General features: G+C 40.1%; 2 protein-coding genes across 3 annotated transcripts; both read left to right on the top strand.

Moving 5' to 3' along the window:
* The first annotated feature begins 46,029 nt into the window (after positions 1–46,029).
* Positions 46,030–53,228, top strand: LOC100024727 (zinc-alpha-2-glycoprotein-like). 2 transcript variants are annotated; one of them, XM_056817867.1, is made up of 9 exons: positions 46,030–46,240; positions 46,802–47,055; positions 49,600–49,891; positions 50,740–51,018; positions 51,117–51,236; positions 51,605–51,640; positions 52,044–52,076; positions 52,255–52,276; positions 52,433–53,228. In XM_056817867.1, exons 1-7 carry the CDS (start codon positions 46,138–46,140, stop codon positions 52,073–52,075), a joined length of 1,116 nt encoding a protein of 371 aa, XP_056673845.1. In that variant the 5' UTR covers positions 46,030–46,137; the 3' UTR covers position 52,076; positions 52,255–52,276; positions 52,433–53,228. The 2 variants fall into 2 exon arrangements, with proteins under 2 accessions (XP_056673845.1, XP_056673846.1); XM_056817868.1 differs by lacking the exon at positions 51,117–51,236 and having other exon boundaries at positions 46,041–46,240.
* Positions 53,229–56,099: 2,871 nt separating this feature from the next.
* On the top strand, positions 56,100–65,620 carry POU5F1 (POU class 5 homeobox 1). The gene is made up of 5 exons (XM_056814842.1): positions 56,100–56,544; positions 62,051–62,171; positions 62,513–62,643; positions 63,491–63,652; positions 65,079–65,620. The coding sequence occupies exons 1-5, from the start codon at positions 56,185–56,187 to the stop codon at positions 65,337–65,339; spliced, it is 1,035 nt and encodes a 344-aa protein (XP_056670820.1). The 5' UTR covers positions 56,100–56,184; the 3' UTR covers positions 65,340–65,620.
* The last annotated feature ends 6,469 nt before the right edge of the window (positions 65,621–72,089 follow it).

The following is a 72,089-nucleotide window of genomic DNA, read 5'->3' as shown; positions in this document are numbered from 1 at the left end:
TTTACAGGACTTCTCTATTAGCAGCAATGCAATGATCCAGAACTATTCTGAGGGACTCATAAGAAAGAATGTTATCCACATCCAGAGGAAGAACTGTGGGAGTAGAAACACAGAAGAAAAACAACTGCTTGAACACATGGGTCAATGGGAATATGATTGGGGATGTAGACTCTAAATGACTACTCCATTGCAAATGTCAATATTATGGAAATAGGTATTGATCAATGACATATGTAAAACTCAATGGAACTGCCTGTCAGCTATGGGAGGGGGTTGGGAGGGGGAAGAGAAAGAACATCAATCTTGTAACCATGGAAAAATATTCTAAATTAACTAATAAAATAACATTTTCTCAAGAAAAAAACCAAAACATTCCATAGGAACTGGTGCAGCCTTCTAGTCATTCCTCTTTCTAGACACTTGGTCAATCCACCCGTCTTTTCCTGTTCATCTACTGATATCTTTTATTTCATTTTTCACTTGCTAGTCATTGTTGGTAACAAACATGTAGCCTATTGACACCCACCTACTAGGTGCTCAATAAAATCCTTCATAAATCCAAAAAAAAAAAGAAAAGAAAAGGAATATCCCTAAGGTCAATTTGAATTTTATTTAGGTGTTCTGTGGGACAGAAATATAGTCATGAGACATCCAGTTTGGAGGAATGGGGAGAAGACATTTGGTCAAGGTAATAGCAACTATTTAATATTTGGTTAATTGGATATTTAACAAATTTGGGTTTTTTAATTTTCAAAAGGAGTGATGCTGCAGAGCAAAGGATCACAACAGTGAATGGGGACTGGATAGCAAGGAATTTTTTTTTTAAACCCTTGCCTTCCACCTTAGAATCAATGGTTTCAAGGCAGAAGAGTGGTAAGGGCTAGGCAATGGGGGTTAAAGTGACTTGCTCAGGGTCACACAGCTGGGAAGTGTCTGAGGTCAAATTTGAACCTTGGACCTCCCGTCTCTAGGCCTGGCTCTCAATCCACTGAGCCACCCAGATTCCCCCCATAGGCAAGAATTCTGAGAATTCACCAAAAAACTGCAACTACAACTGCTGCTGCTACTTCATGTTTTGCAAGGAGTAATTGTTATGGCTACTGGGCTTTGTAGCTATAGGCTACAAGATGAGTCATTCCCAAGTGTCTGAGTGATAATTTGAGGAAATCCTTTCCTTTAACCGAGAGAGCAAAGTAGAGTAAAATGTTCTAAGATAGGAACATAGCCAAGGCCTCTTTAATGACTGTAAAAGCCACCTCACTTTCACTGGACAAGAGTAGAATAGAGGCTAGAGTGCCAAGTTTGGTTAATTCCTGCAAAGGCCCAATGATTGAAGAATAACCTAGAAGTCATTGTCAGCAATAATATTCCCAAAAGGAACCCATTTGAGAAACTGGTTGGATGTGGAAACTTGAAGAGGGTAAATTTAAAAATCAACATGGAAATATTAGAACATCACCCCTTTCTTACCTTAGAACTCAGGATGAGAGAGAATAAGAAAAAGATGAACTAGATAGCAGAAAGGGAAAGGTGATCACTCTGCCTAGGCTATTTATTAAGGTTGACTCTAAAACCCTCTTCTACCAGAAAAAAGAAAGTTTCTGGGAGTTTGAAGTTGTCAACAGTATCAAATGCTGTAGAGAAGTCAAGAAGGATGAGGACTGAGAAAAGGCCATCTCTTTTGCTATTAAGAGATCATTGAGGGAGGTAGAGTCAAGATGGCAGCTTAGAAGTAGCAAAAGTTCAGACCTCTGAAAAACCTTCCTTACCGATCACAAACTGAATGCTCCTGGGAACTGAAATTCAAACTTAACAAAAGGACAGAGGCGGGGAACCCTCCTTCTGGACTCAAATCAAAAGGTGCACCCCCAAAAGCCGGAATCCGAGAACACTCGGGTCTAAGGGGAAGGCAGAGGGAAGGTCCCAGGACCCCTCCCCTCCAACCCAGAGGGCTGGGGAAGGCACTGGGGAACCTTATGGACAGCAGAGAAGCAGCTGCACAGAACTGGAGAGAGCCTAGGCAGCCCAGCCTTCCAGGAGTCTTCGGCCTCAGAGCACATACAGCCCAACCCAGTTGAACTTAATCCAATCCAATCAAAAGCCTCCAGAGGACAGGGAAGCTAACATTCCTCCCCTAGAGACTGTACCAAGAGATCTGACAAAGCTCCAAGAGGGGAGACTGACAGCCCCAAAACAAAAAAAAAAATGAGAGGAGCAAGAGCACAGATAAATATGGGAAGCAAAGAAGGGGTAAACTCGAGCAAACAACAGAAAAAGAAGAAAGAAATTACAATAGACAGCTTCTGCACAGGTAATGAGCAAAGAGCCAACAAAACAGAGGGGGAGGGATCAGCAAAGGAAAAATCAGAAATCCCAGCAAATTGGATACAGGCTTTGGAAGAACTCAAAATGCAATTCAAAACATAATTAAGAGAGGCTGAAGACAATTGGGAAAAGAACTTAAAAACTAAGATAAGTCATCTGGAAACAGAGGCACTTGAACTAAAACAAGAAAATAGTGTCTTGAAAGCCAAAATCAACCAGCTGGAAAATGAGGCAAAGCAGATGAAAGATGAGGTGAAGAAGATGAAAGATGAGAAAAAGGAGATGAAAGATCAGGTAAAGAGGATGAAAGATGACCTCCAAAGAAAATCAGACCAAAAAGAAAAGGACGACCAAAAAGCTAAGGATGAAATCCAGTCTTTAAGAACCAGAATACAACAACTAGAATCAAGTGACCTCACAAGGCAGCAGGACACTATAAAACAAAACCAAAAGAATGAAAAAATTGAGGAAAATATGAAGCATCTCATTCACAAAGCAGAGGATTTAGAAAATCGTTCAAGGAGAGACAATTTAAGAATCATTGGTCTACCAGAAGACCATGACAAAAGAAAAAGCCTGGACATTATATTACAGGAAATTATTAAAGAAAACTGCCCTGATATCCTAGAACAAGAGGGAAAAGTGGAGACTGAAAGAATCCACAGATCACCTCCTGTACTTAATCCCCAACTGACAACACCCAGGAATGTTATAGCCAAATTCAAGAACTATCAGACCAAAGAAAAGATATTACAAGCTGCCAGGAAGAAGTCATTCAGATACCACGGAACCACAGTGAGGATAACTCAGGATCTGGCTGCATCCACATTGAAAAAAAGAAAGGCATGGAATACGATATTCCAGAAAACAAGGGAACTAGATCTACAACCAAGAATCAACTACCCAGCAAAACTGACTATATTCTTACAGGGGAAAGTATGGTCATTCAACAAAATAGAAGAATTTCAAGAATTCGTAAAGAAAAGACCAAACCTGAACAGCAAATTCAATGTCCAAGCACAGAACTCAAGAGAATCATCAAAAGGTAATTAAAAAAGAGGGGGAAAAAAAAAACAAAACGAAACAAAAAAAATTTTTTTTAAGAGACTCAAAAAGTTAAAATATGTATCCCTATAAGAAAAGAGGTCATTGGTAACTCTTAAAAACTGTTGTTATTACCTGGGCAGCAAAAAGAAGTACACTTAGAGGGAACAGTGACAAACTGTATAGGATGCAAGGGCATAAATAGGTATATAGATATATGCATGCAAAAATACATACACATGAGTATGCATATATATATACATATATATATATATAACTAGAGCTTAAAATATGTTAATATTAAAAGAAATGGAAAAAGAAACAAATGGGGGTAAATGTATACATCATAAAGAAGCTCATTGTGGGAGGGGGGAGAACATCAATATACTGGAAGGGTAAAGAGGTCGGAGACAGGAAATACTCAACTTTTATGTGCTTTGAAATTGATTCAGAGGGGAAAACAATCCAATCTATTGGGGGCAGAGAATAGATTTGTGCCCTATATGGGAGTAGAAGGGTAACACATGGTCTGGTGGGGAGGGAAGCAGTACAAGGGAGGGAGGGGGCAGGGGGTTAATTTTAGAAAGACTACAGTGAAAATAAGGGGGGGGGGAATAAGAAGGAAGGGGGGTAGAAAGGGAAGTAAAATAAGAGTGGGAACAAGGGGGACTGTTTAAAAGCAAACATTGGTGTAGAAGGAAATAGTGAAAGAAGAAAAGTCAGGAACAGGAGCAGAAATCAAAATGCTGGGAAATACACAGCTAGTAATCATAACTCTGAATGTGAATAGAATGAACTCACCCATAAAACCCAAGCGAATAGCAAAGTGGATTAGAATCCAAAACCCTACCATATGCTGTCTACAAGAAACACACATGAGGAAGGTAGATACACATAAGGTGAAAGTAAGAGGGTGGAGCCAAATCTATTGGGCATCAACTGACAAAAAGAAGGTAGGAGTTGCAATCATGATATCTGACAAAGACAAAGTAAAAATAAATCTAGTTAAAAGAGATAGGGAAGGTAATTACATTCTGATAAAAGGCAGTATAGACAGTGAGGAAATATCTGTACTCAACATGTATGCACCAAATGGCATAGCATCCAAATTTCTAAAGGAGAAACTGGAGGAGCTCAAGGACAAAATAGATAGAAAAACTATACTAGTGGGAGACCTGAACCTTCCTCTATCAGAACTAGATAAATCAAACCAAAAAATAAATAAGAAAGAGGTAAGAGAAGTGAATGAAATCTTAGAAAAATTAGAGTTAGTAGACATGTGGAGAAAAATAAATAGGGACAAAAAGGAATATACCTTCTTTTCTGCAGCACATAGTACATTCACAAAAATTGACCATGTATTAGGGCATAAAAACATTGCCAACAAGTGCAAAAGAGCAGAAATAATAAATGCAACTTTCTCAGATCACAATGCAATGAAAATAATAATTAGTAAGGGAACATGGAGAAGTAAATCAAAAATTAATTGGAAATTAAACAATACGATTCTCCAAAACCACTTAGTTAAAGAACCAGTCGTAGAAACAATAACTTCATTGAAGAAAATGACAATGATGAGACATCCTTCCAAAACCTGTGGGATGCAGCCAAACCAGTACTCAGGGGGAAATTTATATCCTTGAGTTCATATATTAACAGATTAAAAAGGGCAGAGGTCAATGAATTGGGCATGCAAATTAAAAAATTAGAAAGCGAACAAATTAAAAATCCTCAGATGAAGACTAAATTAGAGATCCTAAAACTCAAAGGAGAAATTAATAAAATTGAAAGTCAAAGAACTATTGATTTAATAAATACAACTAGAAGCTGGTACTTTGAAAAAACAAATAAAATAGACAAAGTACTAGTCAGTCTAATTAAAAAAAGGAAAGAAATAAACCAAATTGACAGTATCCAAGATGAAAAAGGAGACCTCACCTCTAATGAAGAGGAAATTAAGGCAATCATTAAAAACTACTATGCCCAATTATATGGCAACAAATATGGCAATCTAAGTGATATGGATGAATACTTACAAAAATATAAATTGCCTAGACTAAAAGAAGAAGAAATAAATTACCTTAACAACCCCATATCAGAAAAAGAAATTGAACAAGCCATCAAAGAACTCCCTAAGAAAAAATCCCCAGGTCCAGATGGATTCACAAATGAATTCTATCAAACATTCAAAGAACAACTAATTCCAATATTAAACAAACTATTTGACAGAATAAGCCAAGAAGGAATTCTACCAAATTCATTTTACGACACAAACATGGTACTGATCCCAAAACCAGGTAGGTCAAAAACAGAGAAAGAAAACTATAGACCAATCTCCCTAATGAATATAGATGCAAAAATCTTAAATTGGATACTAGCAAAAAGACTCCAGCAAGTCATCACAAGGGTCATCCAATATGACCAGGCAGGATTCATACCAGGAATGCAAGGATGGTTCAATATTAGGAAAACCATCCACATAATTGACCATATTAACAAGCAAACTGACAAAAATCACATGATTATCTCAATAGATGAAGAAAAAGCCTTTGATAAAATACAAGACCCATTCCTATTGAAAACACTAGAAAGTATAGGAACAGAAGGGCCTTTCCTAAAAATAATAAACAGTATATATCTAAAACTATCAGCAAACATCATTTGCAATGGGGATAAACTAGAAGCCTTCCCAATAAGATCAGGAGTAAAACAAGGATGCCCATTATCACCTCTATTATTTAACATTGTACTAGAAACACTAGCAGTAGCAATTAGAGAAGAAAAAGAAATTGAAGGTATTAAAATTGGCAATGAGGAGACCAAGCTATCACTCTTTGCAGATGATATGATGGTTTACTTAAGGAATCCTAGAGAATCAACCAAAAAGTTACTTGAAATAATCAACAACTTTAGCAAAGTTGCAGGATACAAAATAAACCTGCATAAGTCATCAGCATTTCTATATATCTCTAACCCATTTCAGCAGTAAGAATTAGAAAGAGAAATACCATTTAAAATCACCCTAAACAATATAAAATACTTAGGAATCTATCTGCCCAGATAAACACAGGAACTATATGAACACAACTACAAAACACTTTCCACACAGATGTAAAACTAGATCTAAACAATTGGAAAAACATTGACTGCTCATGGGTGAGATGAGCTAACATAATAACCAAATTAATTTACTTATTTAGTGCCATACCCATTAAACTACCAAAAAACTTCTTTACTGAATTAGAAAAAAACATAACTAAGTTCATTTGGAAGAACAAAAGATCAAGGATATCCAGGGAAATCATGAAAAAAAAATGCAAAGGAAGGAGGACTTGCAGTCCCAGATCTCAAACTATACTATAAAGCAGTGGTTATCAAAACAGTTTGGTACTGGCTAAGAGACAGAAAGGAGGATCAGTGGAATAGACTTGGTGTAAATGATCTCAGCAAGACAGTTTATGACAAACCCAAAGACCCCAGCTTTTGGGACAAAAATCCAGTATTTGATAAAAACTGCTGGGAAAATTGGAAGACAGTATGGGAGAGACTAGGTTTGGACCAACACCTCACACCCTACACCAAGATAAATTCAGAATGGATGAATGACTTGAACATAAAGAAGGAAACTATAAGTAAATTAGATGAACACAGAATAGTATACATGTCAGACCTTTGGGAAGGGAAAGATTTTAAAACCAAGCAAGACTTAGAAAGATTCACAAAATGTAAAATAAATAATTTTGACTACATCAAATTAAAAAGGTTTTGTACAAACAAAACCAATGTAACTAAAATCAGAAGGGAAGCAACAAATTGGGAAAAGATCTTCATAAAAACCTCTGACAAAGGTTTAATTACTCAAATTTACAAAGAGCTAAATCAATTGTACAAAAAATCAAGCTATTCTCCAATTGATAAATGGGCAAGGGACATGAACAGGCAGTTCTCAGCCAAAGAAATCAAAACTATTAATAAGCCCATGAAAAAGTGTTCTACATCTCTTATAATCAGAGAGATGCAAATCAAAACAACTCTGAGGTATCACCTCACACCTAGCAGATTGGCTAACATGACAGCTATGGAAAGTAATGAATGCTGGAGGGGATGTGGCAAAGTAGGGACACTAATTCATTGCTGGTGGAGTTGTGAATTGATCCAACCATTCTGGAGGGCAATTTGGAACTATGCCCAAAGGGCGATAAAAGACTGTCTGCCCTTTGATCCAGCCATAGCACTGCTGGGTTTGTACCCCAAAGAGATAATAAGGAAAAAGACTTGTACAAGAATATTCATAGCTGCACTCTTTGCGATGGACAAAAATTGGAAAATGAGGGGATGCCCTTCAATTGGGGAATGGCTGAACAAATTGTGGTATATGTTGGTGATGGAATACTATTGTGCTAAAAGGAATAATAAAGTGGAGGAATTCCATGGAGACTGGAACAACCTCCAGGAAGTGATGCAGAGCGAAAGGAGCAGAACCAGGAAAACATTGTACACAGAGACTGATACACTGTGGTACAATCGAGCTTAATGGACTTCTCCATTAGTGTCAATGCAATGTCCCTGAACAATCTGCAGGGATCTAAAAAACACTATCCACAAGCAGAGGATAAACTGTGGGAGTAAAAACACAGATGAAAAGCAACTGCTTGACTACAGGGGTGGAGGGGATGTGACTGAGGAGAGACTCTAAATGAACACTCTAATGCAAATACCAACAACATGGAAATGGGTTCAAATCAAGGACACATGTGATACCCAGTGGAATCGCACTGTGGGAGAGGTGGGGGGCGGGGGGTGAGAGGAGGAAAAGAAATTGATCTTTGTTTCCAATGAATAATGTATGTAAATGACCAAATAAAATAATGGTTAAAAAAATAAATAAAATAAAAGGAACTATTAAAAAAAGAGATCATTGACAGAGTGATATAAGCAGAACCAGGAGAACATTATACACAGTTACTACAATGTTGTGGAATGATCAAATGTGTTAGGCTTTGCTGTTAACAGCAATACAATGATACAAGACAATTCTTTTTTTAAATTATTTTAATTTATTTAAAAAATTTTTCCATATTTACCTGATTCATTTTTTTCCCCTCTCCTCTTTCCTTCTCCCTCCTGGAGCCTGTGGGTTCGCTCCTAATGAACTTGGGATGCTACAGAGCCAACAAGCTCTTCCACTGGGTTATACAAATGTTATGACATAACTATTTCCATCTTATTCATTTTTGCAATAGAGCAATCTTTTAAAACCCAAACCCCCAAATCATAAACCCATATAAATGAATGATTAGTCATATATTTTTCTTCTGGTTCTATTCCTATGGTTTTTTTCTTTTGATGTGGATAGCATTCGTTCTCACATTCATTCCTTTCCTTTGCTGTCATATTAGCCAATCTGCTAGGTGTGAGGTGATACCTCAGAGTTGTTTTGATTTGCATCTCTCTGATTATCAAAGATTTAGAGCACTTTTTCATGTGGAATGGGGGTAAATAGATGAATGGAAATAAGCACCTATTCTATGCTAGGCACTCTGCTAAGCACTTTTTATTTTTTAAACTTTCCTATATACTTTCTTCTTTTAAAAAATTATTCATTTATTGATTTAGAATATTTTTCCATGGTAACATGATTCATGTTCTCTCTCTCCTTCCTCCCGGCAGTGACAAGCACTTCTACTGTGTTACACATGTATTATTGCTCAAAATCTATTTCCATAGTATTCATATTTGTAATAGAGTGATCTTTTAAAACCAAAACCCTCAATCATATACCCATATAACCATGTGATAAGTCAGGTTTTTCTTCTGTGTTTCTGTCCCACAGTTCTTTCTCATAAGTCCTTTGGGAGTGTCCCTGGATCATTGCATTGCTACTAGTAGCAAAATCTATTACATTTGATTGCCCCACAATGTTTCAGTTTCTGTGTACAATGTTCTCCTGGTTCTGCTCATTTCACTCTGCATCAGTTCTTGGAGGTCTTTCCAGTTCATATAGAACTCCTCTAGTTCATCATTCCTTATAGCACGATAGTATTCCATCATATACCACAATTTGTTCATTCCCCAATCGAGGGACATCCCCTCATTTTCTGATTTTTTGCCACCACAAAAAGTGTAGCTATAAATAATTTTTTTACATTTTTTTTATCATGTTGTGATACCACCCAGTAGTGGTATGACTGGATCAAAGGGCATGCAGTCTTTTAAAGCCCTTTGGTATATAATTCCAAATTGCCTTCCAGAATGGTTGGATCAAATTCGAAGAGCTTTTAAAATATCATCTCATTTGATCTTCACAACAACCGAGAGATAGGTGCTGCCATTATCTCTTAAGCTGAGACAGACAGAAGTCATTTGACTTGCCATGGGATGCACAGCTAATAAATATCTAAAACTTGATTTGAACTCAAGTCTTCCTAACTCAAGACCCCTTCTTTCTTTATCTGCTGTCTCACCAAAGGGTAGGGAAACAGCTTGACAAAAGTGATTAGCCCATATATTCCTAGAATTAGCCTGGAGATAGCTAGAGCTCCTATAATTGGGGAGGGGGTGGATTTTAGGAGAAAAGAGGGTGAATGATGATTGTGTTCAACTCCAGAAACTGAATGCCAAGCAAATTTGAGGTACATAATGCTTTATAGTGGGAAGAACACTAGCTGGTAAATCAGAAGCTCTAGGTAAAAAATCTCTGTTCTACCATTCATAAGCAAAGGATAAACTATGGGAGTGGAAACACCGAGAAAAAGCAACTGCCTGAATACAGAGGTTGAGGGGACATGACAGAGGATAGACTCTAAATGAACACTCTAATGTAAATACTATCAACAAAGCAATGGGTTCAAATCAAGAAAACATCTAATGCCCAGTGGACTTACGCGTCGGCTTTGGGGGTGGGGGGGAGGAAAAGAAAATGATCTATGTCTTTAACGAATAATGCTTGGAAATGATCAAATAAAATATATTTTAAAAAAAAGAAAAAAATCTCTGTTCTGTCACCTTTTTACTCACTTCCTGGGCAAGTCATTTTAGGAAAAAAGGAAAACTCCATTGTAAAATGTTCAGTGACTCATGAGGGCCTTGTTTCATCCCAGGTGTAATTTTGGGGGACTCTCACATCTTAGATGGAGAAATAAGGGTTGAAGGCAGTGAGGAAAAGGTCAATGAAATGGCTTCCCTCACTACCCCTCCTGGAGCCCCTGAATTACTTGAGGGAGACACAATGGAGATCTCCCCTTGGTGAAGGATTGCCCCTTGATGGCTGTGCAGGCCCTCAAAGGCAGTGAGGAAGTCTTCTCCACAGGAAAAGGTATGTGGGACCCCTACTCGACTATGAGCTACTTTGGGGTGCTCATAAGCCTCCCCCTTTTGTCTTATTGAAAACTGGCAGCAAGATGGAGTCTGCCAATGAGCTTATTCTCTTGATGTGAATAAATAAGTTTGAAATCACTATCTGACTGCTTATTTGATTTAATTGTGATTGGGGTAAAGGGTAGAGGTTAGAGGGGTTTTAGGTCACCCTAAATCTTTTTCTAAATAATCTAATTACTGAAATAAATGTGTTTCTTGTAGGCAGGGGAAAGGTAGGAAATGGGAGAGTGCACTGCTCACTGATTTGAGTCTAGTATCTCAATAGTTCATGGAATGAAAGTATTTAGATAAATTAGGTTTGTTGACAGAAACCCCAAAGGTGTCTTGAAGTGGCCCAGAGAAACAACTCCTTCCACTCCCTTCTGTGTCTCAGCCCTCAAGACCCCCTCCTCAGGAGAATTTCCCCAAAGTCCTTGTCCAGTTTCCAAGTGTCATTCCTGCCTCATACAACTGTAGAGCTCTCAACATTCCATTTCCCCCATCGGTTCTTTTGTCCTACTCCCCATCATTACATAGGGAACCTGAATTCCTTGACAAACCAGACTCTCTTTGGCCTCTAGGTTTCCCCGGTGTCTAGCACATAATATGTACATTTAAATATATACTGATTGAAGAGGTTGCTGACCTTAGAACCACAACATTTTAAAAAGATATAATTGGCCTGGTGTCCATGATTTCATTTACAATCACTTAATATTTTCTTTATTTGAATAGTTTTTTGATGGTGCTTTTAAGTTTGGAAGTTTCTTCAAAAGAAAGTCCAGGCAACTTTACAGGTTCAGATTTGCACTATATTTTTACATTGGTAGAGAATGACCCTACTTTTACTAATTGTTGGAAACTGAGAGCTACCAAAAAACTCAACACCAAAGGGCAGGATAGAATGAGTTTATTATAAAAGAAGACTTAAGCTCCAAAAAGATGTTAAGGGCATATGGAAGTTTCTCCAAATCACTGATGTAATAGGGTTTGCTTAGCCCATGCTCAGATCTTCCAAGGCACCTTACTCCTGGGAAGGGTTCTCCTCTCATCCTTCATTTTTGCTACCATGTGGGTGGAGACTGCTTGGCCAGAACAAGATAAAATATGTTAGAGGGAGTTTCTTTATTTTTTCCTCTGTCTCTTTAAGAGGCAGAAACAGACAGATTTTCTAAGTCATATTTAGCTAGAGCTGAAGATTCCGTTACCTAGGAAACAAGAAAGATCTATAATGAGGATGGTGAGAGTTCAGGGCTTTTGTCTCTGGATTCCTAGAGAACAGGAAGTATATGTTTCAGTCTTTCTCAGTGAAGTGAAACTGGCAGTTTCACTACTGACAGTTGGGAGAGTGGAACAGATTTAAGTAGGTTGTAGGTGATTCGTGTGTAGGTGATTAGGTAGATAGATAGTTGAATATATTACTAGGCAGGTGTAGTGCAGATAAGGTAGGCTTGTTCAGGTAGAAGAACCTGGCCTTGAAGACAGTTAGATTAAGGTACTTAGAAATTTTAGGTAGGATTAGGATTTTGGGTAGAGTCATAAGGTATGAGAGAAATAATCTCACATTCCTCCTTTCTGTTTCTATCTGAACTTCTCCTAAATTAAACTTAGTGTTTTTATCAAACTGCTTTCCTCATTTTTGTCAAACTCCTACCAAAATTAACCCTTCACAGATAGTTTTCAGAGGAAAACATCCAAGCTATCAAAAACCATATGAAAAAATACTCTCAATTCACTAGTGGTTAGAGAAATGCAAATTAAAGCAGTTCTCAGGTTCCACCAAACACCAGATTTGCAAAGTAGACCAAAGAAGGAAAATGATATAGAAGACACATTGGCAAGGAAAACAAGACACAATGATATATTGTTTCCTGAGCTGTGAATTGGCGCAGTCTTTCTGGAAAGAAATTTGGAACTATGTCCAAAAAATTGCTAAACTAAGCTTTGACTCTATATGATTACTGAGCCTATACCCCAAAGAGGTCAAAAAGGAAAGCGACCCCTCTGAACAAAAATAATTATAGCAGCAAAGAACTGGATGAGGATAAGGAGGTGTCTATTAATTGAGGGAATGGTTGAACAAATTATAGTATAGGAATGTAATGATAAACTACTATGCTTTAAGAATAAAAGAAGGGAGGGGCAGCTGGGTGGCTCAGTGGATTGAGAGCCAGGCCCAGAGATGGGAGATCCTGGGTTCAAATCTGACCTTAGATGCTTCCTAGCTGAGTGACCCTGGGCAAGTCACTTAATCCCAGTTGCCTAACTTTACTACTCTTCTGCCTTGGAACCAATACTTAGTATGAATTCTAAGACAGAAGGTAAGGATTAAAAAAAAAAAGACTGGTGAATAGAACTGATTGCCTAATTTTAGGAAAGATCTAAATATTTACCGATCAGAGGAGATGTATATCTAGTTCTGCCAATGAATGGTGGACCAGGAAGCTAGTCTATGATGAAAAGTAAGAGGTAGGTTATGGGGAACCAAATGCCATGTTGGGAAAGAAGAGTTTTGAAGTTAAAAAAGAAATAGTTTCTGGTGTTCCAGGAAGTTTTGAGTTTTCAGACAGTCTGCATATGAGAACCTCAACGCTGCTGACCAGGGTTCAGCTATAAAGGCTTTCATCCTGCCTACCAGGGAGATTTCCTTATACACACACACAGTCATGTAAACCCATCTCTTATTTTTTTCCCCATTTTTGTCTTTTTAGCTATCTCACTCCCTTTGTCTTCCTCTTTGCTAGACTATGACAACTTCTCTCAACCTTTTCTGAGCCACCAGTCCCCTAATTTCAAGGGCCTTGCCCTTATAGGTTAGATTTCAAAGAATTCATAAAGGTATCTAGCTTGGGAGTGTGCAATTGCCCCATAAGTGCGATAGGGGTGATGCTAATTGGGTCTTGTCCAAAGAACTGATTGATGGTTCAGACTAACTCCATTTTGAGGAAACAAGTCTTATTATAAGAGAATATAGTAACAGAGTAGCTAATACAGTAAGTAAGTAATTAAGGTAAGGTAAGGAGTTATGTTAAATAAAGGTAGAGAGTAAGAGAGAGAGAGAAGGTAGGGGTTTTCAGGAATGCCTTTTGTCTAGATTAGTTACTAAGGGAGGGGTCATTTGGGCAATTGTTACCTTCTGTCTTCTGAGAACTGATGACACTTCACCCATGGTCCATTTTGGTCTTTGGGGTTTTACCCATTATTCACTCTGTTTGCCCACTGGGGGGGGGGGGGCAACAAACTGCAACAAAAATAGGATCCTAATGATATATTAAATGCCCTGGGCCAACTTTAGGGAACTTTTGCCTGATTCTGCGCTGACTCCTATAGTAATTTTAATTATTAAACTCCAAAGGAGGGCAGAGATTGTGGAAATTAAATATTGTTTGAACCTACTCCTATGACTGGGGTACTGAATCATTTGTACTTGCTATTCAGAGACCCTTAACCAAGGACCTAGGTCAGTGATGGTGAACCTTTTAGAGATGGAGTGCCATGCCCACTCCTTACCCCCAGAGGCCATGTGCCATGCTCCCCCTCACATGCTGGGTACACTCTGCCTCCCCCTAACCCCACACAAGGAAGGGAGAAAGCCTTCCTACTGGGCTGCTAGACAGAAGGGTGGATAAAATGAGGAATGTCCTCAGAGATGGGAAGGGGAGTGGTCCAAGCCCCCTGCTTCCCTCCAGCTCTGCCACCTGTGAGCCACCCACCTTACCCCCTGTGCGCTCCCATTGGGCTGCTGGGTAGAGGAGCTGGGGATGTGAAACAATGTCATCCATGGTGAAATGAGAGGGGAGCAGCTCTAAGTCCCTCTGCCTTTCTAGTAATGAACTCTGTGGGTAGGGGTGGTGCTCCTGTCCATAGAGAGTGCTCTGTGTGCCATCTTTGGCACCACCTGTGTCATAGGTTTGCCATCACTGACCTAGGTTATAGCTAAAGATTGATGTGAGGTGTCTTCTCAATTTTGAATCTAAGCAACTCATATGTCTTATATGAAAGGTGGCCCCATTCTAATCCACTAGTTATGGATTCTATGCTCTTTTTATTGAGTCAGCCACTTAGCAGGATTTGTGGGACATTTTGGCTCACCTCAGGTAGACCTTTCCCCTTTTTGATCTGAAGATTTCTCCATTTGTTGACAATTCAGCACCATAGAAGAGATAAGCCAACAGCCAGTCATCATTGGATACCACATCAATTGTGGGTATGATGAAGTTCCAGAGCATGATGCAGCATTTTCTTTTAGCTATTGTTAACTCTAAAAATTAAGAACCAGAGAGCCACAGTGTTCTCAACAAAAACTGTTGGCTGGAACAAAAAGCCAAAGTTGGGGGGGGGGGATGAATATCTCAAGAATTGTGCAACAAAGGGAAGAAACTTCTACCCAGCAATAGGAGTTGTTTGGCAGTAGTTTAGAATGATGGCCAGGCTGTGGTTTGTGTAGGAATTTTGTGGCTTTTGCTGTAGGAACTTCTCTGGGCTGGTCTGAACCATTCTCATAGTTTATTTGCAGGGTAACTTCCAGGGCATGTCTTATTTCTAAAATCGGATAAATCTTAACATTCCTCACTGAGATCTGGAAATTAAGCATTTAAGGCAAATCTTACAACACAGAACCTTTAGAAATAGTATCACTCCAACTCTATCTATCTATCTTATCTAACTGTATGTATGTGTATGTATGTATTTATTTATTTGTCTTTATATTGGTAGTGACCAGTATTGGGTATGATTCATAATATTGGGCCATTGGGCATGATCCCTTTGGTGTGTTTATGATTCAAAAATTCTTCTGGCCCCGCCTGGGTTGAGAGTGAGGTGGTAATGGAGAAGGGGAAGGTTTGGGAGAGGGGGAGATCAAGAAGACTTACAAAGGCTACATCTTCAACTAAGCTTTGTAGTGGGAGCCAAAATTTCCACCTTAGACCTCCAACGAAGTTCTGTCTTCTGATTCTTCACTCACTGGCAAAGCTTGGGTAACAGCCATACCTTGGAGCCAATAAAGATTTCTATCTTTCCTAGGGTAAGAAGGTCTCCTCGCCTGCCAACATTCCCTGACCTTTTTCTTCCTAGACCTCAAGAGCCACTTTTGAGTTTCTTTAGTCTCCTCCCTCAGGGACTTCCCTCATAAACTTTTATTTTTAGAGAGATTTATAATTCACCAAGCACTTTATAGCCTGTTAGGGAAGTTAGGACTGTTGTCATCCCCACTTTGGAGATAAACAAACCCAGATTCAATGAGCTTGGCAGGCTTAAAGTTAAACTGCTAGAAAATGTCAGAAGTCAGAGATGGGACAAGAACATAATTTTTTTTTGTTTTGTTTTGTTTTGTTTTTTGTTTGTTTGTTTGTTTTCCAAATCTAGTCCTTCTTTGATTATTACTCAACACACTGCGTTGATTCTAAGAAGGGGGGCATGGGAGGAGAAATCCAAGACTTTCTCCAATCTGAACGACCCTGTTCTCTGTGTTCATAACTTGGGTTGGGTTACATCTTTTTGTCACAGGGAAGGTTAACAGGCTGTTAACCTTCCCTGTGACATCTGTCCAAAAACAGCTAGAGGAAATCCCTTTTACCTCCTCCAGTGCTTGGGGATGGTGACTTAGGGGGAATTACAAGGTCGGGGTGGGGGGGGGATAGCACGGGGGCCACAATAAGGGAATGGGAGGAAAGTAGGGGCAGGATCGGCATCACTTTTGGCATGGTCAGACTCCTTAGTCCAGCCCCTGACATCGGGAGGTCAGCGCAGCGGTTTAAATCCCCATAGCGGTATCTGCGGCGGACTGAAACGCTGATGTCTTGTATGAGGAAGCAGTCGTAGAGGAAACCGCGCGGCAGGATGCCAGAATTCCGACGGAAAGAAGGGTTTTCAAACAAACTGCTCTTCCAAGCCACGGGCAGCCTTAAGAAATCTCCTGGCCATCCCCCGGGCTCTCCTTCCTCCCAAAACGCTGGCAGACGTTCCCCTTCCTTATTGTCCGAGGGCCAGTCAATATTCTGTAACGGGCGCAGTTGGGAAATAGTTCCTAAGAAAGCTCAGGAAAAGTCTGTCCTGGCGCTAGGAGCTAGAGAAATAACAGATAAGTAAGGGTGAGACCGAAAGTAAAGGAGCAAATTAGTTTATCTTTTACGGGCTGGCGCGTTGTCTAAACAACAGCATAGAAGCCTAGGGCGCCTTTCCTTCTCGGAGCTCTCTGAAAGGATAGCGAGCGGCGCAATCAATAATCATCTCAGCCTCTTCCTATTAATTTTAGAGCCACGACCTGTAAACCGAGAAGGATGGGTTAACTTTGGGGACGGAAGGAAAGAAAAATTGGATTGTTGTGGGGGGCTTGAGGGGAAATCCCCTCCTCCATTCCCCCCCTTCTGGAAGGATGCCAGAATCTGGAACAGCTTAAAAAGAAAAAGAGAAATGTATTAGTTTAGAAAGTAATGTTGAATCTGGCCAGGAGGATAGTATAGGTGGAACAGCAAAATGAAAAGCTGTTCCCAGAATTAATCAATTCTAGGGATTTATACTCTTTTACAACAGTGGGGATGTGATTCTAGAGTGGTAAACACTCAGGCATGGGGGGAGGGGTTGGCCATCTGAGGGGGTCTGCCTGGAGATAAAGGGGTGATCTTCATAGTTTAGGGGACACATGGATGTCTGAGATAGGGCCGCAAAGACCAACCTTTAGTCAGTTTCCACTAGCTCACGGTGCCTACTTTCTCCCTTTGTTTTTTCTCAACCAGAAAAAATGGACATGGAATTCTGCACTGAGCTCATAGGCTTTTTAAGGACGATCTTTTTCTTTCTTTGAAAAAATTTTTCCATCATATTACACATTGATAAAAAAAAATTTTTTTTTAAACCCTTACCTTCCATCTTGGAGTCAATACTGTATATTGGTTCCAAGGCAGAAGAATGGTTAGGGCTGGGCAATGGGGGCTAAGTGACTTGCCTAGGGTCACACAGCTGCGAAGTGTCTGAGGCCAAATTTGAACCCAGGACCTCCTGTCTCCAGGGATAAAATTTTTAATAATCCTTTTCTGACATGTTGCTATCTCTGTTTTTCCAACCTTACATCCTTTCCCCCCTCCTAAAACATGAGGTGATATATAGGTTGTACATGTGTTATATAATACATGTTTGTCATATTGTGAAAGAAGACACATATCACTTACACTAGGAAAAAAAATTCGAGAAGAAAATATAGTAAAGAATATTATGCTTTAAACTGAGTTTAGAGTCCACCAGTTCCTTTATGGTGGTAGATAGTCTTTTTCATCATCTTTTTTTTTAACTCTTACTTTCTGTCTTAGAATCAGTACTGTATATTGGTTCCAAGACAGAAGAGCAATAAGGACTAGGAAATGGGGGTTAAATGACTTGTCCAGAATCATACAGCTAGGAAGTGTCTGGCTCCACATTTGAACCCAGGACCCTCCTATCCCCAGGCCTGACTTTCTATCCACTGAGCCACTGAGCTGCCCCCATGAGTCCTTTTGAGTTGTACTGGATCCTTGAATTGATGATAATCATTAAACCATTCACAAGTTGATAATTGCATTTTATTGCTGTTACTGTGTTCAATATTCTCATATTTCTTCTCACTTCACTTTGCATCACTTCATATGTTTTTCCAGGTTAAAATTTTTTAAATTTATTTATATTTATTATAAAACATTTATATTTATTTTAAATTTATTTATTTATTTCATTTCTTATGGTACAATAGTATTACAATCATATACCACAATTTGTTTAGTCATACCCCAATTGCTGGACATCTCTTTAGTTTCCAGTTTTTTTGCCACCACAAAAAAGCTGCTATAAATTTTTTTTACACCAGTATGATTCTTCCAGTTTCTGTGAGGGCAGAGCAGACTGCAGGAATTTGATCCTGGAGCATAATGTGGTACACAGAAGCTAGGGAGAGTTTTTAACCACAGAAGCCCTTTGGAAGGAAGTCAATTAATCAATCAACATTTCTTTGGTAGACTGTGAGCAGGCTGTGCTCCACTAGTAGAAAGCTTGCACTGTGCCCCTGCTGTGTTCCAGGCACTGTGCTAAGTCCTTGGGATACAAAAGGAGGCAAAAGACAGTGTCCCCCAGTATCCTTTAGATTCTTTGAGCTAACAGGAGTATAATGGTAATGACTGGCCTCACATGAAATAGCTGAAAAGGCCATTGATACTTGAAAATTTAACAGGATTGCTATAGCCAGTTTCTTTGGGATCTTGGTTGTCTTTTGTATTTGAAGAGGATTGAAATGACATCAGTTTGTTGGGGGCAATGTACAATGTAGCTGACTGGCTGATCACACCAATATGAGCTCAAATGTTTTAGCACAGATTGGACACAAATAGCCATTAAGGATGGAAAGGTTTCTAAATGAGTGTACCTCATTTTTTTTAAGCTACTGCAATTGTACTTTGCTCATAGAACATAATACCTTCTTTGATACAGGAAAATCATACCTGACTTATGATGAATAAAAATTAATCTTAGAGATTTTATACTAAATTTATAAGTACTTATTAGTAAAGAGAAATAAGGTTTCCAGTCTGTCTAACTCAAAGTCCCCAGCCAAAATAATTCTGCTTCATCAGGTCCTACATTTCCCATGGGCCCCACTTACCAGATGGTTGGGCCAGATAAATTAAAGCCAGCCAAGGAGCAGGAACTGGAACCCAAGAGATCCCCAGCCTAGAAAACTCCTTTCACAAGCCTAAAAGAAGGCAGAGAACCCACCTGCTTCACATGCTGGCTTTTGAAGCTCAGTCTAAACCCTTCTCTAAGATTTTCTAATTAGCCAAGGTTTCATTTCAGTACCTACAGGTCATATCCCTTGACTTCTACCAGTCAGGAATCTCACCTGCCATGCTGGCAAATTAAGCCACATGACTCTGTGACCCCTATTTCCTAAGACTTCTGACATCTGATGGTCTCCTAGATATTTAATTCATACCCTGTGCTGTGCCAACATCTCCCATGTCTCATAATAAATACCAAAGTTTTCAGAGCTGTGTCTTTGTATATTTTCTTTTGACCTTCATATAAGCATTTGTCTTGAGTGAGTTCTCTATAAAATAGTCTTTTTAAGCAAACATGAATTTGGAATTTGAATAACTAGACTCACCTGTTATGGTTGTACTCTCTCTACAGCAGAATTTGAATGATTGGCAGTTAAGCTTAAGAAGTAATCTAAGTGGGGGGCAGCTAGATGACACAGTGGATTGAGAGCCAGGTCTAGAGATAGGTCCTGGCTGTCCTCTCATTTGGGGAATGGCTGAACAAGATGTGATAGATGATGGTGACGGAATACTATTGTGCCATAAGGAATGATGAGGAGGATGATTTCAGAAAGAGCTGGAAAGACCTCCATGAACTGATGCAGAGTGAAATAAGCAGAGCCTGGAAAACATTGTACACGGTAATAGCAATATTGTGGAATGATCATCTGTGATAGACTTGGCTACTAACAACAATTTAATGATCCAGGACAATTATGAGGGACTTATAAAAGAATGCTATCCACCTCCAGAGAAAGAACCGTGGGAATAGGAATATAGTTAAAAACCATATGATTTATCACTTGTTTGTTTGGGTACATGATTTGGGGTTTTGGTTTTATAAGATTATTTGCTTACAAAAATGAATAATTTGGAAATATGTTTTATGTGCTAATACATGTATAATACAGATTGAATTGCTTGTCAACTCTGGAAAGAGAGAGGGAAGACATAAAAAGACTGTCCAGGTTTCACAGGTATACAACAATGAGGTTAGCACAGTGGCTCTGTAGAACTTCAGTTTGGTGGACAGCCTACTACCTCTTCTTTCCTACACTGTCCTTTGGAGCCTCCCAAACACCAAGTTACCTCTGGAAATGCATGTGTCAATCTCATCATCTATGTGGACATCCCTGGAAAGAATATTGCCATGGAAAGCAAACTTATATACAGCATTCAAAATTTCTGTTTTTTATAAACTGAAGGTTCCACATATAAATGGTGTGGTGCTGACCTCTTGGTGTTAATTGCCAGGTCAAAAGTAGCACATGTCAGAGAATTGATCCACAGTCTGTTGCATTTCAGCCTCAGAGACTACATTGAGTACATAATCATCTGTGAACAAAAGTCATGCACCAACTGTCCCTTCACTTTAGTCTTGGCTTGTAGCCTTTTCAAGTTAAATAATTTACCACCACTGTGGCAGCTGACCTTGATGCCATTTGCCATTTTCATCCTCACTAAAGGCATATGACAATATTGTTGAAAACATCATGCTAAAAAATATGGGAGCAAACACACCACCCTGCTTCACTCCCCTGGTAACTGGGGGAATCTTGAGAGCATCATTCCTTATCCAGAATGAATGTAAGCATGTTGTCATAGAACTGGCACATAATACTAATGAACTTCTCTGTCTTTTGTTCCCCCTCCCCCCACCTCTTTATGTGATATATTTTACCCCATTTTACTTCTCTCTCCCCATTTCTCTTAGTGCAATTCTTTTTTTAACCCCTGGTTTCTTTCTTACTTTTTTTTACATATCATTCTAAATGGCCTACTATCACAGCCTCTGTCTATGTATATTCTGATAATGATAAAACAATTTTTAAGAGTTACAAATATCATCTTTCCATATAGGAATATAAACAATTTGACCTCATTGAGGCCCTTAAATTTTTTATTTTTTTATTTTTATGCTTTTCTTGAATTTTGTATCTGGACATCAAATTTTCTGTTTAAATCTGCTCTTTTCTTCAGAAATCTTTTATTTTATTAAATAACCATACTTTTCCCTGAAAGAATATAGTCAGTTTTGATGGATAGATATTTCTTGGTTATATATCCAGTTCCCTTGCTTTCTAGAATATCATATCCCAAGCTTTTGAATCCTTCAATGTGGAAGCTGCCAGATCATGTGTAATCCTGACTGGGGCTCCATGATATTTGAATTGTTTCTTTCTGGCTGCTTGTAGTATTTTCTTCTTGGTCTGGGAGCTCTAGAACTTGGCTATAACATACCTGAGAGTTGTCATCTGGGTCTATCCTATAGTATAGGAGGTGACCTGTGGGTTCTTTCCAGTTCTATTTTATCCTCTTGTTTAAGAATATCAGGTCAGTTTTCCTTGATAATTTCTTATAATGTGATATCTAGGCTTTGTTTTTTTATCATGACTTTCAGGTAGTCCAATAATTCTTAAATTATCTCTCTTGGATCTATTTTCTAGCTCAGTTGTTTGTTCAATGAGATATTTCATATTTTCTCCTATTTTTTCATTCTTTTGATTTTGTTTTATTGTTTCTTGATGTCTTGTGAAGTCATTAGCTTCTATTTGCCCAATTCTAATTTTTTCCTGGATTATACATATAATATCACTCAAAACCTGTTTCCATGTTATTCATTTTTGTAAGAGAATAATGTTATAAGACCAAAACCCCAAATCATATACTCAAATAAAAAGTGATAGATCATATGTTTTTCTTCTGTGTTTCTACTCCAACATTTTGTTCTTTAGATGTGGATAGCATTCCTTTTCATAAGTCCTTCAGAATTGTCCTGGTTCATTGTATTGCTATAGGTAGCAAAGTCTACTATACTTGATCATTCCACAATGTTTCAGTTACTATATATAATGATTTCCTGCTTCTGCTTATTTCTTTTTTTTTCTTTTCATTTTTAAATATTTTTTCATGGTTATGTGATTCATGTTGTCTCCTACCCTTGGTTCTGCTTATTTAACTCCAAATCAGTTCATGTAGGCCTTTCCAGTTCTTAAAGAAATCAATTGCTTCATAGTTCCTTATAGCACAATAGTATTCCATCATCATCACATACCACAATTTGTTCAGCCTTTCCCCAATCAAGGGACATCTCCTCAGTTTCCAACTTTTAGCCACCACAAAAAGTGCAGCTATAAATATTTTTGTACAAACAGGTCCATCCCCATTTTTTAAAATTTCTTTAGAATACAGACCTAGTGGTGATATTGCTAGATAAAAAGGTATGCATTCGTTTAAAGCCCTTTGGGCATAATTCCATATTGCCTTCCAATCAATTCTACTTTTTAAAGAATTAATTTCTTCCATGACCTTCTGATTCTTCTTTTCTATTTGGTCCATTCTATTTTTTATGGAACTCTTTTCTCCATTGGATTTTTGTGTCACTTTTTCCATTTGACCAGTTTTGCTTTTTAAACTGTTATTTTCTTTTTGGATTACTTTCATTTCTTTTTCCCATTTTTCTTTCACCATATTTGATTTTTTAATTCCTTTTTGAGTTCTTCAAGTACCTGAGACCAATTCCCACTTTTCTCTTTAAATTTTGCATGTGGTTGCTTGGATCTCATTGTCTCCTCTCTGTGCTTTGTTCTTTGTTACCATAGAAATTTTCTATGATTGAGTGTTTCTTTTTCTGTTTGCCCTTTTTTTTTGTCTGTGGACTGGGAGTTCTGAAAACTGTTTTTTCTGTGTCCTCTGTTGATGGCTTGTAGGACTCAACACTCTCACCTATTTTTCCCTGGATTTAAGGGCTTCACCACAGTGCAGGCTTAAAAGGGACCAGTGCTATGAATTTCTGGGCCTCACTGTGGGCTGGCACCAGGGCCTGGGACTTCAAAGAGTGGGTTGGGGTGCTCAGTTGTTTGTGTAGGTGGAGTCCCAGGATCCCAAAGCTGACCTATGCCCAAGTTTGGAACCTGGTGCAGTAGGTGGGGGGGAGGATGACCAGCACTCCTCTGTGTGCAGTTTTGCTTCCGATTCCCCCTTATCCTGTGAAAATCAACTCTCTCTGCCTATCTTGCAAGCTGTGTTCAGCAGGATAGCCCTCTCACTCTACCTACTTTGCAAGCTGTGTTCAGCAGGATAGCCCTCTCACTGTTGCTTCTTAACTCCTGTTATTTACTTTTTAAAGATTGGTTTGGAAGGATTCTCAAAGTGGTTTCAGCTTTTGCTGCTACTAAGCTGCCATCTTGGCTCTGTCTCCCTACCCCCAAACTTTTCTGAACAAAGATGACCATGATCTTGTATAAGCCCTCACAACTGACAGAATCAAAGGCTTCGGTTAAATCAAAGGTTGGTTATAGAAAGTAGTGATGACCTGGGTGGGTTAGAGCATCCTCTGAGATATGAAGTCATCTTCATCATGTTTAGTCTTGTGTTATGGAAATCACATTAAAAGACTGATATATATTAATTTAAGGTCGCCAAGGAAATCAGCTATGTAATTCCTAATCAGAAGGGTACGGGTGGGGTGGGGTAGGGTGGATCAGTCATCAGTGCAAGTCCAGAGGGGCACTGGGCATGCCTTACTTTTTAATAGTGAAACTAATCTAATGCTGGAGCATTGTTTGTGGCTTTTCAGTCACATCTATGGCTTCCCTTTGTCACAATCCCAGATAGATTCCCATAGTAGGTAATTTTATTAAGTCTAGGTGGGTGTCCCTATCTTAATTAATTAAAGAAACAGTCAGATCATGAACCTAGGTTTTAATTTTGGGAGGATCAGTCTCTGGATTTCCCTAAGATAATAGTCAACAAATCTTAAAAAGGCCATTATGAGAAGTATGTGAACATAATTATCAAATACTTTTTATACAAATAAAATCAGATTTAAATAATTGGAGAAATATTCATTATTTGTGGTGGACAGAACCAATGTGATTAAGATGAGAGTCCTGCCTAAACTAATTTCCATATTTAATGTTATCCAAATTAAATTATAAAAAAATTATTTTATTGAGCTAGAAAAAAATAACAAAATTCATTTGGAAGAACAAAAGGTTAAGAATACCCAAGAAATTAATGAAAAAAAAGTAAAGGAAGGAGGTCAAGCAGTAATGGATTTAAAACTGTATTATAAAGTTGTAATTACCCAAACTATCTGGTATTGGCTAAGAAACAGAAAGATAAGTAGAAGAAAACATATATACAACAAACAGTAGTAAAAGATTATAGCAACCTTGTATTTGACAAAAGTATATGTAAGAATTTAAATTTAGGTTTTTATGGTAATATGAAAATTCTAAAGTAATATTGTGGTTGCCAACTTTAAAATATTACATGGGATAGCTGGGTAGCTCAGAGGATTGAGTCAGGCCCAGACACAGGAGGTCTGAGGTTCAAATCTGCCCTCAGACATCTCCTAGTGTGTGACCCTAGGCAAGTCACTTAACCCCCATTGCCTAGTCCTTACCACTCTTCTGCCTTAGAACCAATACCCAGTATTGATTTTAATTTTTGATTAAAATTTTAAAACAAGGGTTTAAAAAAAACATAAAATAAGTAAAATAAATACAAATATTACAGTTTAAGTCAAAATTTCTTTTAGCAGCTTTATTTACAAAGAGGTGGAAAGAGTGAAAGTGGAAAAATGTAGATAAAGAGACAGATTTTCATAAGCCTTCTCCTGAGAAGCCAGGCTCAGTCCTAGCAGGGCTTCCCCAAGACTCTGTCTCCACATGGATTTTTCACTAATCCTCTGCCAGAAGTCCTGGTGGTGTATTCAGCCAGGTTCCACCAATTTGGCCTTCTCCAAAGCCAAGGCAGGAAATCTCTGGAACCAGTTTCTCCAAAAGTCAGGAAAGGAAGACCTCTCTGGAACCAATCTCTCCAGAAGCCAAGAAAGGAAGGCCAGCTACTTACCTAGCAAGCTGACATAGGATCCAGGGAAAAGGTCTCCTTCTCCAGTCTGGCTTACCAACACAGAGTGACTGACTGAATCCTCAAGCATCTTGATGTCACTTCCTGTTGCTCCCCCAATTTATAAGAACCAATTGCAGTCTTTCAATTTGCCTAGCACTGCCCAAGGTGGGGTGGGGCAGTGACCTTTAGAGGTGTGAGCTTACTCTAGTAAGTGACTTGCGAATGCTCTTACTTAGTGTCAAGTAGGGGTACTTTAAGTTCTTGATTTGATTAGCTAAAAATAGGCAAGGGGAGGGTTAATCCTATCTTCACAAATAGATGCAAATTTTATACATAAGAATTCACTAGTTGATAAAAAAATTGTTGGGAAAATTAGAAAGCAGTTTGGCAAATACTAGGTATAGACCAATATCTTACATCATTTACTAAAATAAAATAAAAATTTATACATGATTTAGACATAAATGGAGGTCTCATAAGCAAATTAGAATAGATAACATATTGCTTGTCAAATTTATGGATAAGAGAGGAATTCATAAATAAACAAGAGATAGAGAGCACTGTGAGATATAAAATGGATAATTTTGATTACATTAAATTGAAAAGTTTTTGTACAAATAAAACCAATAATTAATTCAAAGCATGGTGGTGTGGATTTTATATTTTCTTGGAGACCTCATATCTAAAATATATACAAGACTTTGTCAAATGTTGTGAATTTCAAAACTACTCAACCCTATTCAGACCATTCTTTAGAAGATGGGATTTGGCTATTTCCTGATCAATAACAATAGAGATACTTGGAATAACAGAATCAGGTCTTAGAAACTACAATCTCCACCCTACTCAGGGTAACAAGATTAGGAAGGGCTGCAGCAAAACTCAAGATTTAATTATTTGAGAATATGGCCTTCAACAGTCATGTGCAAAAAGGACAGACCTCTGGGCGGTCCCAGGTCAAGCTAAAGTCACCATTGGCACATGTGTGACACAGGAAGTGAGGTAGAGGACAGCTCAGGAGTTCTGGGGACTTCCTGTGTGGAGGGGAGAGTTGGTTGGAGCCTGGTGCTTGGAGTTGGAGGAGTCCACAGACTGTTTTCTCCATTTTGGTCACGTAAGTGATAGGGACTGATCTCTTTCTTTGCCTTGGCTATCCAGGGCCTTGGGCCTGCTTTGGCTCAGCCTAAGCAGAGTGGGTATTTAAGCCCTATTTCCTTCTCTCCCCTTTCCCTCTCTCTTTCTCTGCCTCTAATACTTTCTTCCTCCTGTTTGTAATTAAAACACCATAAAAATTGGCAGCTGACTTGAGTGTTTCATTTAGGAATTACCTAGCTGAATTCCTTGGCGACCTTAAATAAATCTATATCAGTCTTTTAAGGTGATTTCCTTATCACAATGTATAAGAATAAGAGCCTTCCTTAACTGATAAAATATCAAAAGACACGAACAGATAGTTTTTGGATGAAGAACTCATCCAATTTGGGGATGAAAAAATGATCTGAATCATTACTGATTAGAGAAATGCAAATCAAAACAACTCTTAAGATATCATTTCCCACTTATCAGATTGGCTAAAATGACAAAAGGGCAAAATAACAAATATTGGAGGGGATATGAAAAAATGGGCACATTAATACACTGCTCATGTGCCCAGGCAGTGATCCAACCTTTTTAAAGGTCAATCTGTAATTCTTCCCAGATAAATTATAAAACTATCTACACTGTTAGACTCAACAAAGCCATTGTTGAGTCCATTTTCCTAGGAGAACCAGGGAAAAGAAAAAGAACCTTTGTGTTCTAAAATATTTATAGCAGCTCTCTTTGAGGTAGAAAAAAACTAGAACCAGAAGAGATGCCTATCAGTTGGGGAATGATTGAACAAGTTATGGCATATGATTGTGACAGAATACTACTGAGTTATAAGAAATGATGAACGGGTTAATTTTTTTTAACATAGAAAGATTTACATGAAAAGTGAAATAAATAAAACCAAGAGAGCATTATACACATACAGCTACAGAACTAAAGTTTGAAGAGTAACTCGTGAATGTCTACCTCCAGAAAAAGAACAAATAGAAACATGAAAAAGTTTATATGTACTTTTTGGGTCAAATGATGCCTTTTCTGGTATGAGGAGAGGAGAGAGGGAAATAGCTGGGAATTTTGATGTAGCCAATCAACAAATTAATTAATTGTAATAAATCATTTTTAAGGCTATTATGGAGGGATAGCTAGGTGACTCAGTGGATAGATCCAGGTCTAGAGACAGAGGTTCCTGGACTCAAAACTGGCCTCAGATACTTCCTAGCTATGTGAACCTGGGCAAGTCACTTAACCCCAATTGCCTATTCTTCTGCCTTGGAAACAATACTCAGTATTGATTCTAAGACAGAAGATAAGGATTAAAAAAAAAAAAAGGCTATTAGGTTACCCAATTGATAAATGGGCAAGGGACACGAATAGGCAATTTTCAGATAAAGAAATAAAAACTTAATAAGCACATGAAAAAGTGTTCTAAATCTCTTATAATCAGAGAAATGCAAATCAAAACAGCTCTGAGGTATCACCTCATACCTGGCTAACATGACAAGGAAAGTAATAAATGTTGGAGGGAATGTGGCAAAATTGGGACATTAATGCATTGCTGTACAAGGATATTCTTGTACAATAATATTCATAGCTGCGCTCTTTGTGGTGGCAAAAAAATTGGAAAATGAGGGGATGCCCTCCAATTGGGGAATGGCTGAACAAATTGTGGTATATGTTGGTGATGGAATACTATTGTGCTGAAAGGAATAATAAAATGGAGGAATTCCATGGAGACTGGAACAACATCCAGGAATTGATGCAGAGTGAAAGGAGCAGAATCAGGAGAACATTGTATACAGAGACTGATACACTGGTACAATTGAATGTAATGGACTTCTCTACTAGCAGCAGTACAATGATCCAGGACAATTCTGAGGGATTTATGAGAAAGAACACTATCCACATTCAGAGGAAGAACTGTGGGAGAGTAGAAATACAGAAGGAAAACAACTGCTTGATCACATGGGTTGATGGGGATATGATCTGGGATGTAGACTCTAAATGATCATCCTAGTGCAAACATCAACAACATGGAAATAGGTTTTGATCAAGGACACATGTAAAACCCAGTGGAACTGTGTGTCGGCTATGGGAGGGCTTGGGGGAAGGGAGGGAAGGAACATGATTCTTGTAATTAGGGGGAAATGTTCTAAATTGACTAGATAAAATAAAATAAAACAAAAGTCTATTATGTATCTCTATATTCAACTATGAGTGTGTGTGTGTATGTTCAGGAGATAGGAATAAGTATTTATATATAGGACCTACAGTGCTAAATGCTTTACAAATATTATCTCTAAGTACCTACTATGTGCCAAGCACTATGCTAAGTGATTTACGAACATTATCTCATTTGATCTTTACAACAATCCTGGGAGGCATGGGTCACTTTTATACCCATTTTACTGGTGAAAAAACGGAGGCAGAGGTGAAGTAATTTAACATGCTAATAGATGAGGCAGGATTTGGGACTCAGGTCTTTCTGACTATAGGTCCTGAATTTTCTTGGCTGAATTTTCTTGGCTTTCTACTATAACTCAGGACACAAATCTAAGGATCTTGGGATCCTCGAATATTCTGGGTTGAATCCTCCCATATTAGTCACTACTGTGTCCTCATGGCCTTGTGGCATCCAATGTTGATACCTTGGGTTTCTGATTCTCAAGTGAGTCCTCCACTTACTTACAGATACAGAGCCTTTCCAACTACACATGTCCTTGGTCCAGCTGGGAAGCCCTATTTGACTAGACCAGGGCTGGCTTTGTTGGCAGACCCAATTTCCTATTGTCCATGGGCTTCTGAATGATTTTCTGGCACATTTATAGCATGGACATCACACACTGTAGTTCCTCACTGAGTTTCTTGATCATTACTCAGCCTGGTACAATTTTCAGGTTTTTGCTGAAGTAGGTGTTCGTCAGTGTTGGCAAAACTTTTAGAGGCAGAGTGCCATGCCATGCCCCCTCCATACTGAATGCCCCCATCCCCCCAGACAATGTGCAATGCCCTCACACACAGGGAGGGAGGAAGCCCTCCTACTGGGCTGCTGGGCAGAAGAGCGGGAGATGTGAGGAATGTCCTCAGTGAGTGTAGAGAGGGGGAGTAGAGTGGCTCCAGGACTCTACTCCCATCTAGCTCTGCTGCCTGTGAGCCACCCATCTTATCCCCTGTGAGCTCCCCTTGGGCTGCTGGGCAGAGGAGCAGGGGATGTGAAACAATGTCATCAGGCCTGGTGGAGAGGGGGAGGGGAGCAGCTCTACCCGAGGCCTTCTGCCTTTCTGGTGACCAAGTCTGAGGGAGGGAAAGTGTTCATGTGCCCACAGAGAGCACTCTGTGTGCCATCTTTAGCACCCGTGCTATAGGTTCACCATCACTAGTGTAGGGCATCTGCTTCCTGTCAGGTAGCTACCTTGGTTGGAAATCTACAAAGTCAGAAAGGTATTCAGCATTAATTGCCTCAAGTGTCTCAATACTTTGCATTCTTTGTTCCAGTTTGCATTATGCTTAATACTAACCTTCTAATTGTAGTGCCCTTTGCTAGATCTGTCTCTCAGCTTTGTAAACTTCAAAATCCCATTTTCTTCCTTCCATCTTTATTTTTGAGGCTCCAGACTCATTGACTATACTTGGTCTGGGGTTCTATATCTTATTTGTGTACGTTTTATTCACCATGGGTAGACTATAATCTACTGGAGGGGACAATCTGTGTTTCCTTTTTTTTTTTTTAACCATTACTTTTTGTCTTAGAATCAATACTAGGTATTGATTCCAAGGCAGAAGAGCACTAAGGAGCAGGCAATTGGGGTTAAGTGTCTTGCCCAGGGTCACATAGGTAGGAAATGTCTGAGGCCAGTTTTGAACCCAAGATGTCTCATCTCTAAGCCTAGCTCTTCCAGTTGCCCTGGATCATCATATTGTTGAGAGTAGCTAAGTCTTTTACAGTTGTTCATCTTACAATATTGCTGTTACTGTGCATAATGTTCTTCTAGTTCTGCTTATTTTGCTCTGCAGCAGTTCATGTAGATCTTTCTAGCTTTTCCTTAAATTATCCTGCTCATCATTTCTTATAATACAATAATATATACCATCACCAACATATGCCACAATTTGTTCAGTCATTCTCCAACTGGTAAACATCCCCTCGACTTCCAATTCTTTGCCACCACAAAAAGAGCTGCTATAATATTTTGGTATAAGTAGGTCCTTTCCATCCCACTTTTTAAAAAAATCTCTGGTATATAGACCTAGTAATGGTATTGCTGGATCAAAGAATATGCAGTTTTATATTTCTTTGGCCACAGTTCCAAATTACCCTCCAGAATGCTTGGATCAGTTCACAACTCCATCACATGCATTAGTGCCCCAATTTTGTCACATCCCCTTCAACATTTATCTCTTTCCTTTACTGTTGTAAAATTTTTTAAATATATCTCTAATAATAAAAATATTATATTTTATGAGATTTATTAAAGATCATTAGAAATCAAGGAATAAAGAGGATATAAAATAAAAACCATGTGTCCATGGCTGATTAGCCATTTTTAGCCATCCCCACTCACCACCATTACTGCTGATTATTGCCCAAAGAAGAGGACGTGGGAGAAGTTACCACCAGTTAAATACCAACAATATGATCCTGCCAATATGGAGATGCAGGAGAGACTATAAGGAATTTTGGGAAATACTAAGAACTTCTAGGGAATGAAGTCAAAGGTTCAAAATTTCCATTTATACACTGTTATATTGGCCAATATGACAGGTGTGAGGAAATACCTCAGAGTTGTTTTATTTTGCATTTCTCTAGTCAAGAGAATCTTATGATGATGATGATTATTTTTTAAATAACCCTTACCTTTCACCTTAGAATCAATACTATGTATTGGTTTTAAGAGAGAAGAGTGGTAAGGGCTAAGCAATGGGGGTCAAGTGACTTGCCCAGGGTCACACAGTTAGGAAGTGTCTGAGGCCAGATTTCAACCTAAGACCTCCCATCTCTAGGCCTGGCTCTCAACCCACTGAGCCACCCAGCTGCCCCCATATGATTATTGATAACTTTTATTTCTTCATCTGAAAATTTCCGGTTCATATCTGTCAACATGGAAATCTAGAGATCCCCAGTTTATTTAGTTGGGAGGTAGAAACCCCAAGTTTTGACCTTATCACAGAAGAGTTTTCCCCCTGAGGGAAGGTCCCACTTCACCAGACAACAGACATCAACTTCAGGTGGGAAGTAGACCCCATCCGAAGTCAAGTAGCTCTTTTGTCTCCAGAAGCCTTTCCCAGTATATCACACTCTCCTTCCGATGATTGAACTCAGGACCTTCAGTTTTCGAGACTGATGTGCTACCTACTGGGCCAAAGCTGAAGTGGATGTCTATTGTCTGGTGAAGTGGGACCTTTCCTCAGGGGGAAAACTCTCCCGTGACAAGGTCAAAACCTGGGGTTTCTACCTCCCAACTAAATAAACTGGGGATCTCTAGGTTTCCGTGTTGACATATCCTTTCACCATTTGTCAGTTGGAGAATGACTTGTATTCTTATAAGTTTGACTTAGTTCACTACAAATTTGAGAAATTAGATCTTTATCAAAGACATTTGATATAAAAATTTCCCTCTAGTTTGTTCTTTTCCTTCTAATCTTGGTTATATTGGCTTTGTTTGTATAAAAGTTTTTAAATTTAAAATATCAAAATTATTCATTTTACATCTTATAATGCTTTCTATCTCTTGTTTGGTCACAAATTCTTCCCTTCTCCATAGATCTGCCAGGTAAACAATTCTATGTTGTCCTAATTTACTCCAGCAATACCACTTAACACCTAATGTACTTAATACTACTTATGTTATCACTCTTTATATCTAAATCATATACCAAATTTGACCTTATCATGGATTAGGATATGAGATATTGGTCTATATCTGTTTCTGCCATAGTTTTCCAGTTTTCCCAGCAATTTTTGTGAAATTGGGAATTCTCATCCCCAAAGATGGGGTATTTGGGTTTATCATACACTAGATTCTAAGATCATTTAGTAGTAGTCTCTTGGTAACCAAAGATGACGATTGTCTTTGTGCGTTTTCATCTATGATAGATGAGTGTGCACAAAGACACTTGTGCGTGAAGGAGATTTAAGTGGAAAAGTCGATGCACAGAGACAGTCCCACTCTCTCGGCGTTGGAAGTCTGGGTGCAGTGGCATGAAAAATTGTTACACCTGGAGACTTCCTCAGCTGCATTGGGTGGCCATGTTGTCTTTTGTGCTCCAGAACGCCCTAAGCACTCCACAGTGCTTTGCTGCGTTGCCCTCTCAACTGTTGAACCTTCTTATTGGTTTCTTCCGTCTGTTCTGCCGAAGCAGTCTTCACATGCTGGGTGAACAAAGCCCTGGTTCACCAGGGGTCGATGACCCGATGGCTACCCTCACAAGGTTTAGCCGTTGGCCGGGGTGTGGCCGCTGCTGCATGCTAGCAGCTACTGGGAGCCACAAGTGAGAGCTGGGTGTCAGGTGAGGGTCAGTGGCTGGAGAGCTGCCCTGGGAGGGCACGACAAGCCCTCCATACCAGAGATACTACTCCTCCCTGAGCACCCCATACACCCCTGTGTGTGTGTACACTATATGTATATCTATATATCTATATCTATATATCAAAACATACAAAAACAAGTGATAATCCAGATATGTGCTGTTCTTTGCTGACCCTTGGTCTTTACCATCCTGGTGACCCTTTTCTAGATTTTTTTTCTAGTTTATCAATATCCTTACTAAAGACTATGGCACCCAGAACCAAACACAAAACATATATTAAACATCATATGTATATATACACACACACATATATATATATAACCTATACATATATACACATATAACATATATATAAAACCTATACATATATTTTATACAGTCATCCCTCACTATATCATGGTTCACTTATTGCAGCTTCATCATATTGTGGGTTTAAAAAAAGAAATCTAATTCTGTATCTCCAAGTTATATTTATCTCAGCACACTATTGGCTGATGGAATCAAAGGCAACCAACCACAATGCTGTGCTCTGTATTCTGGGTGCTGATTGGCTCAGTGACTGTAGGTTAATAAGAGTGTGGAAAAGGTTTTTTAGGGGAGTGGAAAGGGTTTATAAAGCCTTAAAATATATATAAATAATATAACTCTACTACTTCGCAGATTTTCACCTATCATGGGGGTCTCTGGAACATAACTCCCTTGATAGGTGAGGGATCACTGTATATATACTGCCCCCTGGATATATATATATATATATATATATACCCAGCTGCCCCCTGGATAACATTTTTCATTTGAGTTCTTTGGAATTGTGATGGGTCACTGTGTTGATTAAAATAACTAAGTCTTTCACAGTTGATTGTCTTTAAAATATTGCTGTTACTGAGTAAACTGTCCTCCTAGTTCTATTCACTTCACTGGTACATGAAATATTTTATCAAATGAAAAGGTAAAAGCAAGAATAATTCTAATATTTTCTAATAGAAGATTAAAACTGTAATAATAAAAAATAAATGATTATTTTACACTTATTCATATTTTATAATATATTTATAATATATAAAATATATGTTAATTATGATATATAATGAATAATATGTATTATATTACTGTAACCTATAATTTCTCAATTATTATTAGGATATGTGATATACTAATATGTTATATAAATAAATAATATTAAATATATTGAAAATCTAATATATTACATAATTATATAACCTATTAAAATAAAAATATCTACTTCATAAACCTAGATCACACTCTCCTACCAATGTACAATGTCTATCAGGAGGGAGAGAGAACACTAAAAATGAGATGGGGGGGGGCAGCTAGATGGCTCTGTGAATTTCAAAGCTACTCAACCCTATTCAGACCATTCTTTAGAAGATGGGATTTGGCTATTTCCTGATCAATAACAATAGAGATACTTGGAATAACAGAATCAGGTCTTGGAAACTACAATCTCCACCCTACTCAGGGTAACAGGATTTAGGAAGGGCTGCAGCAAAGCTCAAGATTTAATTATTTGAGAATATGGCCTTCAACAGACATGTGCAAAAAGGACAGACCTCTGGGCGGTCCCAGGTCAAGCTAGAGCCACCATTGGCACATGTGAGACACAGGAAGTGAGGCAGAGGACAGCTCAGGAGTTCTGGGGACTTCCTGTGTGGAGGGGAGAGGTGGTTGAAGCCTGGTGCTTGGTGTGGAGGAGCCCTGAGACTGTTTCTCCATTTTGGTCACATGAGTGATAGGGACTGATCTCTTTCTTTGCCTTGGCTATCCAGGGCCTTGGGCCTGCTTTGGCTCAGCCTAAGCAGAGTGGGTATTTAAGCCCTATTTCCTTCTCTCCCCTTTCCCTCTCTCTCTCTCTCCCTCTAATACTTTTCTTCCTCCTGTTTGTAATTAAAACACCATTAAAAAGGTTGACAGCTGACTTGAGTTTTTCATTTAGGAATTTCATAGCTGAATTCCATGGAGACCTTAAATTAATACATATCAGTCTTTTAAAGTGATTTCCATATCACAGCTCAGGGGATTGAGAGCCAGGCCCAGAGACAGGAGATTCTGGGTTCAATTCTGACTTCAGATACTTTCTAACTGTGTGACCTTAGGCAAGGCACTTAACCCCCATTGCCTAGCCCTTACCACTTTTCTGCCTTGGAACCAATATAATGTATGAATTTTAAGACAGAAGGTAAAGGTTTTTAAAAAATGAGGCACATAAATAGGAAAACACACATCCCTAGGGCAACCAAGGACTCTATTCCACAAGTCTGCATGTTTTTGGTTTCTCATGGCCAACAGTTTGCACTATGCAAAACTCTTCTTCCTAGCCTTTTCCCTCTCCTGGACAAAGCCACTTCTCCATTACTCTTGAGACTCTGAAGCATTATGTTCTTTCAGTAAAACATTGGCCTTAGCCTGGTATGTAAAAATATAGTCTACTTCTCTGACCGAATACTAAGATAATGTGAAATTACTTCAATATCAAATCAGATTAGTGTAAGGGGAAAAGGGGTTTAACTTTAAAGGGTTGGACTTGATTATTTAAGAGTTTGGTCACCAGGAATTTAATTAATTCCAAAGAGATTTTATTTACAATTTATTACAAAATATAGAAAGAGTGAAGCAAGAAATCAGAGAGAGAATAAGGTAAGATATCTAGTCTAAACACTTAAGTAATTTACTCTCGGTCACTCTGGGCAGGGAGAATTAGTTTCAACTGGCCTCAGAAAAGCTGAGGATCTGGGAAGTCTCTTCAGAAAATCTAGCAGTTAATAGTCAGCAGATTCTTCTGCCCCTCTTCACCAGCCCCAACTCGAAAGCATGAAGAATTGACATCCAGCAGAAGTGGAAGTCCAAGTTGAACTATGCTCCAAGAATCCCAGTTCCAAGTCAAACTCCACTTTCAAAGACATTTTCTTTTGACTCACTTCCCCTAATTCTATGTCTACCAATCACAACTGATGCTTTGCTCTAGGACTGCCCAGAAGGCAGTTAGTCAATTCTGATTCTTTACCCACTATCACACAGATGAGTCACAGACCTCCCACTTAATGTTTAAGTGGGATATTTGCACTTTTGGTGATTAGATCTAATAGAGCAGCTCTTCATACTTAACTTTTAAGTACCTTGTTTGCACTTTTTGTGATTGAATCTAAAAATAGATAGGTCTCCATACTTAACTTTTAAGTAGGGTGTTTACACTTATGGGGATTAAAATCTAAAAATAGACATGAATTACAATTTAAATCTTCACAATCAGAGAAGAGCTAAGTACCTTCATTGTTACAATCTGGGGAGAGCCAACTCCAATCTTCACATTAGGAAGTAGAAAACAAGGGCTCCGGGCTGGGTTTTCCTTTTCTTTGGTTACAGGGCAATAATCTCATCCAGCTCCTGATTTTTGACAATGAACTCTTACAGTTCCTCAGTCAGCTTTTATATCCCAGATGGTGCTAAAAAAACAAGTCTAGTCAGGTTCTTAGGTAATAGGCTGGTTCCCCTCCTTCTAAGGAGCTTTAAGTCAAGGGCCCAAGTGGGCCTAACTTCAGGCTGCTTGCCTAGCAGATTCAACCTGAAACAACTGCTCTGGTCTTCGGATACTTCCAGCTCTCCCCCTTTAGCTTCTCTTTTCTGATCTCTGACTTTTTAACTTATCATCTCTGTTTTATATGTTCTAATACTTAACATCAGGTAGTCGATCTCTTTTCTAACTCACTTTGAAAAAATAAGCATCTAAGTGACTTAGAAAGAATGCCAGTCCTGGGCCTGGGTTCAAATTTGGTCTCAGATACTTTCTAGCTGTGTGACCCTAGGCAAATTACTTATCCTTATTTGCCTAGGCCTTGCCCTTTTGTCTTAGAGTTGTTACTAAGATAGAAAATAAGAATTTAAGAAAAAACTCAATTTTTAGATTGTAGATATAAAGATAAAAATGATTTAGATATAAAGAGTGATATCATAATTGACTTAGGGGAACACAGATTTACCTGGCAGGTCTTTGGAGAAAGGAAGAATTTATAACCAAACAAGAGATAGAGAGTATTATAAAATATAAAATAAATAATTTTGATTATATTAAATTAAAAGCTTTTATATAAACAAAATGAATCTAACCAAGATTAGAAGGGAAATAAGAAACTGGGGAAACAATTTGTAACAAATATCTTTGATAAAGGTCTAATTTCTCAAATATATAAAGAACTAAGCCAAATTTATAAGAATATAAGTCATTTCCCAATTGACAAATAGTCAAAGGATATGAACAACCAATTTTCACATGAAAAAATCATAGTCATCAATAATCATATGAAAAAATGTTTTTATTTTTATTTTATTTTTTTAATTTTATTTGGTCATTTCCAAACATTATTCATTGGAAACAAAGAAAATTTTCTTTTCTTCCCTCCCCACCCTCCCACCACCTCTCCCATAGCGCGATTCCACTGGGTATCACATGTGTTCTTGATTCAAACCCATTTCCATGTTGTTGGTATTTGCATTAGAGTGTTCATTCAGAGTCTTTCCTCAGTCATATCCCCTCCACCCCTGTAGTCAAGCAGTTGCTTTTCATCTGTGTTTTTACTCCCACAGTTTATCCTCTGCTTGTGGATAGTATTTTTTAGATCCCTACAGATTGTTCAGGGACATTGCATTGCCACTAATGGAGAAGTCCATCACCTTCGATTGTACCACAATGTATCAGTCTCTGTGTACAATGTTCTCCTGGTTCTGTTCCTTTCACTCTGCATCACTTCCTGGAGGTTGTTCCAGTCTCCATGGAATTCCTCCACTTTATTATTCCTTTTACCACAATAATATTCCATCACCAAAATATACCACAATTTGTTCAGCCATTCCCCAATTGAAGGGCATCCCCTCATTTTCCAATTTTTGTCCATCACAAAGAGTGCAGCTATGAATATTCTTGTACAAGTCTTTTTGTCCATTATCTCTTTGGGGTACAAACCCAGCAGTGCTATGGCTGGATCAAAGGGCAGACAGTCTTTTATCACCCTTTGGGCATAGTTCCAAATTGCCCTCCAGAATGGTTGGATCAATTCACAACTCTACCAGCAATGAATTAGTGTCCCTACTTTGCCACATCCCCTCCAGCATTCATTACTTTCCATAGCTGTCATGTTAGCCAATCTGCTAGGTGTGAGGTGATACCTCAGAGTTGTTTTGATTTGCATCTCTCTGATTATAAGAGATGTAGAACACTTTTTCATGTGCTTATTAATAGTTTTGATTTCTTTGGCTGAGAACTGCCTGTTCATGTCCCGTGCCCATTTATCAATTGGAGAATGGCTTGAAAAAATGTTTTTAATTACTCTTGATTAGAGAAATATGAATTAAAATGTCCATATATAAAAAGGGCAGTATTTTACATATACATTTAGAAAAAATGTTTGACACTTTTTAATTTCTTCTTTTCTTTTTTGGGGGGTGGGTGGGGGTAGTATTACTATTGTCAGTCCCAACTTCCTTCCCCTCAAAAAAAGAAAAAAAAAACACATGATGACCATATCTGAAAATGTATGTCTCATTCTGAATCTTGAGACAATTAGCTCTAAGTCAAGAGGTGGGAAAGATGCTTTATCACTGTTTTATTTTCCCTTTTTTAAAAACTCTTACCTTCTATCTTAGAATCAACTGTGTATTGATTCTAAGACAGAAGAGCAATAAGGGCTAGGCAGTGAGAGTTAAGGGACTTACCTATATTCAGTCACATAGCTAGGAAGTATCTGAGGCCACATTTGAACCCAAGACCTCCTGTCCCTAGGCCTGGCTCTCAAACCACTGATCTGCCCAGCTGCCCCCTATCATTGCTTTTCTAGAAAGATGGTTGCTTTTTGCATTGATTAGAGTTCTTATGTCTTTTTTAAAGACAGTTCTGGGACAGTATTTTCATTGGTATCTGGTTTTGCATCTAACATTGCTGTTTTCTTCCTCCCTGGGATTTTCTTTCAGTCTATCCACTTTCTGTGATCCCATGTGCTGATGTTTGTGCTGAGATACTCCGTAGCATCTCTACAATTGCCACTTGCCAGTTTCCCACTAAATTATAACTGCCGTGTGATCTTTCCTCCATTAGATTGCCTCAATGGTTATCTCATGGTGCAGAATGAATGGAGGAGGGTGGGTTAGAAAAATGAAGGGTGATGGTAGTCTAATTTGGCAAGAATGTAAATAGCTAAAGATTTTTGGAAACTTCTACATAGATGAGCTAATTAAGCCATTGATGGAATTATAAGATCAAAATGGGTGGCAGCACTAAGAAAAGCACTTTGGATGGTACCCAACAGAGGAAATGAGACAAAGGGAATAAATCAGCATAGGAAATTTAGAAAAGTAGTCACAGAGGTAAGTGAATCAGGAAAAATGAGTGTAGCCCTAGTTTGTGGGGACCCAGGAAGATTCAGGTGGTCCTCTCAGACATAGAGCCTTTGGAGTTATGGACCCTTAATGGGCTAGCATGTGGGGACTTGGGGGAATATATTTCTCAGAGTCCCCAGGTTTCCAGTTCCTTTGCCCTAAAGGGTGCTTCTTACTAGATTCTTTGACCATAGCAAGATGGAGAAGGAGGACTTGATTATCTCAGGCCCATATTCTGTTAGGTGTGGCAAAGAGTTGGGGATGGATATGCTGATCCCTACAAGAGAAAGCACAAAAATGTGAGCTATGAACTAAAATCTCTTTGTGGAGTTTGAGTGGAGGTATTGGGTTGGGAGCTAAGAGTGACACAGGAGCAGATAAACAATGAGAGTGGACTGGATAATAGCCAGTGGAGGCATTTCAGAAGACAAAAACAAACAAAAAAACTAGATCAGATTGGGCCAACTAGTTGATAGCTCATGAAAGTAAAAAAAACCTTCCAATTCAATTTTGCTTCTCCAGAAAGCTGTGCCAGGGAAATTTACACCCAAGCTTTAAATCTCTGATAACAGAAAAATAAAAAATAAATCAGTCTTTGCCACAAAAGCCATCTAATCCTTTCATTGAAAACAGAGCTTCATTTAATACCTATTTACATTTTTATATGATCTGATTGTTCTAATGAATTACACAGCCATTAACAATGAATTGTTGAATACAATCATTTAGGTAGTCAAGAATGACTTTATGAAAAAAATTAGACCCTAATTAGTTTTTTGGGGGGGAAGGGCATACAACTTTCTTCCTTCCTTTCCCTTACCTTCCACCCTGGAATAAATACTGTGTATTGGTTCCAAGGCAGAAGAGCAATAAGGGCTAGGCAATGGGGTTGAAGTGACTTGCTCAGGGTCACACAGCTATGAAGTATCTGAGGTCATATTTGTACCCAGGACCTCCCCTCTCTAGGCTTGGCTCTAAATCCACTGAGCTACCCAGCTACCTCCTATAATTTCTGATAATATTCTTTTCCTTTTAGTTCAATTTTATTTTTTCCCAATTACATGTAAAAATAATTTTTAACGCTATCCACATCCAGAGGAAGAACTGTGGGAAAAGAAACCCAGAAGAAAAACAACCGCTTGATCACATGGGTTGGTGGGCCTATGACTGGGAAAGTGGACTCTAAAGATCACCCTAGTACAAATATTAATAATAAGGAAATGGGTCTTGATTGATGGCATATGTTAAACCCAGTGCAATTATGCGTTAGATAAGGGAGGGGGTAGGGGGAGGGGAGGGAAGGTCTTGTAACCATGGAAAATTATTCTAAATCATCTAATTAAATACAATTTAAAAAATAAAAATAAACAATTTTTAATGTTTTCTAACATTGTGAATTCCAAAGTCTCTCCCTTTCCTACTCTCTCCTTGAGATGATAAGCAATTTGATATAGATTCTACATGTGAGATCATGTAAACATATGCCCATATTCATCATGTTATAGAAGAAAACATTAAAAAAGAAAAACCTAAGGAAGAAAATAAAGTGTAAAATGGTATGCTTTGATCCTCATCCAGATTCTATCAATTTTTTCTCTGGAAGTGGATAGAATTTTTCATCATGAGCCCTTCGGAGTTGTCTTGGATTACTGTATTGCTGAGAATAGCTGTCATTCACAGCTTTATCATCATCAAGCAATATTGTTGTTATTGGGTACAATATTCTCCTGGTTCCTCTCACTTCATTTTACATTGGTTCATATGTCTTGCCAGGTTTTTCTGGGATAATCCTGCTCATCATTTCTTTATTCCATCACAATCATATACCACAACTTGTTCAGCCCTTCTCCAACTGATGGATATTCCCTCAATTTCCAATTCTTTGTTACCACTGTCAACATGGAATCTAGAAATCTCATACTTGTAGCCCAGTAAGATCTGGTCTAGCTTATAAATTGGAGACCCCAAAGCTTGTACTTGTTCCCTGTTCCCGTGAGAATCCACACAGAAGGGAATCTCAAGCTAACAGTTTCAGGCTGAATAAAGGACCCTAGGGTAAAAGACTAAGCTAAAAAGCTAAGCCCAAGGCGAGTGATTCTTCTTGTCTCCAGAGGCCTCTCCCAGTATATCACACCCAAGTATATCCCAAGATGGAACCTTCAGCTTTCAAGACTGACACTCTACTGTGCTTGGGTTTAGCCTCCACCTCAAGTGGATTGTCTTTTACCCTAGGGTCCATTTATTCAGCCTGAAACTGCTAGCTTGAGATTCCCTTCTGTGTGGATTCTCATGGGAACAGGGAACAAGTACAAGCTTTGGGGTCTCCAACTTACTTGGGGTTCATCAGATCTTACTAGGCTACAAGTTTGTGGTTTCTAGATTCCATGTTGACACCACAAAAAGAGCTGTTATAAATATTTTTGTGCAAATAGGTTCTTTTCCCTTTATTATTTTATTTTAGGGGGATACAGACCTAGTAGTGGTATTGTTGGATCCAAGGATATGCACACTGATAATATTCTAATGCAAAGATGACAGAAAAGGAAAATGATAAAGTTCTGGAGGGGTTGTGAGAAAATAGGTACTCTAATTAATGCACTGCTGGTGGAGCTCTGAACTAATCTAACCATTCTGGAAAGCAATTTGCTACTCTGCAAAAAGCTATAAAATTGTGTGTGTGTACAAGACTTAGTAATAATGCTTCTAAATATATTATTAAAACATTGTATCATAATATATTAATATTATGCACTATAATAAATCATATTAATATAATAGTATATTAAAATATATTAAATTAAAAAGTAGTCTTTTTTTGCGGTGGCAGTTGGAAGCTAGAGATGCTCACCAATTGGGGAACAGCTAACATAGCACATGATAGAGTATTTTGTGCTGTAAAGAACAAAAGGGATAGTTTCAGGGAAACCTGAAAAGACTTTATGAACTCATGCAAAGTAAAAATGAGCCAACTAGGAAAAAAATTTACACAGCAACAGCAATATTATAAAAATAATTGTGATCCATCACAATTTCAGTTCATGATGAAAATATTCACCTCCAGATAAGAGAACTGATAGACTCAAAAGTATAGAATAAAGCATATTTTTCCTCTTTCTTTTTTGTGTGTGTTTAACATGGCTAATGTGGAAATTTGTTTTGCATGATTTCATATTTGTAATAGGTTTTATATTTCTTGCTTTTTCGATAGGTAGAGATGGGCAAGATAGAGGGGAAGAGAGAATCTGGAATTGAAAATAACTTTGAATGAAAATAAATATTTGAATACATATGGTGGCAGTGTATGGCAGTGGACAGAAAACTAACCTGTCTTCCCCAAAGGGGAGGAGAGAGAATATGGAATTGAAAAGAAAATTGAATGGAAAAAATTCAAATATATAAGGAAGCAGTGTATCATGGTAGGCAGAAAACTGGTCTCAGAGTGAAAAAGACCTGAGCTAGCAGTGAAGATCTGAATTTGAATAGCCCTTCAGTTACTAGCAGTAAGACCCTAGGCAAGTCACTTAAAGTTTCCTGCCTCAGTTCCTTAACTGTAAAAATGGACTGGAGAAGGAAATGGCAAACCACTTCAGTATCTTTGCCAAGAAAACCCCAAAATAGCATCACAAAGCAGCAGAAGTGACTGAATAATAAAAACACCAGAACCCAGACTGAATAAGCTGGAGAGCAGTCAGGGAGGATGGTGTAATTCTTTCCCTCAGGGTAGCAGATTCCCCAACTCTCATCCTCCTATTCCAGTAAAACCTCAGAAATCAGAGGAGAAGGCATTAAAAAAAAATAAACCAACTGGGTCATTTGCTTCAAAAAGGTTAAGAAATGGCAATAACTTAGGGGTGAGCACTGGTGACAGATACCATAGATTCAAGAACCCCTTTTCACTGTTGAAGCAGTGCCTAATCCAAATGCCTTTTTAGGGCTGGGGGTGGTCCACACCCTGACATCGTGTTGTGAGGTACTGTCAACATGGCCTAGTGGGATTCTGATGAACCCCAAGTTTCAGGAGTAGCTTATAGGTTGGAATGGTTCTTTGGCGCTATAGGCAGGACGTCAGTCATGCTAGCTGAAAGTCCTGAGTTCGATGAAGGAGGGTGTGACATACTGGGAGAGGCTTGAAGAGTCACTCTACTTCAGATTGGGTTTAGCTCCCACCTGAAGTGGATTGTCTTTCCCCTGAGGGTCCCACACTTAGTCTGAAACTGCTAGCCTGGGATTCCCTTCAGGGTAGATTCCCATGGGAGCAGGGAACAAGGACAAGCTTTGGGGTCTCCAACCTATAAGCTAGTCCTGAAACTTGGGGTTCATAAGATCCCACTAGGCCACAAGTATGGGATTCTTAGATTCCATGTTGACAGTACTAAAGTTGAACCCCCAGGGATCGGGAAGGAAGCCTTTTGCAAGAATGCAAGACTCCAAATCTTAGCTAAAAAAAATAAAAGGAGAAATTTATTAATTTAGAAAGTAATGTTGAATCTGGCCAGGAGAACAATATAGGTAGAACAGCAAGATGGGAGGCTGCTCTCAGAATCCATCAATTCTGGGGATTATATACTATTATATACACAGTGGGGATGTGATGCTGTGTCATGGTGTCGATGTGATTCAAGAGTGGTAAACACTCAGGCAATCGGTGTGTGTGTGTGGGGGGGAGGGGTTTGGTCATCTGACCATAGTCTGCCTGAAGACCCTCATAGTTTAGGGGACAGATGGATGTCCATGACAGTCCAATGGTATCGAGGTGTAGCCTGGAGGTGCATCTCTATGTCCATCTCAAATCTAAAGGATAATAATTCTCTCAGGTTCTTATAGGAGTTATCAGATGTTTTAGGTTAGGGCAGAAGGTAGCAAAGGAATTTCACTGCTTACAGTTTGCCTGAGTTTTGGGGTACCATGCCCATGCCAATTGTTTGACCAAAAGAGAGTGGGGACTGGAAATACTTTGGGAAGTGGCCCCTGGAGAAAGAGGCTAATGGGGAAAAACACCCTCACCTCTTTTTTCCTCCCTCCCTCCCCACAAAGATTAGGTTGGGATGTGGAAGAACCTGAGATAGAGTTGGCTCAGCATCTGCATGCCTTTTGTTTCAGGTTGGGTTTAGAAGACCACAAATTTAAATCTAGAAGAAAAAGTATAGACCACAGTAAAATTAGGTTGGAAGAGATCACAGAGATGATCTGGTGCAATTTACTGATTTTATTTATGAGAAAAGAGCCAGGATTCTAACTCCATCCTTCTGATTTCCTTTTTGCTTGTATTTGTATTTCCCAGTGGTCAGTTCAGATTCTTGCAAGTTAGAGGTCCTTGACTGACATCAGGTCTCTACCTCTTCAGAAAAGTTAAAAAATAATATAGTAAAGATATCTTGTTCTGTACTCAAGATTCAAATATGTGGAGTTGGGGAAGTTTGACTAGATAACCTTTAAGGTTCCACAGTTAGAAACTAGCTGGGTGGCTCAGTAGATTCAGAGCCTGGCTTAAAGGCAGAGTGACCTGGGTAAGTCACTTGACCCCTTCTGCCTATCTACTAGGGCTTCTGCCTTGGAACCAATATACAGGATTGATTCTAAGATGGAAGGCAAGCGGTTTTAACTAAAAGAAAAGAAAAAGGATAGCCCAACAACTTCCAACTAAAATATCATTCACTTAAGCCACCTCCTGTAGAAGCAGGTTTTTTTTTTTTTAAATAAAGGAGGAATCTTTTTATTGCAAAGAAACCTGTGTTAAAGTTTTTTGTGAAACAAATATTTAATGACCTTTCATCTTAGACCTCATGTAGCACTAGCAATTATTATATAATGTTTATTATACTTATCTGTCCCCATCCTCCATCTAAATGTTGAGTTCCATGACAATAGGAAACATGTCATATCTGACCATTGACACTTAATGTTTGTTGAAAGAATCATCAGTTGCTTATTGATTTTTCTTAAAGTTGTAAACATTTGTACTCTTCTGACTAAAAAAATGGTTAAGAGCAGTGGCTTTACCTCATGACTTTTATTGTTGTAACATAGCTATCTATATCAGGTGGCAAGTACTCTCTATTGTCACCAATATGTGAGCTAAGAATGTATAGACTCCAGCCTTCAAGTTCCTTTTCCTGGGGCAGTCACGTAATCTCTTAATCATTAAATAATAGCTAACTTTATTAAATATTAATACTTATATGGATTAATTACTAATATAAATGGCTAGTTTATTAATAATTAATTAGATTAATTAAGCAATCCTGGAAACTCTGGCCCAGTAAGTCGCTAAATAGTGGCTAAAGTCAATCTCCATTGATAAAGTGTCCTCGCTGGGACGCTTCCTACACCAAATTAATTACAGACCTGGAGCAAATCTCAAACCCAGTTTTAGGCAGCAGGAAGCATTAGCTAGGCCTCGGTTGCATTTCTAGGGGTGGGTAATAAGGGGTTATGCATCCAGCAACATTAATCCACCCAGACTCCACAACATGATTTTAAAAACTGTCTGGGTGCAGCTTTTCCTAGAGGAAGTTTAAATCCCCGGGTGTGTCAGTGCACTGCACGCTACACTTCGGTACCTTCGAGCGTGGGTGTTAGTCTTGACCCCCAGAGGTAAGGATGGAGGACTAAGAAGGTTGGGAAGGGGTGCCGCCCCTGGGCTGGGTAGCTGAAGTCCAATGAGAAGTTCCGGAAGGCGGGATCAGAGCCGGGGGAAGCTCGAAGCCCTCCCGGGGCCTCCCGCTCCCCTGACCCCAGGGCACTGACTTTTGCGTGGTCCCGAGGTCTAGTAGAGATGGGAGTCATAAGGGTCCCTCGGCCTCTGGCCGCCGCCCAGCTGGGGTTGTTGTTACTGTTGCAGCTACTGCAGCCGGCGCAGACCGCGGCCGCTGGGACATGTGAGTGCAGGCGCGCTGGAGATGTACCCGCCGGGGCCTTCGGAGTGGGGTAGAGGCGTTCTCAGCCCGGGGAGCTGAGACCGGGTCAGTCCGGACTGCACCGCCCCATCCCCCAATTCCGAATTGAGATTCTCTGACTCCTGATTTTTCTCCGAGACTCCACCCTCAGAGAGCCTGGGGCCCTCCTTCGCCCGGAAGGGCGATCCTCTTCCTCACCCCACCCCCAAGCCTCGTTCCCTTAATTGTCTGGCTCCGCCCCTGGGGCTGGATTGAGTTCCGAGAACCGGAAGAGCTCTAGTTTCCTTTGAAACAGTCCGGCGTATTTTGCCCGCAAATCTGGCCCCCTGTAAAATAGGACAAGTTTAAGGTCAAGATTTTATCCCACATTTTCAACGTTTCAACGTTAGCCTCATATATATACACCTGCTCACCGTGGATGGTTTGGAGAGGAACTCTGAGCCCAGATTTCCCTTCCAGATACTCCGTCCCCTGGTTCTGGGCCCTAGGGCACGAATCCCCTCTAGCCCAAGGCCACATCTGACCTGAATGTTTCTCCCTCAGCATCCCACTATCTGCGGTATGACTTCGCTATCGTATCTCAGCCCAGCCAGGGCCAAAGCTCTTACACGGTCTTGGGCTACTTGGATGGCCAGCCCTTTGTGTGGTGCTGCCGGCAGGGCCAAAGAGCAGAACCCCGAGCCCCCTGGTCCCAGGTGCAAGGGCCCCGGTCTTGGGAGAGACTGATTAGAAGCTTGAAGACCGTGGCCCAACGCCTCGTTATCGACCTGAAAAGTATGATGGGAACCAAAGAGACGGTGAGCTGTGGAGGGTTGGTAACCGGTAGAGGTTTTCCCAAAAATGAAAAGGGTTCCACATCCAGAGAAAGAACTGTGGAACCAGAAATGCATTAGAAAAATATATGATCGATCTCATTAGTGTGTGATAGGGATGTGATTAGGGTTTTGATATTATAGGATCACTATTGCAAATGTGAATAACATAGAAATAGGTTTTGATGTAGTCCAGTGGAACTGCTTGTCGATTTTGGGAGAGGGGGAGTAGAAGGGAGGGCCCGCAGATAATAAATCATGTAACCATGGAAAAATATTATAAATAAAATTGATAAAGTTCATTTGCAAATTTTAAAAAAGGGTGAGGTTGGGGGGGATGGCAATGCCTGGGTTCCTTCCAGCATTTCTCCCTTTCATTACTTTAACCTCATTGGCACAGTAGAGAGTGAAAAAGAAGCAGAGAGCTAAATTCAAATTCCCACTTGGCTATTTACTGCTTGTATTGACCTTGAATAAAAAGGCTCTAGAATCAGAGCAAAATTCAAATCTCTACTCTGCTATCTTGGTGTCACTTCAGAGTCTGTGCCCAGATTTCTTCATCTGTAAAATCAGAGGCTGAACTAGGTGACCTCTGGAACTTAGAATGTTGATCTAGGACTAATTAGCACCTGTAGTGCCTTCTGGCATTAAAAATCTAATATCTTAAAAACTCCCTTTCTGGCTCTAAATATAAAACTAAACCTAAAACTTATCAACTCTGAACTCCATTAATATATTATATAGTTTATCTGCAAAGGGGGCTTAATGTCATCCCCCCCCCTTACATATACACATATAAAACACCCACACACATTCCCTTTAGGCTTTGGCCAAACTTGAGGGCCTAACAAGCTGACCTGTCAGAACCATAAATATACCAAATTCTAGCAGGAAGGCCTAATGAGCTGGTCAGCCTTGAGAAACTTGCCAGAACCATAAATATGCCAAACTGCCAGCTGCAGTAGGTACCAGATAAAGGCCAGGAGGACCCCAATAAATGTCAAACAACAGGCCAGGAAGACCCCAATAATATAGAATTGTCAAAGTTCCAAGAATAGTAGGAAGCAGATAAGAGCCATACATGCAGGCAAAATTCCAAGGATGGTATATAGTAGATAAGGTGCCTACAGAAAAGTATAAAAAGCCCAGCCTGTCAGAAGCAACTCTGATGATAGAACTCTGATGATAGAGGTTCCTACTGATGCGAGTATCAGTTCAATAAATGGCCTTTCTCTGCCAGTTTGCATTGTTCGTGGACTTCCATGGTGGTGGGTGAAATCCCGGACCTTAACAGCTTCTTCTGATAAAATAAATACAGAATCTCACAATTGAACTTCATAACACATATGAAAAATTATCCCTTCTATTTTATTTCTGACTAGTAGACATGTTGATCTTGAATGAGGATTTCCAGTTTAAGAAGCTCCATATCTGGGAAGGCAGTTTTTTTATGATTATTGAGTTTCCCCTTGGTAACCAGATAGCACAATGGATAGAATTCCAGGCCATGTGAAGAAAGGGGGGGGGGGGGTTTGACATCAGGCACTTCTAAATGGTGTGACCCTGGGCAAGTCACTTAATCCAGATTACCTAGCCCCAAGCTTCAGTTCTATTTTAGAATTGATACTAAAACAAAAAGGTAAGTGTTAAAAAACATTTTCCTTGCAGCTGAAATTGCCCTCTTTGCAATTTTCACCCTTTCCTCTGTACTGGGAGGTGGGTGGGGAATGTTGGTGGTTAAGCAATCCCTCTCGTGATAGCACTTTAAACACCACATTCCTCTCTGCCTTGTCTTCTTTTGGCTAAATACCCACCAGTCTTCATTCAGCTGACTGTCTTTCCGAATGGTTTCTAATATCTACACCCTTGGCCTATCACAGGACATTAGGGCTTGTCTAATCCAAATTTTACAGATACAGATAAGGAAGTTGAGGCCCAGAGTGGTTAAGTCATTTTAGTATCTCAAATTGACAATAATGCCTCAGATGTGGTCTGAAAAGGAAGAGATTACAGCAGGGCTTTCACCTTTCCTGGACTGAGCACTGGGAAAGTTCTTAATTTAACTCATCCTATTATAGCTGTCAAGCTGCATTGTTGATTTATTAAAAAAATTGTTTTTAATGAAAGGCTTAGAAAAAAACCTTTCATTTTAGAATTAGCATTATGTCTTGGTTCCAAGGCAGAAAAGTGTTAAGGGGTAAGCAGTGGGGGTTAAATGACTTGCCCAGGGTCACACTGGAAGTGTCTGAGGTTAAATTTGAACCTAGGACCTCATCCTCAATCCACTGAGTTACCTAGCTGTTCCCATTGAAAGCCCTTTTTTTTTCACAGAAACTCATGTTAATAATTCTTTCATTTTTTTCTAATCCTATGAAATATACCAACATTTAAAAATATACCTACCTTTACCCCCAGTGCACAAAAGTTCTATCCTGAAGTGTAGCCAAAATAATCCTGGGGAAATGATAGTGGAGATGGCATGGGGGGCGGGGCTAGTTTATTCCCTAAACTTGTTTTCTGTTTTAACAGGAAAAGGTTTGGAATGGGGAAGCTCCAGGGTCCCACACTTTGCAGGCCCTGGCTATGTGTGAGTTCCAGGGAAACCAGAGCAATCCTGGTTTCTGGAGGTATGGCTATGATGGTCAGGAACTCATCTTGGACTTAGAGATGCTCAACCTAACTGAAACTGAGTCAAAGAGACAAGAAGAGATCAGGAAGTACCAGCGAAGAGCAAACCTAGAACAAGACTTCCTTGTGCGGACTTGTCTCCACCCTCTTAGGAAATACCTTGAAGCTGGGGTGTTGACATTACAGAAAACAGGTACTCAGAATTGGGGTCTAGAGGCTAAGAATCTACAGCAATTCTTTGCTATCTACCTTTTCAGAGCTCTAATCATCTCACAAAACAAACAAAAAAACCCACCCAGCTTGAAGGTCAAAACTCAGCTTGTAAGGAAATGTTTCTGCCATCTTCTTTACCAGACTTCTCAGCCCCATTCTTACATATTATTTTTATAGGAAGTTTTATTCATATTGGTTTTCTTTTTCTCTTGTATTTTGGTCTTATCTACCATTAAAAAAAATAAACCAACTCTTAGCCTTCTGTCTTAGAACCAATACTATATGTGTTTTGGTTCTAAGGCAGAAGAGTAGTAAGGGCTAGGCAATGGGGGTTAATTGACTTGCTCATGGTCACAGCTAAGAAGTGTCTGAGATCTGATTTGAACCCAGAATCTCCCATCTCCAGGGTTCTCCATCTACTGAGCCACCTGTGTGCCCCCTTATCTACCTTTTTTGATGACTCTCTTAAGAGTGAAGACTGTCTCTTTCATTAAACTAGGAGCTCTCATTTAAGAGAGTAGAGGTCATGTCTCTTTTTTATTTATTCCCCCATCCTTGTTCTTTTGGATTTAGAAGCTTTTGACTCTGGGAGAGTTCAGTTCAAGGTGGTAACTGATGGATCCATTACTTCCAAAAGAGCTATCTGTTTAGGAGTCCAGACCCCACTTTGGACTTTAGGGTTTAGAAGATCAGAGGGCAAGGGATTGAGAATCTGATGTCTAAGCTAAAATTCCCCCTTTCTAGTATAGTTAATTTATTAAGTACTTGTTGGCAAAGATTCCCCCATGCTAAGAGACACAAATCCTGGCCTTCTTTCCCCCACCCCAGTTCCTCCATCAGTGCGTGTCACTCACCATGGGACCTTCAGTAAGAAGTCAACCCTAAAATGCAAAGCATTCAGTTTCTACCCTCCAGACATCAGTCTGACATGGCTTCAGGATGGAAAACCAATGATCAAAGGAACCCAGGAGTCTCAATCTGTCCGACCACAAGGGGATGGGACCTATCAGAGTTATGTGAATGTTGAAGTACCCTCTGAAGAAGAATCCAGATATGCTTGTCTTGTGGAACACCAGGCACTAAATGGAACTTTCACTGGAATCTGGGGTGAGAAACAGATGGAAGGGTAGAAAAAAGAAAAATCATGGAAGCTCGGCTGTAGTGGGAGAAGGATTAATGCCCATCAAACCCCTGTTCCCTTTCAGAGCCACCTCCACCAAAACTCCCTCCAATCTGGATCCTTTCGGGATGCCTAGCCTCTGCACTGGTCTTTGTGGGAACTACAAGTGTCTTTATCTGGAGGAGATGGAAAAGGAAAAGAACAGGTTTTAGAACTAAGGAGAATGTTTGAGGAGTGGGTGGTGGGTGAGGGACTCTGCTTGCCATTTATCAATCTTTGACCTGGGTTTCTGTCACCCTTCATCAGATTTTTTTCTCACTAATGATTCTGTCTAGACTGCCCCTGCCCATTTTTCCTCCTCCCCTGCTAAGAAGCAACAGCTACCTTTGGTCAGGAGGAGGAGTCTTTAATAACTAATATCAGGAGTGGTCCTGCCAGGTCCCCAGAGAAGGAGATATCTGGGTTTGGGAATGGGTAACAGAGACGATGGTTCTAAAGCTCCACGTTATTTTATGTCTTTGGTCCCAACTTATTCCTTATCTTTCCCTTTCTTCCTATTGCCTTCCATCGAAGGGGAAGAAGAAGACGACCAATATTTGTCTATGTCAGGTGAGTGAGAAGTAGGGAAAAGGAGAAAATCACCGAGGGAAGCAGAGCTAGAGGAGATCTCCAATCAAGAACGAGAAGAACCCAAAGCCAAGATGTAAAGTGAATTGTTGCTCAAGAATTGTTAAGAATTGGGATAGGATCCTGAGTCCTGACCTCTTGTCTCTTCTATTATAATCTTTGGTTAAATGAGATAATTTATGTAAAATGCTTTCCAAAGCACTGTCTACATTGGAGCTACTTTTTTTTTTTTAAATGGGGGAAGCCTGAGAGCTCATTAAGAGAGAAGAAAAAGGGGGTGGAGGAGAGAGATGATTCTGTTTGCATTTCCTTGACTTCTTTTAGTTTTTTTTTTTTACCCAGCAATATCTTATGTCTCATCTCATCTTTTCTCTCTGACCCCTAGACAATAATCGGAGAGGCCATTCTTCCTTTTGAGGTAAAATGATAGGGGGGGGGGGGAAGGGAACCTTTGTGGGTTAAAGTATATATGCTGCTGGGGAGGGAGATTAAGTCCTGGGGAATAAATCTGATATGGGGAGGTGTGGGGAGGTTCTAAGGAGTTCTTTCTAATAGATAGTGGCTGACCTTAGTTTCTTCCTTTCTCTTGCCTTCAGACATACTGATAGAAGCTCAAAGGTCAGTAGAACCAAGATTTCCCACCCTGGTCCTTTGTCCAGTTGGTCTTGTCCTTCCCATCTCCTTTGAGGAATTGATGAGATTGGAGGACAAAGGGTATACCCACCTAGGCATTTTCCCCAAAATTAGTGTTTACCCCTTTCCATTCCTTGCCAGATTTGTGAACGTGAATCAGCTTCTTCCAGAAAGATTTACTCCAAAGACTGATGGAGGAGTATCCTCTCCCTAGAATCGGCAAGCTGAATCTCTCTGCTGCTCCCTCCCAAGCCTTCACTTTGTTGACTTTTTTCTTCATTTGTGTTGAGATGTTCTGACTTTGCACTTTAATAGAATCTGGCAGTAAGGATTTCTGAGATTGTTTGACTTGCCTTTTCAACTTCCTTTGGAACAGAGGAACAAGAGAACAAGGATTCTGACTGTTATGGACTAAAATCTTCCCATGTCCCAACACCTCAAAGATCCAGAACTCCCATCAAGAAGAATCTCCTAGAACTAGGGGGTTGCCTTTAAACCTCAGGTTAACTATATGTGAAGGGATTTCTGGTACTACAGATTACTCAGGCAAATGTTTCTTGGGAGTACTACTATATTCCCTTCATACCCCTTCAACAGACCAGGGACTTGGATGACTCTTCCTTTTCTCTCAATATGAGGACTTCAAAAATTTGGATCACAACTCATCCTTTTGGACCACTGTCCATGCCCTTTGTTAAATTCTCCTAACATGACGTGACATCTTCCCTATAGGGTGGATGAGGGGTCCACTCAACTTTTTTTGGAGAGGGAGTCTTTCCTTTAAGATTTTGACATGTATAAACTGTAATGGAGCACATAAAATTATTTCTAGCCCTCCTTTAATATTGGTACCCATGTTCCCTTCTCCAAATACAGTATTGTGATTTTTAATCACCATTTTGTAAATTAACCATAACCATAAAAATAATCATTTAGTTAAGATAAATTTTAATTAAGGCACAAATTGAAATGGGTTTGTGGGGTGAATGGGGAGAGGTGGCTTTTGGGGACATCAGAAAATGGGGGTGGGCTGGATATAGATGCAGATAGGCAAATATGTCCATCATGGGCAGAGAATGTGATATCTGGAGTCCTACCTACCTAGTGGCTTATTAACTGGATCAGCCAATTAACCTCCCTGTGCTTCAGGATCCTTGTCTCTATTCTGAGGCTAATACTGCTTGCTCTTTCTGCCAGAGAAACTTTTTGTGAGGCTCAAATGCAGCTAGGTGTAAAGTGATTTTAGCATACATAATATTCCTGTGAGTTCATGTGGTATAGGGCAAAGAACCCCAGCCTGCTAGCCTTGAAGTCATGGCACACAGGTTCCCCCTATTCCCACCCCAATCTAATTTTTTACTGGTAAAAAGTGGCTTAGATGAATTCTAAGATTCCATCCAAGTCCTATCAAAGTTCTGTAATCAATTATTGTGAACTTTTGGGGATAGGCAGTTAAATACTCTGTCATGAAGGTTTGGGCCTTGATTGAGACCTGATCTCCTCACCCCAGGGGAGCTCCCCCCTCCCCTTTCCTTCCAGTGGAAGACTGATCTGCAGACTGCAGGATTGATGCATGACAAAGGGGTTTAGATGGCTGTGGGGGAAAGGGGGTGAGGATGGCTAGGGAGGGGCCCCAACTCCTTCCCCTGCTAGGATTCTTTCAGTATCTCTTTTCTGCCAAATTTAGGAGAGGGGAAAAGCGAGGTAACTATGGCTTCAACTTCATAATTCCTCCAGTAACCTCCAAAGGCATATTATATCCTAAGACTCATCCAGAGAGTAGATAAGATTTAGGGATAAATCTTACGCAGGTATGGATGAGTGTGATGGAGGTGACAGCCAGGTATCTGTATACAAATACTAGAGAAAAGTGGGGCTGCCAGCCAGGGAAATAAAAGTCAGAGACTCAGTTGGCCCACATCCAGAGATATTCATGATCCTATACACCATGAAGGGAGACGTTTGCAAGTACCCAGGAACAACTAGGGAGACACAGAAGACACCGACAGGAGACTGATACCCTCTAGGCAAGAAAAGTTTCCCTAGGCAGACCTGTAACCCCAGACAGACACTGGGGAGACACAAATAAACAAGCAGCCTGGAGATTCATGGATTCCCAACACCTAGGGAGAAGCTGATATAAGAGCCAAGATACAGTCTGGAGTCTGACAATACAATGCTTTGGTGGAAAAGAGGCAGGTCCTTCTCCAGGAAAATAATGAATTTATTGTCTGTGACAGGTGATTTTGTTTTTTATTTTATTTCAAGTATTTTACTTGAAAATTTGAAGTTTATTGCCCTCAACTTGACAATTTGTGGTTCCCCCAACCATTTTTTCCCCTTCAAGGCCCAGAACTCATTCGCACAAAAGTGTAAATGACCCATAATGGCTTAATAATATGTGAGCTCTCTTTGGGGAGTTAACCTAGGCTTGTGCCAAAGAAATTGCATTTTAAGTGTGGATTCTATATGTGGAATTTTGGGGGCTGAGGGAATACTTTTCAGTGACCAAAAATCTCAGCTTTTCCTTTTGAGCTGACCCTTCAGCAAAGACTGGTCACCTCCAAAGCACAAGTACCTTGGATGAAATTTCATGAAAGGGGAATCTGGTATGCATAGATGAAAGCATCCTGTATCCCTGGTCCTTGAATTTCTTTCCTACCTGACCAGTCCTGAGAAGTGAAAAACCCCAAATCTGCTTGTCGCCTAAGTAGATGAATCCTAAACTAACCTAGCCTGCAACTAAGGTGGAGAAAGTATACTAAAGCCCGGGGAGAAGGACTCTTGACTGAAATGGAAGAGATGGCGAAAAAGGGGAAAAGGAACCATAAAAGGCAGACAACTTGGGGTAGGGACAAGGTGTTGGAACAAGGCCTCCGAAGAGGGGGAGAGCTGGACAATTGTGTCTGTATCCTGGAGGGAGATTCTGGGTGTGTGGGGGTGGTGGAAGCTGGGGGGCAGGAAGCTGGCCCCAGGGGAGCCATCAGGGCTCATTGAAGGGCTGAGCACTTGTTTAGGGTTAGAGCTGCCGCCTCAGGGGATCAGGATTGTCCAGCCAAAACCATTGTCCTCCCTTCCCCCTCTTCCCCAGCCACCTCTTTGAACCTGACTCCGGAGATTCGCCCCCTCCTCCCCCGCAGCCTGGGGCTGGATATTTGGACTGGGAAGGTAAAGAAGGCGGAACTGGGGTGGGGTGTCAGACATTTGGGTCTCTGCGGGGGTAAAGTAGACTGGACGGAGCTTGGGTACCTAGAGGGGAACTGGGTGAGGTTGTCTGAGCCCCAGAGCAAGCTGACGCCCATCTTCGGTCCCTGAGTAGAGGATTAGGGGTGAGAGGAATCGAGGGGTATCTAGGGTACTTGAGGAAAGGTGACATTTGGGGGAGACAGTCACATGACTGGGGAGTAGGCAGACATTTAATTCTTTTAAGTAACTAGAAGATACCTGCTCCTGCGTGCCTGAGAGGGAGAGAGTAAGGCCAGGGACAGATACCTGGGTTCCTGAATGAAGGATGGGGTTACAGAGGAAACGAAGTCTGGGTGTTTGAATACATCTCTTAAAAAAGAGAAACAAGTGTGTGAGGCTGGGAAGGGAGGGGCGGGGTGGTGGCAGGATATTCAGAGGAAACACTGGGTCGAGATGAAGAGAAAAGCGAAGAAAATATTGGGGAGACCCAAATGAATGAATGATGAATGAGTAGGAATTAATCTGAAGTCCCGCTTAACTTCAGACTCCACTCCTGCCTCAGTTTCTCCCCCTCCCCCCACTGGGGGCGGGGCAGGGGCGGGGCTAGAGGTCAAGGCCGGGCTGGGTGGGATTGTGGAGGGAGGGGTCGAATTGTCCCCTTTGCTCTCAGTCCTTAAAACCCCTGGTTGGGGGTTATCTACCTCCGCATGGCCGGACACCTGGCTCCTGAATATTTCTCGCCACCCCCCGGCGGTGGCGGGGCCGGGGGTTCAGAACCGACGTGGAACTGGCCGGGCTTTCAAGGCCCACCTGGTGGGGCTGGAACAGGGCCGGGGCCCGACGGGTGGGGGATGGCCCCGTACCACCCCATGTATGATATTTGGGGAGGGGGTGTCTACTGTGAGCCTCAGCCCAATGTGGGAGTGATGGCTCAACCTGCTCAAGAGATCGCAGTCCCCGACGGCGATACAGGACCCGGGGTAGAGAGCCCTTCCGAGGGCAGCTCCCCAGAACCCCGAGCCACTCCGCGAGTCACCAAGATTGAGCCGGCGGAGAGCGGAGACGAGGTGAGACTGGTAGTAAGGAAAGGTAGAACGCAGAGATCCCTGAAGGGGGACGGGAGGGCTCAGGAGGTTAGCTTTTCAGGTGAGAGATGGACAGGAGGAGCGCGGGGACACCTGACCTCAAAGGGCCAGAAAGGACCCCATCACCTCCAGGAACATAGGAAAAGAGCTCAGGGCATGGACGTAAGGGTCAAGAAAAGTACTACGTTGGGAAATGGCTAGACAGAAAAGGATTTCTAGGTCTTAAGAGTCACTGGGGCTAGACGCCTGAAGCTAGAGGCGGGGAGAAAGGAAGAATAAGTGTTGGATTGCTGGAGGTAGCCTGGATTAAGTATTCTCCCACCTTCCGGGTGCATCTGGATGTTTTGTAGCCCTTTTTAGTTTGTACCCAAAGAATTGTGGCGTGTTCTTATGCTATCAAACCCTGTGCCCTTCCCCTCTAGCCCCACAACCCCCTTCCCTCTTGCAGACCCGGAGACTGGGTTGGGTGGTGGTGTAACCCAGTTTGTGGCCCCAGGGTTAACCATTTTATCTGGTCAAGTAGATAGAGAACTCATTCTCCTGAGATATTGTTCCCTGGAAATGGTGGGTGGGATTGTGCGGTATCTTTATTTTGGGTGGAGAACCCAGATCTCTGCGGATGGTGTGGATACTATCTGTTGGGAGGGAGAGCTTGCCACCGAACATTAAAAAGCAGTTGAGTGGTTGCAGAGGACTTTTGTTTCTAGATGGAAAACTGGCCTGGGATTTTTGGAGTCCCTGCCTCTACCACCATCACCATCACCTGTGATTTTGCAAATTGCCTAACTTTGGGTTATCAGTTTCCTTCTCTGTAGAATTGAGGTTTTGAAAGAAATAAGGTGACTTTCTATTCAGGATTGAATGAAATATACCATTCAAGCATTTATAGCATCACCAACTATGAGTTCCTCTCATCTTTAAGCTGTAAATGTTGGAAAAACATTTATGAGGTCCTACTAAGGTAGGCATTGGGAATACAAGGATGAAATAAAGCACAATATTTGCCTTCAAGAAGCTTCACCTTCATTAGTAGGTGAAGCCAGGATGGATAAGAAATAAAAAAATAAATTAAGGGGAAATTCAAAGTGTTGCAAAGAATATCTTCCATCTTAGAATCAATACTGCATATTGGTTCCAAGGCAGAAGAGTGCCTTTTACAGTGCCAGGCCATAGGGGTTAAATGACTTCACCATGATCACATAGCTAGGAAGTTATCTGAGGCCATATTTGAACTCAGGACCTCCCATCTGCCACCTACTTGCCCCTTGTTTGAGGAATTTTTAAAAGGAATGGGACCTGCCTACTTGAGAAGGTAGAACTTTGTTAAGGACTAGTTAGACCTTGAAAGAAGGGAAGTTTGAAGGCAGAGAAGTTTGGGTGAATTGATTGCAGAGAATGGGGGATAGTGTGATTAAGGACATGGAAGAAACAACCCAAAGTATTTCAATTTGGCTGGAATGTGAAGGGGGGAGGGAGAAAAGAGGCTGCAGGCCAGAGCTAGGTTGTGGGGATCCTTGATTGCCAGGATAAGGAATGACTGTTTTAGTGAATAGCCTGTAGGGGAGTCTCTTGAGGATTTTGGGTAACTTAATGAAAGTCGATCATTAGGCGAATTATTTTGACAGGAACTGTAAAGGATGAACTGACTTTCAGATGAAGTAGCTATATTAGTCTGGGGAAGAATTGAAGGTGCTCAGTTGGGTGGTAGAATCAGGCTGGGAGGGAGACTGGTCAGAATGCAAAAGACACGGTCCCTGTTCTCAAGAAACTTGCCATTTAGTTGGAGAGACCAAGTCTAGTCATTTAAAACAATAGAACAATTATATTAACCGTATATATATATTAACCGACTTTTGTGGGGGAGGAGAGAGAAGGAAGCTCTAGAGGATTTTTAGGTTAGAGTTGTTTGCCAAAGTTGGGGAAGGGGGAGGGATAGTGGTAGAGAGGGGAAAAGTTTGAGGCATCCTTGTTGGAGCAGGCTGTCAAAAGGAAAAGTTAATGTGATGTGTATGAAGAGAGATGGTATATTGGAGTGGTGGGAAATGTTATTGGATAGACAGTAGGGTTGTGGGGGATCTTAAATGCCCACAAATGTTACATTGGGTGTAATATACAGAAAGGCAGTCTATATAAATATATATGTAGAGGAGTAAGGATGAGGATACTATTTTAGGAAAATTAGTTTGGTCTCAGCATTGCAGGATGGATTATTAATGGGATGAAGACTTGGAAGAACAAGGGAATCCAGTAAGAATATTGCAACTTGGCTGAAAAGTTTGCATCATAGTCCTTTTTTCTCAGGTCAAAATTTGTCAATACTCATCTCTCCTTCCTGTCGTAGAGGACAAGGAAGGGGAGATACTCTTTCTCAGGACTGATACCCCACACAAACCTTATCAAACTTGATCACTATCTTATGATTCCAGGATCATTGCCTCTGGCATTTTCAATCTTTACCTTTCCACTAGTTTTTTCCTTTCTACCTACAAAGTTGTCAGACCTCTTGTAGCCTATAAACAAGGCTTAAAAATGGCCATTCATTGTCAGATTCCTCAAAATGGTTACAAAGTAGAGGAAGTAAGTCTTCCCCATCACATTGTATGCTGGCCCTTCCACCCCAATTCTAAATGTCTTCTGGTCATTCTACTGAAATAAGAATCGTCAAGGTCATCAGTAACTTCTTGGATACCCAACAAAATGAACTTTTCTCCTCATTCTTTAAAAAAAAAAAACTCTAACCTTCTGTCTTAGAATCAATACTAAGTATTAGTTCCAAAGTAGAAGAGTGGCAAGGACTAGGCTATTGGAGTTTAAGTGATTTACCCAGGGTAAAACAGCTAGGAAGTGTCTGGGGCCAAATAAGAACCTAGAATCTCCTATCTCTAGTCCTGGTTCTATCTACTGAGCCCCACCTAGCTGCTTCCCCTTCTCCTCATTCTTAATGAGCATTTTTGCCTTTGGATCCCCATAGTGTCTTAATAAATACTTGTTGAATTGAACACACCTGTCAGCTAGGTGGCAGCAGTGGAGTGCCTGGCTTGAATTCAGGAAGAGCAGACATTCACTGTGTGACTGGGCAAATTATTTAACCTCTGTCTGCCTCAAATATTCTCCCCCTCCCCCCCAAAGAAAAACAGGAAATTTTCTTTTCCTTTTTTTATATTTAGAATATTTTTCCAAGTTGACAAGTAGTTCCACTGGGTTATACATGTATCATTGTTCAAAACCTATTTCCATGTTATTCATATCTGCAGTAGAGCGATTCTTTGACATCAAAACACTAATCATGTCCTTATCGAACTATATGATTGATCACAGATATTCTTTCTGTTCCTTTATATTCTGAAATAGAATGGCATATTGTCTGTGCACCATCTACTCCCAGGTTTTCAGCTCTCATTTGGGGACTCCAAAAACCTACATCTCCAACCCTGTCCTCATTTCAACTTTGCTTTCAAGTCTAATTGCCATATGGGACATTTTTTCTCCCATGGTCCCTATGGCACTTTGAATTGCTACATGTCAAAACTGAGCCTATCTTTTCTTTGATGTTCCTGTCAATGCCTGCTGCTTTGTGTGACCCCATTTGTGGTTTTCTTGGCAAAGGTAATGGAGTGGTTTGTCATTTTCTTTTCCAGATTAAATGACTTTTCCCAGGGTCAAACAGATAGTGTCCAAGATGAATCTGAGTCCAGGCCTGGCACTGTATCCACCGTGCCACTTAGCTGCCCTCCCTTCTTTCTACCTCCAACTTCCCAAGTTGTGTTAATAGTACTACCATTCTCTCAGTTTCTGCTACCAGGGCCCCAAGTAGAGGCCCTTAGCTTTCTTGTGGTCTGATGACATAGACTTGCCTAGTCTTCTCACCTCCAGACTCCTTCAAGGAATTTCCCCTGCTCCCCTCCAGTGCATCTGGCTCTAACCTGCCATTCCCGTCTTACCTCACACTTACTCCCTTCCATCCAAATGGAACTATTTACCATTCTTAAACATTTCCTATTCTTTCCCACTTCCATGGTTGGTTTGAACCTTTTTTTCCTTCTGTCTGGAATTTTCTCTTCCCCGTTTTTTTTCATGTTGAATGCAGCCTGGGACAGTAGAGAGCATGCTGGGATCTGACATCAGAGGGCCTGGGTGAGATTTCACTCAGCCTTTGGTCACCTTATTCCTCTGGGCCCTTGTCATTTGTCTGCAAAATGAGAAGGGATTGGACTAGATGATCTCCCAAGTTCCCCTCCCAGTCCTAAAGCTACTAGGGTTCAAAAGGGGCCAGTGCTCTGCCTATGAGCCTTTCTCTGATTTTCTTCCCTATAATCAAGCTGGGAGGTTGGAAGAACCCAACATCCTCTGAATTTTCAAGGACTTAGTACTATCATAGCACTTAAATTCAGCTTTGAATTATAGTTATTTGTATTTGGTTGATAACAAGCAGGCTGTCTTTCTTAGGGACAGAGATCATGTATTAGTCAGCTTTCTGTTTCCAATAATACATAGTATTAATAAATTGTATTAATAAATTGTGATAATATAGTATTAATAAATTTAAAATAAAATGTTAAATGAGTGAATATATAGGTTTTGGTGACAGATTAGATGCTAGCCGAGGTGTTTTTTGATGAAGAACTGAGGCAAACATAGTTATGAATGACTTTCCCAGGGTCACACCAGCTAGTAAGTGTTTGAGGCTGGATTTGAATTTATGAAGATGAATCTTCCTGATTCCAAGCCCAGTGCTCTTATTCTCTGCACTCTAGTGGCCCATTTTAAAAAAATGGATGGCACATGTTAAACCCAGTGGAGTTGTGCCTCATATATGGGGTGGGGGGATGGGGGGAGAGGAGGGAAGGAACATGAGTCTTGTAAACATGGAAAATTATTTTAAATTGTCTCAATTAAATTAAAAAAAAAACTTTTATTTTAGAATTGATACTAGGTATTGGTTCCATGGTAGAAGAGTGGTATGGACTAGGCAATTGGAGTTAAGTGCCTTGTCTAGGGTTACAGAGCTAAGAAGTTTCTAAGGCTAGATTTGAATCCAGTATCTTTTATCTTCAGGTCTGGATCTATCCACTAAGTAGGTCTCCCCACCCCCTTCCTTTTTTGTGGGGGGGGGGAGACAAACAGAGTTACATGATTTGCCCAGGAACCACATAGCCAATAAGTGGCAGAGGCTGGATTTGAACTTCTGTCTTCTGCCTCTAAGCCTGGCACTCTGATTAACTACATTTCTACTTTTTATATAGTAGATATTTAATAAGTGTTGAATGATTGCATTTAGGTAATTAAAGATAAAGACAGAAATTGTTAAGAGATTTGTTTTATTAGGGTTTAGAGAGGGGGGATGGGAATGGTTCATTCACTCATGTTCTGAGGATAATGGTATGGAAAAGAGGGTCTCCCTCACCAGTTTCCAATCTGATATGAGTGTTGCCTCCCACTTGCTTAGATGTTTCTGTTCTTCTGAAATTCGCTGTTCAACCTTTCACAGCAGCCACAAGAGAACCCTTCCCCGGAGGAGCTGGAGCAATTTGCCAAGGAACTAAAGCGGAAGAGGATCACTCTGGGTTATACCCAGGCTGATGTGGGCATCACCTTGGGTGCTCTCTTTGGTGGGTCCTTTTCTATACATTTCACCTAGAGGGCTGCTTTCTCCACTGCCTCATTTGTAGCCAGGGACAGAATTTGCTGGATCCATCCCTACTCTAGGTGGGGGGTGCTAGATTCTGGGTGGTCCTAAAGGAGGGAAGTTGTAGGATTGTGGGCCTCCTCCCTAATGCTCTGAAAAGAATGAAGAGACTAGACAGACAAATGGGAGGAAATGAAGAGTTGGGGTCTAGAGAGAGGGTAGAAGTGGGGGAGGTTGGATACTAGAGTCTCTGGACTAGAATATAGGGGACCGAGGATTGTAGTGTTTTCCCCAGCACCAATTTATCCCTCCCCCAAACTCTAGGCAAGGTTTTTAGCCAGACCACCATCTGTCGATTTGAGGCACTACAACTCAGCTTCAAGAACATGTGCAAGCTAAGACCTCTACTCCAGAAATGGCTGGAAGCAGCTGATGACAACGACCACCTTCAGGAGGTATGGGACAGAAATGAGGGATGGGGTGGTGGGGGGATGGTGGAGGAGGTGGAGTAGACCTGAGAGGAGTAGTGGACCATTTCTCTTTTAACACATTAATGTAGTACTTTAAGGTTTACAAAACTCTTTCCTTTACAAAGCAAGTGAAATGGGTAATATCAATATTATCCTCATTTTAGGGTCAAGAAAAATAAGACTCAGAGACTTTGCTCACAGACATTGTAGTAAGTCTCCTAACAAGAATTCGAACCTATGGGGAGGGGACAACTGGGTGGCTCAGTGAATTGAGAATCAGGCTTAGAGACAGGAGGTCCTGGGTTCAAATTTGACTTCAGACACTTCCCAGATGTGTAACCTGGGCAAGTCATTTGACCCCCATTGCCTAGCCCTCTTCTGCCTTGGAACCAATACAGAGTATTGATTCCAAGATGAAAGGTAAGGGTTTAAAAAAAAAAAGAATTTGAACCTATGTCTCCTGAACCCTGTCTTCTTACCATTTCTTTTACTATATCCACATACTTTTAGATTATGCCAGTTTCCTTGACTTTTTTTCCCCCCACCATTCCATACCCAGTTTACCACCTTGGTAATTTGGACTAGGTTTCCTATTTGTTGACATGAGCCTTTGAGACTCATCTTATCCATAAAATGAGAATAATAGAAGTGCTATCTCAATGTGAACTTCTATTACTAATAGTAAATATAAATTATTACTGCTTTTACTACCCATGGTAGGAGTTCAATAGTTCCTATCAACATTTATCCTTCCACCAGAAAGGAGAACCCAGTCCGTGTTGTCTTTTTAAAAAAATTATTATTGTTGTTTGTCCATTTCGTTTTACCTCAGCTGTGTAAGGCTGAGACAGTTCTTCAACAAGCCAGAAAGAGGAAGCGTACAAGCATTGAGAACGGAGTTCGGGGAAACTTGGAGACCATGTTTCTCCAGTGCCCGAAGCCCACACTTCAGCAGATCAGCAATATTGCCGAGGAGCTGGGTCTTGAGAAAGATGTGAGTGCTCCTTTCCTTGAGAACCTGGAGATACCCTACCCCTTTCTTGACCTCTTTTGGACTCTTCTTTCCATTCTTTCTTCATTGATTCTCTCGTATTTCTCCATGGTTAAATGATTCATGCCCTTCCTCTCCCACTTCCAGAGCCAACAAGCAATTTCATTGGGTTATAAATTTATTACTAAATAACTATTTCCATATTATTCATTTTTATAATAAAGTAATCTTTTAAAACCAAAACCCCATTCTTAAATAAAATTTAAAAATAAAATGCCCCCCCCCCCCCCCCCCCCCATATCTTATACCCATATAAACAATCTTCTGATTCTTTGACATTTTTTCTCCTCATTTCTAACTTTCTGAACCTTTCCGCCCTGGCCTCTCATCATTGCCAGCTATCATTCTTAGTGAATCTACAGATACTCTACAAAGCCTGTCAATCAGAATACACAGTATTGATTCTAAGACAGAAGGTAAGGGTTTAAAAAAGGAAGGAAGGAAGGAAGGATTGTTCAGCACTTTAGGATATAGAAGAAAGTTAAGTATAAGATGACTCTTGAATCTGAGACTACCATCATGATAATTCTTTATTTTATTTTACTATTTGTTTATTTGTTGAGCTAAGAAATTTTTTTCATGGTTCCATGATTCATGTTCTTTCCCTCCCTTCCCTTTATCCCCCTCCCAAAGCTGAAGTGCAATTCCACTGGGTTTTACACATTATGATAATTCTAGTGACATGAATAGGGAGGTCCAGAGGATGCAAAGAATGACAACAAATGAGATGATGACCAGATAACATGATGGATTTGAGGTAATAGGAGAGACCCAGAACATCCAAATGGAAAAGGCCTATGAGGCAATAGTTGAAGAACTGAAGATAGTTTAAATGAATGAGTTCCTTTGAGGTAGGGCATATTGAGAACCAAAAATCTTTGGATGGGGATTGGGGGTTCTATACCCCGTTCTGTAATGTTTATATACCTTCTTTCCTCTTTAGTATTTATTTTTTTTTCCAAATCCTTATTTTGTATCTTAATTTCAATTCTAAGAGAAGAGCAGCAAGGGCTGGGCCATTGGGGTTGAGTGAGGGGCCTGGGGTCACGTAGCTGGGAAGTGTCTTGATTTGAAACTGGACCCTCCAGACTCCAAGCCAGGTGCTCTATTGTTCTACCTAGCTGCCTCCTGTTCAGCATTTTTCCTGTCCTCCTAACAAATACCCAGTTTTATAATCGCTGACCTGTCTTAAGCCTGAACCATTTTTCAAGATCCTTTCACTGAAGAAAGAAGTGAAATGGGGTCACCCACAATCCTGACCAATGTCCTCTAGGTATTTCATATCTCCGGTTAACTTCAAACTCATTGTCTTTACCCCAAGCATCTCTTCTTTTTCTCCCTTACCCATATGTTTCCTTTCTGTTCCTAGGTTGTCCGGGTTTGGTTCTGTAACCGGCGTCAGAAGGGCAAACGGAGCAACGGCAACTCACCCCGGGAGGATTTTGAGGCAGCTGGCTCTTTCCCTGGGGGACCTGTGCCTTTTCCCCTAGTGCCAGGTCCTCCCTTCAGTCATCCCAGTTATGGGGGCCCTCATTTCACCACTCTTTATTCCCCGGCCCCCTTCACAGAGGGGGATGCCTTCTCCCCTGTCCCTGTTACCCCTCTGGGCTCTACTATGCATTCAAGCTGAAGGGCTACCGCCCATCCTTGGGCAGAGGAGATGAGAGAAATAGAGAGATGAGGAAGGTCTGGGAGTTGGTGGATTGAGCTCTCCCTATATCCTGGGAGCAGTTGGGAATAGGGAAAGTTGAGATCAGTATTTCAGAGATTAATAAACTTTTTTTTTTTTGGAGGGGAATAGGTGGGAGGGAAGTTGGGAAGTTTGTTGCTTGTTTGTTCTGCATCTCTTTCATTGCCCAACTCTTAAATAAAGTAATCTGAAGCAAGTCTAATCGGATGTGAAAGCCCTTCAAATATTTAAAAACCTGCCTTGGGTCTCCCCTGAGTCTTCTCTAAATTTATAATCCCCCATTGCTTCACCATATAAAGCTAATAACATTTGCTGCATAGCACTTTATAGTCTGCAAAAAGCTTTGTGATTTGTTTTCTTTTGAGTCTCACAACAGCCATGTAAGGTAGTTGCTATTATAATTTAAAACCTATGCCTTCCACCTTTGTTATTCTATTTTTTTAAACCCTCACCTTCCATCTTGGAATCAATACTGTGTATTGGTTCCAAGGCAGAAGAGTGGTAAGGGCTAGGCAATGGGAGTCAAGTGACTTGCCCAGGGTCACACAGCTGGGAAGTGTCTTGAGGTCAGATTTGAACCTAGGACCTCCTGTCTCTAGGTCTGGCTCTCAATCCACTGAGTTACTCAGCTGCCCCCTACCTTCTGTCATATCAGTTTTTTTTTTTAATAACCCTTACCTTCCATCTTGGAGTCAATACTGTGTATTGGCTCCAAGGCAGAAGAGTGGTAAGGGCTAGGCAATTGGGGGTCAAGTGACTTGCCCAGGGTCACACAGCTGGGTGTCATACCAGTTTTAAGACAGAAGAGCAGCAAGAGCTAGGCATCTGGGATAAAGTGATTTGCCCAGGGTCATAGCTAGGTGGTGTCTAAAAGTCATATTCGAGCCCAGGTCCTCTGTGCTCCAAGACTGGCTCTATCCATTGTGCTGGTTGCTATTATTCCATATTAGAGAGAAGAAACCAAGGTGCAGAGAAGTTAATTTGACTTGTCCTGGTTTTGAAGTAGAATTTAAACTCTGGGGTCATCCTGACTTAACGCCATATACCCGTAAGCTGCCTGTGTTACATGACATTTCCATATATGTACTTAATCCTTTTGGTCCTTAGACGATGGAGCACCACAAACTAAACAAGACCCCTCTCCTGGAAATTATCTACTTGTTCATGTAGCATAAAGCCTGAATTCAGGAAGACTTGCAGTTCAAATCTGGCCTCAGACACTAGTTGGGTGATCCTGGGTAAGTCACTTAAACAGTTTGGCTCAGTTTCTTCATCTTTAAAGTGGGGCTAACAACAGATCTTAATTCCAAGGTTGTCATGAGAATCCAATGAGACAATAATTTGTAAAGTGCTTTTTAGCTATTCCTGGGATTGTATGGTAGCTTTTTTCCTGCAGTTTTCATATAATTGTTCATATGCTTTGCAGATCTTTTCCCATAAGAGTTGTCTAGCCCTCCTTCTGACCTGAGCTTGTCAAGATGAAATTTTTCTTAAGCACTTAATGTTAGAATTCCAATCTCTAGGTATTTAGATCTTGGGAGTTCAATCCACCTCGCTGTCATATGATCAATCAATTGCTAAGGGTTATCAAATCTACCTCTACAATATCTCCTCCACACAGCCCCTTTTCTTCACTCCCATGGCTGCTATCAGTAGCATTAAAAGATCATAGATGTAGATCTGGAAGGGATTTGCAGACATTTGGTACAATCTCTCATTTTTTTACTTAGCAATCCTTGGTACACAAGGACTATCTTAATTCTAGGTAACATACCCACCAAAGTACAAGTCTGGCTTAGACACAAACTTAACTAGGTTGAAAGCCAATTTATAATCTGTTTTTAGCTTTAAATCTTCCTGCTGGTCCTGCCAGAAAGACTTCCTTGTACTCTCACACAGGATGTTTCTGTCCATTTTTGCAAGCCTATGAGGCACTTTCTCCCCTTGCCTTTTTTTCTTAAAAACGCCTCCAAGCAGTAAGGAGTAGGCAATTAGGGTTAAGTGACTTGCTCAGGATGAAGTACCAGAGGCTGGATTTGAATTAATGTCTTCCAGACTCCAAGCCCAGGACTCTAGCCACTGTGCTACCTTATGATTAACCTTATTTTTTGTTTTTTATATGTATTTTGTAAAAAACGGAAGGACAAGAAGAAAAATGAAAGATTGGTATTTAACATTTCTATTAAAGGATAGTGGAATCACATATTGAACATAATAGTACCAGTTGTGCTTATAAAGGAGAGACAGCACTAAAGAATGGATTGGAGGCATGGGAAAAAAATTGCATTTGCATAGCCAGTTCTATAAAACTATACAAAATAACTTTTGAGGGCCATCTGCAGGTGAATCAGGGGCCATCCTTAATGAGGGGAAAGTAAACATAAGTAGGGTTCTGCAAGCAATATTGCACCTTTTATCATTTGACAACTGAAAAAGAGAATACGAGAATACTTTATGCTTACTCTTTGGTTACAAAAAAGTTTGATACAGTAAAGCAAAAAACCCCTCCAAACTCAAAACACCACTTTAAAGATCCTTTGATAGTAAGGTATCTTTCATGGTATCAAGATATTTCAAAAGGCCCTAATTCTAAGTAAGCAAGCTATGCACAAAATGCACAGGAAAAAAAGTTTTCTAAATATTTGTCATCGTGATGGGAGAAAGTTCAGCCCAGACTCAAATTGAATTCTCTGGATGCTGAGGTCTTCTAGATGAAGCTATTGGCAAGTGGCATCATAAATGCATCAAACCTCAATGGGGAATATTCTGAGCTTAATTGAGGATCAATAGTAACTCAAAAATCTGTCTTGGACCATCCACACAGAAAAGACCAAGAGGCTAGAGCATGAATATCTTCTCTAGATTACAGTGCTCATAAAGACCGATCTTTCTAATATCAATGTTTTGCCATTAAAAATTAATATCACCAGAAGGCAACAAAGAGGCATGTATTGGGTGAGAACAGGCTGAAATACAACCAAAGAGGAAATCCAAAGAATTCAAGTAAAGAACTTCATCAAAGAACTGTATGATGGGAAGAGAAGATGGACTGTTCACATGGCTAGGACAAAGGACAACTAGTGGATAGTCAATACTTTGGTACCCTTAAAAGATAACAGGAGAAATTGAAGAAGGCCACCAAACATTGAGTGGACACCTTGTGAAGGACTTGAGGGAGGGCATGGATAAGGGTCACAGGATGGGCAGTCTGAGATGAGTTATGATAGGCATTGTTGGAGAGAGAATTCCCAGATTGACAGGATTGTAGATCCATTAGAGTTTTAAAATAAATTAGGGGTACGTATTGTCTCCCCAAATAGATTACAAGCTTCTTGAGGATAGGGACTTGTTTCATTTATGTCTTAAAACCTTAGCTTAGCACAGTAGCTGACCAATAATAAATGCTTGTTAATCGATTATCTACAAGAGGATAGAAGACCTTAGACTCGGCAAATCATTTACCCTCTTTCAAAGCTTTAGCTTTCTTATCTTTAAAAGGAAGTTTGGATTCAGTGCTTTCTAAATTTTCTTCCAACCAGTGGTATGTAAGTTGTTTTAACACCTGACTTTAAATGTAAATGTTTAACTTGGGGGTGAAAAAAGATTACAGGAGACATTTTAAAATTTAATCTATATCACATTTTCTTCATCACTTAAGTTTACACAATCAAAACAATAAAATGAAGCAAATCTTGATGTTAGATTTTTGAGGTGTGAACAAAAATTTAACCGGGGCTTTCAGTCATCTATAGCACATCCTTCCATCTAAATCTGTAAGATTCTATGATAACGGGAAGGGGGAGGGCCCTGCATACCTGTGATTTGGTGGAATGAACTCCCTGTGTAGAAACTCCCTCCATAGATTAGCAACTCTGCTCCTAGAATTAGTAGCCTTAAGTATTAGAGATGTGAAGTTACTTAATGTATTTGTCAGAGGATTAGAGGACAAAGTCTTGGATTGCAAGACCAATATTCTATCCACCATCAAAGGTCTAGCTAAAATCCAGTCATGTTATCTGCTATTACTAGTCTATAATTTTGCTCAGGGTCATACAGGTAGCAAGGGGTTTGAACTCAAGTCTTTTGCCTCTAAATCTAACACTTTCCACTATCATTGCTTATTATTGGATGAATTCAAAATGTTTGGAAGGAAAAGACTAAAGTTTAATTTTTTAATGAAGTGTTTGAGATGTTATGAAGACATTAAGTATTCAAACCACTGGAAATATAGGTAGGGGAAGGATTAGAGAGGCTGATTTGGATGTTTATAGCTGGTATTTGAAGTACAGGGTTGGAGTAAATGAGGTTTAGGTTGTGAAGAATACCGAAGACAGAATTTTGAGAAATACCCAACTTAAAAATTGTGATCAAGAAAAGGAAAAAAAAATATGGTGGGAGCAATGCCACTACTGAGTCTGTACCCCAAAGATCAGCGATAAGGGAAAAGATTTACCTGCACCAAAATATTTTTAGCATATTTTGTAGTGGCAAAGAATTGCCTGAAACTGAGGAGTTGTCCATCACTTGGGGAATGAATGAATGAACAAGTTGTATATGGTTGTAATGGAATACTATTGTACCATAAAGAATGATGAATAGGATGAGTTCAGGAAGATCTGGAAAGACAAGAATTAATGCAAAGGGAAGTGAGCAGAACCATGAGAGCCATGTATACAGTAACATATACAATCAACTGAAGGACTAAACTATCATCAGCAAAGCAAGTCTCCAAAATAACCACAATGGACTTATGATGAGAATACTCTCCACAGTGAAAGGAGGGACTGTTGGAGTAAGCCTGCCATCTTCCTCTATATTTCCTACATGAGATTTCTATTGAATGTGTGACAAGGATCTTCTATCAAGACATGCAACATGAAAATATGTATTACATGAAAGTGAGTATAACATCAGACTATTCACCACCTGGGGTAGGAAGGGTAGAGAAAGGAAATCTACATTCCAAAATGTCAAAAAAAAGTCAAAAAATGTTCTTACATGTAACTAAAATTAAAAAAAAAAACTTTTGGGGAGGAATAAGAACCAGGATAGTGTGTCTGAAGAGCCAAGAGAAGAAAAGATGTCCAGGACAAAAGTTACAGAAGCCAAGGGCTGAAGGAAAAAAACAGGTTTGGGGTTTTGGTGGGGTATGGTATACACCAGGGAGGCCTTTACCTTTGCTAACTCTGAGAGACTATTTTTGGGTTTTGGAATTTTGATGTGCCTTGACCTATCGAGTAACCGAAGGATTCCTATGTTTACATAATCTAAGTGTCATAATGCTCAATTACCTATTAGGTCATGAGGAAATGCTTAATCCCTATTGGGTGATTAATTGATGCTGTACATTCCTTCATGTTTTTCTGCTGACTTGTGCTGTTTATTGTATAAAAAGGCCCACCCTATATTCTCCTTGAGTCACCTTGACCTTAAAGATACCCCTACATCTGTCCATTACATTATGTATTCCAGAATTTAGGAGACCAGGATCTCAGTGTTACCCCAATGTGTATCCTTTCACCAACATCTTGACTTGATCTATTAGTAGTGAGTTTGGCTGAATTTTCCTTGATTCATATTTCATAGTAGAGAAGTTCATCAGTATTAATCACTTACGACTTTTGAAAGAGTAGTTTCAGAAATGGGGTGGGGATGGAAGGCATTGTGCCAAGCCCTGTATTAAATTTCTGGGGATACAGACACAAAGAATGAAATAATTCATACTCACCAGAAGCTTCCATTCTAATGAGTCTAATAAGTCCTGGGAAAAGTTATTATTAATCCTTTTTTGGCCCCCCAAATAACTTTGATTTTAAAAGCAAAAAAATCAAGTGCTGAAGCTCTGGACTGTATCTCCCTGAGGCCATGGGTAGAGTCCCTTCCTCTTTTAGTCCATCATGGTAGAAGTTGGTACATGCACTGTGAGGCCATTCTAAAAGTGCCTCTGTTACTCCTGGCACCCAGAAGACCTGCCTCTTCTCTGGCCTAAAATGTGAGTCCGACAAAAAAAAAAATGAGCAATGTAGAGAAGTAGAAGAGAACAATAGAATAAGGAAGATCTTTTCTAGAAATTTGGAGATATGGGGAAGGTTTGGAAGTAGAGAATGAGAATGACTTGCTTTGGACATGTTGAGTTTAAGATGATTGTAGGACGTCCAATATGAGATGTTCAATAGATAGTTGCAGATGAGAAACTGGAAGGAGGAAAGACTGGGCTACACAAATAGAAATAAAGTGAGATTATCAAGAAAAATAATAAGAGGGAGAAGGCAAAAGGGACCAGGACAGGGCCTGGGGAGGGGGGCATCCATGGTTAGGTGCAACTTGGATGAAGAAATGGCAGAAACTGAGAAGGGATGGTTAGCCTGGGAGAACCAGAGAACAGTATAATGAAAACCTATAGAAAAGGGAGAATCCAAGGAAGGCAGTGATTGACAGTGTCAAAGGCTTCCAAGGGGCCAAGGTTGAGAGGACTGAGAAAAAGCCATTAGATTTAACAATTAAGAAATCACTAGGAACTTTGGAGAGAGCACTTTTCAGTTGAATGATGAGGCCAGCAGTCAGAAAAGAATTGAAAAGAAATGGAGACACTGTAGAAGGCCTTCTCAAACAACTACAAAAGAGGACAATAGATAGCATGAAAGATCAAGTGGGGCCTTTTTTTGAGGATAGGGGAGATATGAGTAGTTG

Source organism: Monodelphis domestica, chromosome 2, assembly GCF_027887165.1.
Source record: "Monodelphis domestica isolate mMonDom1 chromosome 2, mMonDom1.pri, whole genome shotgun sequence".
NCBI lineage: Eukaryota > Metazoa > Chordata > Mammalia > Didelphimorphia > Didelphidae > Monodelphis > Monodelphis domestica.
This window is presented reverse-complemented; position numbering and strand designations above follow the sequence as displayed.

Excerpts from the sequence above, each read along its gene's own strand:
- LOC100024727 (XM_056817867.1), top strand. The coding sequence starts at position 46,138 with ATGGGAGTCATAAGGGTCCCTCGGCCTCTGGCCGCCGCCCAGCTGGGG. Across the intron at positions 49,892-50,739 it reads GTTGACATTACAGAAAACAG|TTCCTCCATCAGTGCGTGTC; the intron begins GTACTCAGAATT and ends CCCCCACCCCAG. Across the intron at positions 51,237-51,604 it reads ATGGAAAAGGAAAAGAACAG|GGGAAGAAGAAGACGACCAA; the intron begins GTTTTAGAACTA and ends CTTCCATCGAAG.
- POU5F1 (XM_056814842.1), top strand. The coding sequence starts at position 56,185 with ATGGCCGGACACCTGGCTCCTGAATATTTCTCGCCACCCCCCGGCGGT. Across the intron at positions 62,172-62,512 it reads CACCTTGGGTGCTCTCTTTG|GCAAGGTTTTTAGCCAGACC; the intron begins GTGGGTCCTTTT and ends CCCAAACTCTAG. Across the intron at positions 62,644-63,490 it reads ACAACGACCACCTTCAGGAG|CTGTGTAAGGCTGAGACAGT; the intron begins GTATGGGACAGA and ends GTTTTACCTCAG.